Consider the following 72089-nt stretch of genomic DNA (forward strand, 5'->3'; position numbering starts at 1 on the left):
CTATGGTGGAGGGCTGGCTACTATATAAAAGACTATGGAGGAGGGCTGGCTACTATATAAAAGACTATGGAGGAGGGCTGGCTACTATATAAGAGACTATGGGGGAGGGCTGGCTACTATATAAGAGACTATGGGGGAGGGCTGGCTACTATATAAGAGACTATGGGGGAGGGCTGGCTACTATATAAGAGACTATGGGGGAAGGCTGGCTACTATATAAGAGACTATGGGGTAGGGCTGGCTACTATATAAGAGACTATGGGGGAGGGCTGGCTACTATATCAGAGACTATGGGGGAGGGCTGGCTACTATATAAGAGACTATGGTGGAGGGCTGGCTACTATATCAGAGACTATGGGGGAGGGCTGGCTACTATATAAGAGACTATGGTGGAGGGCTGGCTACTATATATGAGACTACAGGGGAGGGCTGGTTACTATGAGACTACAGGGGAGGGCTGGTTATTATGAGATTACGGGGGAGGGCTGGTTATTATGAGATTACGGGGGAGGGCTGGTTACTATGAGACAATGGGGGAGGGATGGTTACTATATGGGACACTTGGGGGGCTGGCTAATATGTGGGGCAATTTTGGTTGGGTTGGCTACAACATGGGGCAATATTTGGGGGGTTGGCTATTACATGGGTTGGGGTTTAATCATATCATAGCAATTTATCATAGTGCACAGCGCTGGGAGACACACACCACTGACAGTGCCAGGAATACCGCATACTGCTCTGACAGTGCCAGGACCGCTGAATTCGCGCTTCAGTAATTATTATGGTTGGCCCGCGATTTTGTCCAATTTTTTTATTTTGGCCCACTGTGTATTTGAGTTTTACACCTCTGGTCTAAAGAGTCACAAAATGACTAAAGAGAGCACTGACCCCGACGTGATTTGAACACGCAACCTTCTGATCTGGAGTCAGACGCGCTACCGTTGTCAGCTTTGGCTTGTCTAGACACATGCTAAAGACGCAAGCCGGCAATACTGGTAGATACGTATGAACAGGGTGAATAGGTAGGAAAAAAACACAACAGTGAGCCCTTGCGCTAAGCCCTCCACCCTCCCTCTCCCCCAGTTGCCCCTACCTACTTGCCCGTCCGTCCGTAGGTGGTCATTGACAACTGGTTGATGTTCCCTTGTTATGCAAAATGCACACTGGGACAGAACAAGACAAACAATGAAGAATTGCTGTACAGAAATGGGTCGGAAAACGGAAGGTCAGAAAAGGGCAAGCAAGAGGTCAGAAAATCCAGAATCCAGGTAAATGCCATCCAAATCCGAAATATTCTGAGCAGAAGGCCAGTGGTATTCTTATAGGAAATCAGAGTTCAGATCCAGGGCGTGATTGGACTGGCCCTCTGACATCCAGACCACACAGATCGTAGACTGGTAATAAAGGATTATGAGTCATAAAGGAATCTGTCAATCAAAACTGGCTTAACCATATGTAGCCTAGAACAAAGTCAGCAGAAGGAATCAACGGGTGTGGTGGAATTCAATTAACACAGCAAAGGGTAAAATAGAGCAGTGTTCAGACCAGTGCCAGAAATACAAAATACTATAAATGTACAAAATCCTGGTCAACAGGACAGCCTCTGCCGTACTTTCAGACTTCATCTCAAAAACTTTTTTTTTTTAATGATTTATTCTAAAAACATTTTATTTTATTGAAATAAATTTTCATTGAAATTTGAGGGCTTTTTTATAGGGACAAATTAAAATTTTTAATTATATCAATTTAGGTTCATATAACCCAAATACAAACCCCACAGCCGTCTGTGTCCAAGACTGATGGCTTGGTGGGCAACTCATGGTCCTTTTGGCCAAGCTGTGTTTGCAGCACAGATGGGTATTACCATTGAAGGTGTCATCCAACTAAATGTGACGGGATGCAATTTACTCAATCTTGGCACAAGACACACAACCTTCTGATCTGGAGACACGCAACCGTTGCGGCACAAGGTTACCTCTACTGGCCTGTTCTCGAAGGGATTCAGGACGGATTCGTTAAAGGGGTTGGCCACTTTATAGTATAATAGGTCAGTATACAGTATTAGTAAGTGTGCTCACTGTACATATTGACAGCAGCTCCCTGTATATACTGACAGCAGCTCCCTGTGTACCCCATAGAGCTAATATCACACTCCCCTCCTCCAGGTTGGGCTGCCCTGCTCTGTGGTGTTTTGATCCATAAGATTGCTTACATGGAGGAGCATGTGACCAAGCCCCGCCCCCCAGTGTCCACCACTGAGCCTGTATATGTCTATGGAGGACACAGGGGACCGGGCATGGTCACATGCTCCTCCATGTCAGCCATTTTATGGACTGAAACAAAACAGAGCAGGGCAGTACAGCCTGGTGAAGGGGTGTCTGATTTTAGCTCTGAGGTACACAGGGGGCTGCTTTCAATATATACATTGAGCACAATTACTAATACTTTGTACTGACCTATTTTACTATAAAGTAGCCAACCCCTTTAACCGATAACCGAGGACCGATAACGGTTCTTTAATTTTACACCAATCTGCCAATTATTGGCAGAAACAGCCAAGTATGGTTGATGATCGTTTTGCGTAATAGAAACCTAATTCTGCATCCAAGGCAAGAAAACAAGACAAAACCAAGGCATTTTTCATCAACATGAATGGAACAGTCCACGATGAAGGTCTAAAGCAGAGATGGGGAACCTTTGGCCCTGGTCTAAAGAGTAGCTCAACAGCTTAAAAAAAAAAAAATTAAAATAATGCAATGACCCCAACGTGATTTGAACACGCAACCTTCTGATCTGGAGTCAGACGCGCTACGGGGTCCCCCCTGCTAGATTGTTCTTGAAGGGATTCAGGACGAATTCCTCAGTAAGGTATCTAAGTCTAGTTTCTGACATTGCTATGAAGCCCACTGATGGATAAAAGAGGGAGTTCGACACAAGGGATTCACGACCCTTCGATATATTGCAATCCAAATGGGAAGAGTTTTCCTCTCTGCTCTTCCAGCAGACCATCCATTCCCCTCTTCACCCTGTCAAACCCCATATCACACCTTTAAAAAAGTTAACTTCCTGTTCACAGAGCTTTAGCCAAATCTAATGGCTTCTGTTTTCACAGATCCAAATCTCTTCGCTGCTTTAACTTGCAGCCCTGAGTCAAACTGGCGTGGCCTAAAGTACCCATGTCTTTGCATTGCGAAACCCCTCCGTCCCTCCTCCCCGCCCTCTTCATCATTAGGAAGCAGACCCCTGATGCATATGGAGCGGCTCGGGAGGGGTCAATTGCTGCTGTCAGTTGTGACAGCGGCAGCATGTACACAGTAGCATAGCTGGTACAAGCGATTGCTAAGTGCTGGCTATTTGAAGCGGCACTCAGGGGGCAGCACACAGAAAACACGGCAGGCACTCACCTAGCCGCCCGCTGTGTTCTCTACACTATACTTTAAGTTAAGCTGCACTATTACGCAGCTTAACATAAAGTATCGAATACCAGGTTTTCCTGGTACCGAACGTTTTTTCTTCACAAAATATTGATATTAGTATCAATATTTCGGTGCATCATGCATCAGTGAATATGCTCAGGAGATCTCAAGACTTCCTCCCACTTGACACGTCATGGACACTCCAAGTGTAACCATACTGGCCTGACCAGCATCCCTGAGCTGGAAGTACTGAAAGCGACTTTGTACCCACAAGCCGCCCCCCCCCCCCCCCCCAAACGGCTTGTATCTTTGGATAGCTGCTTTTAATCCAAGATCTGTGCTGGGGTGTGTTGAGAAGGTCTGTGGTAAAATACCTAACATGGCCGGTTAGCTCAGTTGGTTAGAGCGTGGTGCTAATAACGCCAAGGTCGCGGGTTCGATCCCCGTACTGGCCAGTCTCCTTTTTATGTTTATGCTGAAATCAGCCTAACTCCCATCGTAAAGGCTGAAAACCTTGTGGTGAAAATCTTATCTATGGAGGACTGCGCCGCAAGTTTTTTTTTTTTTTTTTACAAAATTGGCATGAAATATGAAAAAAAAAACATACCGCTCTCAGAAGTCTCAGGTCAAAGTTGCCTGTGTCTGACCGGCAAAATGACTTAGCATTCAGAAGCCTCATCTTACATTCAAGGCAAAGACCCCGAACTGTAGTTGCCAGATGACTACCAATGAGGGAGCCAAAAGACCACACAGTCAGCTGTGATGGCCGAGTGGTTAAGGCGTTGGACTTGAAATCCAATGGGGTCTCCCCGCACAGGTTCAAATCCTGTTCACAGCGCAGTGCCTTTCTTTTCGTGAGACAAAACCTTGGCAGACCTTTTGAGAGCAAGCGAAAGAACGTCAATCAAAGAAACCAAGCATCGTAACTCAACTTATCATACTGTCCGGTGTTGCAGAGTGACCTGTGAGAAACATTCCCCCAAAAAAGACTGTTCTATGTGTTCCATGGGAAGGGACTCCTACCCCATGGGAAGGGACTCCTACCTCCTTCTCCTCGTTGAGATTACTACGAAAAGTCAACCAGCTGTAAGGAGAGACCTTCCCCATTCCTGTTCCTTGCCGTTGAGAATGAGACTCTAATAGTTTTCCCTGCAGAGGGTTCCATGGTGTAATGGTTAGCACTCTGGACTCTGAATCCAGCGATCCGAGTTCAAATCTCGGTGGGACCTTAAGTTTCTTTTTTTCTTTCTTTACCTTTCTCTCAATAGAGCAGATTGACGCTCAGGTCACAATGGACCTTGAAAAGATTCTACACAACATAACTGGGGCAGGAAAAAACAACCGCAAACACAGGGAGGGAGAATGGAGTAGCCTAGAGAAGTATGAAAAGTGCTTTTATGCTCAGCGCACCCATAGAAGGTAACATTTAGAATTTTAATGTGTAGAGAAGCAAAGCGTCTTCGTGGGTGTCGGGGAAAAGCTGGATCCAATCCAGGGAAACTGGAAGAAGTTTAGCAGGATTGGATCCAGCTTTTCACAAAATCCTGGGAAGAGCACCGGAAGTCCGGCAGCTTGATGAGCGGAGCACTGATCAAACAAAACGCTTTGCCTCATTTAGATGAGCGATTTACTCATCTCTATTAATGTGTTTTCCCTGAGTCCCAATGGCAGCACAACAGATGGGGTGTCTCTGCCCCTGTGAACCCACAGGACAAGGGAAGACAAGAAGACTTCACCCCCTCCGGTATAGCTTGTCCCTTCCAGCACCCTCTGTATCCGTGAGCATTGGAGGAGAACACCAGAAGTGAAACCGCCGGCCCCGCTACGTCCCCGCTACGATCTTCCTCCGCATCATGGCACGGACTGTGTGAATGAGGCCTAATACTGCCTGTAAGTTGTGGCAGGTATCTGCTTCCACCAATCAAGTGCTTTCTCTTACTTAAGATGGAAGTGTTTGAGCCTGAAGCTGAAGGAGCCGGTGAAGTAAAGACGTAAGTTCTCACATGACACCGGCTTATGGCTCAAAGTCGCTGCTGCACAACCTCCAAGAGGTTCTACACAACACCAAACCATAAGCCACTCGGGTTCTTGAACTCGAGTATTGAACACCTCCATTAGTACTGTGAGCTTCCTCAGGAACAATGGGCTGTGGTTTTCACCAACAATCAGTCAGAGTTTTCTTGGCACGGTAAGTCGGCTAAAGGAGCATGTGACAGAAAACACACACACACTGGCAGCAGTGAGAAGTCCTGGATAATATAGATACTCCCTAGTGCTGCATCCACCTTCTTCAGCTGAGAGATGGGACTCCGGCATGCTGGCATTGTGCTCATCTCTAGGATACATGTTATTTCTTTCCAATAATTAAAGAAAAATAAAAGGAGGCACTGCTGAGATTCGAACTCAGGATCTCCTGTTTACTAGACAGGCGCTTTAACCAACTAAGCCACAGCGCCTCCTGCCATACTGGTCACTATGGTTTCACTGTCAGCATTGGACAACTACTCCCAACATGTAGCAATATTCATAGCCCCTCCTATTCCTCTACATATATAGCCGGGATCTATCCTCACCACTCTGAGTATAATACAACATTTAACTCAGGATCAGTACAGGATCAGTAATGTATGTACACAGTGACCCCAGCAGCAGAATAGTGAGTGCAGCTCTGGAGTGTAATACAGGATGTAAGTACAGGATCAGTAATTTATGTACACATGTATGGATGCTATAATGGTGCTTTGGGGTGGACACCTAGATGGTGCGATATCCCACATACAGACACAGAGAATACATGAAATCTTATAATAAATATATTTATGAATTCATTATGATGTAAAAAATCATATAAAAGTCAACCCATCATGTGCAGGTATTGGTAGCAAAAATATTGTACAACACAAACATTTTTTTTAAATTACAAACAAGTGGAAAACTTTGTGTAAATCTAATTTCCATGTGAATGACTTTGTGGTGTCCCGAAACTTCTGTATAATAAATGCACAGGACATTGCCTTAAAGGGGTACTCCTGCGCTACAAAAACATGGCCGCTTTCTTCCAGAGACAGCCCCACTCCTGTCTCCAGGTCAGGTGCGGTTTGCAATTAAAGTGAATACTTCAATGGAATGAGGTGCAAAACCTGTACCCAAACTGGAGACAAGAGCTGGGCTGTCTCTGGAAGAAAGTGGCCATGTTTTTATAATGCTGGATAACCCATTTAAAGGGGTTATCCAGCACTACAAAAACATGACCACTTTTCCCCTCTCTTGTCTCCAGATTGGGTGGGTTTCAAACTCAGTTCCATTGCAAACCACACCTGACCTGGAGACAAGAGTGGGGAAAAAGTGGCCATGTTTTTATAATGCTGGATAACCCCTTTATCTGTCATTTAAAATATTTTTTGCAAAAATTTCCTCTTACTTCATTACAGAGGAGCAAAGTGAAGATGGGTTCTGCTGTGTCCATTATAACCTATGGAGGGGGAAGGGGCCGAAGGGGATGAGTGAGAAGGAATAGGAGACAAGCAGCCGTACAGTTTGGAGACTGTCTGGGCACATAAAATGCTGCATTTAGAGGTCAGAAAGGTCAGTGCTTATCTAGGAGCTTGGTGAGAGAAGATTGCAGGATGATGTGCTGTGCAGGTCTGCCTATTCTCCTCTCTGTGCTCACTCACCCCCCTCAGCCCCTCCCCTCCCCATAGAGCATAATGGACACAGAAATCCTGCTTCTTCTGAAGTAAGGGGGGGGGGAGCAAGGAAAACTGCTTTTTAACTACAGAAGGAAAATCTTTTGCTTAATTAAAGATTAATTATTACAGAGTTTCCTAAAATCGCTTGTCCTATTGATACGATACTATACTATACAATTGATTTCTGAAAAGTGACATTAAATGACAGTTCCGCTTTAACCTACAGTGTTGGTCTTCAACCTTTGTCTTTTTAGCTGTGGTAAGACTACAACTTCCAGCATCCTCTGGTGTGTGGATGTGAGCCATTAGTATGGCACCGTCCCCAGGCCGGCCATACATAGTAAACCTTGGCTCCCATTGGTTTAGGATTACCAGCTGGGTTTTCTCATACAGATTGATCAGTTTGGGTTGCCGGTGGAGACTGTTGTGTCTAAGTATAGAATCATATAGGGTTGTCCACCTGTATTTGTATACGGGGCTGGTGCTGACATCACAGGGGCTTCCGCTTCAGTCCCAATACAGCAATGAAGACGATGATTTCTGTGAAGGCCGGGAGGGCGCTATGGAAAGAAAACAGGTCAGTACTGGAGAGGACAGATATAATCCACATGATTTATCCTAACCCCCATCCTAACCCCTACCTACCATCCTGAGAAGAGCCGTGCCCCCTCCCCCAGCAACGTATCTATGCCAAAGATTTCTGTCTTTTCTCCCCTTACAGGCTTCTTACTGTTCACAGCTGAGCGGCTGCTACAGTGCATCAGTGCAGGAAAGAACCATCTAATCTCAAGAGATTCTTTACATTATTAAATTGTAACTTATCTAGAAGTTAACATCCCCATTCACTGACAGCAAGCACACAATGAGGGCTGCACCAGGAGCTTAGAACAGTCAGGAACAGTAGGGGGCGTCAGAGTCGCTGCTTACTCTCCTGATGCATCAGGACCTGGTGCAGTTTCAGGCGTGTAGGTTCCCCGTTCTTAAGCCTTTTATGACCCCCTCCCCCCATTCCAGTGTGTACCTGCAGAAGCCAAAGATATACCAGTAGGAGGTGCACTCCCACTGCTGGGTAACAAACAAGGACAGGCTGACTGATGCCGAGCAATGAGCGGCCAGGGCTGACAGCACAGAGTCAAGGAAGGAAGCAGCAGTGACAAGGTCTAATACTCACATACAGGGGAAGGGGGACTCGCAGCACTTACCTGCAGAAAGCGAATATCCACCAGTACACAGCGCACGCCCAGCCCTCAAACAGGTAGAAAAGGAGAGCCACGCTGGCGCTGACGTGGGCTCCGATGGCTGCAGAGTGTAGGAAGGGGTTATGGACAAACAATAACACCCCTGCCTGTGACCCTCTCACTCCATGGACTACACTGTACAAGGTTAAGGGAATGGTGCCCCCTGTAGACAGACGCCGATTATTGCAAACAGGAATAAATGTTATAATATGAGCGGCCAGTAGATGGCGCTGTGTGACAGAAAATGTGGTAACAGAGCAAACGACATCACGGTAACCTGACATGAGAGCTCAGTGATGGCATCGAGTACTGGCAATAGCAGGGGGCACAAAAGAGGGTTAGAAAAAAAGTCAGCGGCTCTACCTCTTCACTAATAGTCTTCTGCTCTAGGTGTTCTCTACCCTGTGTATATATATATATATATATATATATATATATATATATATATATGTATGTATATACAGTGGTGCCTTGGATTACGAGCATAATCCGTTTTGGGACCGTGCTTGTAATCCAAATCCACTCTTAAACCAAAGCAAATTTTCCCATAAGAAATCATAGAAATGTAGACAATTGGTTCCACACCCCAAAAATAATGATTTATTATTCTGAATAACATGTAAAACTAATGAAACAAACATTCAGAAACAGCAGAATGTGAAATTATAAGTTACTGTGATGGAGAGGATGGAAAACACAAGGGCTGACAGAGACTGCAGGGAGCATGAAGGAATGAGCAGGACAGATGTGGGCACATACATGCAGCACTCTCTGTCAGGGGAGAGAGGGGTTACAGCTATAATATTACCTCTACAGTCCTGTCCCCTGATGCAAGCCCCAGCCTGAAGTGGATCTGCTATGATTTGGAAGGTGAGGGAGACTTCCTGGGTCAGAGTACAGGGCTGTAGACCCCGCTATGCAGGCTGTACCCCTCCCTCACTCCCCCTCCCACCCATTACAGGGAGCTCTTAAACCAAAGCAATGCTCTTAAACCAAGTCACAATTTTGAAAAACTGTGAGCTCTTCCTGCAAAACGCTCTTAATCCAAGTCACTCTTAAACCAAGGTACCACTGTATGTGTATATATATATATATATATATATATATATATATATATATTATTTTTTTTCTTCTTTACTTTATAAAACATGTTACCCTACCCACCTGCAGATGGCGCTCATGTCCCCTGGATTCTGCTTACAGAACTGACTGCTGATTACCATGGGCGGCAACCATCAGAGGAGCAAAGCCCTTACTGTCCATGATCATAATGACATCACAATGTTATGATGTCACAAAACGCCGCAGTAATGTCACAGAGGAGCTGACACTGCCAGCAGCGGGGGGAGAAGCCTGTCAACAGACAGCACAAGCCTCAGCAAGAACAGCAGAAGAAACACTCGGTGCTGCTCCAGGGAACTATCCTGGGAGAGGTGAGTGTCCCATCAGTCTGCTTCATGGCCCATTATTATTACGTTTTAATGGTGACCAGTGCTGTACTGGGAAGGATACAGAGGACGCTCTGGGTGTTGTTAAACATGGAGACTCCAGAGAAGAACCCGGCGAGCTCAATGAGGAACATCCCCAGTGTCACCGAGAGCGCCACGATCAACCTGCAGGGGAGAGACGGAGGGTTATAGGGAGGAGCCAGAGGTACATACTGTACGTATCACCCTGCAGGAGGAGGAGCTATCCGTCACACCCTGCAGGGGGAGGAGCTATCCATCACACCATGCAGGGGAGAGACTGAGGGTTATAGGGAGCAGCCAGAGGTACATACTGTACGTATCACCCTGCAGGAGGAGGAAAAGCTATCACCCTGCAGGAGGAGGAGGAGCTATCCGTCACACCCTGCAGGGGGAGGAGCAATCCATATCAGCCTGCAGGGGGAGGAGCTATCAGTCACACCCTGCAGGGGAGAGACCGAGGGTTATAGGGAGCAGCCAGAGGTACATACTGTACGTATCACCCTGCAGGAGGAGGAAAAGCTATCACCCTGCAGGAGGAGGAGGAGCTATCTGTAACACCCTGCAGGGGGAGGAGCAATCCATATCAGCCTGCAGGGGGAGGAGCTATCAGTCACACCCTGCAGGGGAGAGACCGAGGGTTATAGGGAGCAGCCAGAGGTACATACTGTACGTATCACCCTGCAGGAGGAGGAAAAGCTATCACCCTGCAGGAGGAGGAGGAGCTATCCGTAACACCCTGCAGGGGGAGGAGCAATCCATATCAGCCTGCAGGGGGAGGAGCTATCAGTCACACCCTGCAGGGGAGAGACCGAGGGTTATAGGGAGCAGCCAGAGGTACATACTGTACGTATCACCCTGCAGGAGGAGGAAAAGCTATCACCCTGCAGGAGGAGGAGGAGGAGCTATCCGTCACACCCTGCAGGGGGAGGAGCAATCCATATCAGCCTGCAGGGGGAGGAGCTATCCATCACACCCTGCAGGGGGAGGAGCTATCCATCACACCCTGCAGGGGGAGGAGCTATCAGTCACACCCTGCAGGGGAGAGACGGAGGGTTATAGGGAGGAGAGGCAGCCAGAGGTACATACTGTACATATCACCCTGCAGGGGGAGGAGTTATCCATATCAGCCTGCAGAAGGAGGAAGTATCTGTCACACCCTGCAGGGAAAGGAACTATCCGTATCACCCTGCAGAAAAAGGAGGAGCTCTCTGTATCACCCTGCAAGGGGAGGAGCTATCCACATCACCCTGCAGGGGAAGGAGCTATCCGTATCACCCTGCAGGGGGAGGGGCTATCTGTATTACCCTGCAGGAGGAGTTATCCCTGTCACCCTGCAGGGGGAGGGGCTATCTGTATCACCCTATAGGAGGAGCTATCCATATGACCCTGCAGGAGGAGGAGCTATCCGTATCACCCTGTACATTTTGCTACTTACTGGGTATCAGCTGCCTTGTATTGGTCTTGAGTGTAATCCACAGGTACACAGGCCAGGACATTGTTCCCCTAGAAAAATAAAAAGATTAAAGGTGATATTTAAAGCTGCCCCCCACATGGTACAATCACCCTCTTCACTCGCCCCAGGGACATGTCCAGTAACAGTGACCACACATCAAAAACAATGAGACCAATGATCTACATAGAGAATCAGGATGATCACATGACCTACGGATGAGACTGAGGCCCCTTCACACTTCTGTGGCCGTTTTTACAGTCAGAAAACACTGATCAGGAAGTTTTTCCGGAGGCTGCAGGAAACTATCAGTGTTTGCCGACCTTAAAAACAGAAGTGGGGGTGAAAAAAAACAACACATGCTCACCTGCTGTAACGTTGCCCTCCAAATTCTCTCTCTATTAGGGTTTGCGAGCGCAAGAGTGATGACATTCGTGTGCCGCAATGCAGGGGAGAGAGAGAGCGGCCTCTTGTGGCTGGAGGTATAATGCTGCCTCCGGCCGGAAGTGTGGTTGTCAGGGCGGGGGCCATAGCTCCTCGCCCTGTCAAACACAGTGCTGCATTTAACTTAAATGCAGTTTGGGGGGTAAGGGGGTGGGTGGACAATGAAGTCAGTGCCAGTGACATGCAGCAGACAGACGCTGCACAAATCGTGCTTATTTAGCATGTTGAAAGACCATGATCAGTCAACATCGTGCATGGCAGCTGATCATTGCCTTTCACAAGCCTGGAGACAGAAATTTCTGCACACCGCACCCATGGTTGATACGAAAGATTGTTCAGCTTTCCTATGAAAGATTGTTCAGCTTTCCTATGCTTATCAGCTGCTGTATGTCCTGCAGGAAGTGGTGTATTATCCTGGAGAGCAGGAGAGGTTTTCTATGGGGATTTGCTGCTGCTCTGGACATTTCCTGACATGGACAGAGGTGGCAGCAGAGAGCACTGTGTCAGACTGGAGAGAATACACCATTTCCTGCAGGACATCCAGCAGTTGATAAGTACTACAATTCCCATTATGCAAAAGCTTTATCTGTCCAGACATGGAATTGTAGTTCTGCAACAGCTGGAGAGACACCAGTGTGTTAGAGCTTGGATATATAACCAAGACTGCTCGTGTTCACTGACAGCAAGCAGAGACCCCGAAAAGGGTGAAGAATTTACTCCTGAAAGTAAGGCTGCATTCACATGTTCAGTGATTTTCAAGGTCCGTGGATGAAGTCCGCTATCTACCTCCATGATCCGTGAAAAAACATCCGTTTGGCATCCGTGTCCGTGTTTTTCATGTATCTGTTTAAATTTTTTAAATTACACTGATTACATCCCCATGGATGTCAGATCCGCACAATCCATGAAAAACACGGATCTCACACACTTGCCGTGATCTCGATCGAGGAATGACGTGTCCTATTTCATCACGTAACGGATTGCGGATCTTTGAAAAAAAAAACGGAACGTGTGAATAGCCCAGCAGAAAGCAATGGGCTATAAAATTGTCCGTGATCACAGATCTGTGGTCACGGGCTATAAAATTGTCCGTGATCACAGATCTGTGGTCACGGACAACATCACGGCACGTGTGAATGCAGCCTAACATTGAACGATGAAATGCCCCGACGAGCCAATCACTCAAAAAACGCCTCCAATGCTGGGGAAACGTGCCGCTACATGACCCAGCGCACTTCCCAAACATATCATCCCTGTAGCTGCATCCCTGCCCGGTCAAAAGAACAAACTTATAAAGTCCCGCGCTCTATATAAATGGTCCCCAACTAGTCATCTGGACGTCTTCCTTTCAGCAAGTAGTGACGGTCACCGGGCGTGTCAGCGCTGCAATCTCCACGACGTCACAGAGAAGCAGTGTGCATGTGTATGTCCGGTGTAAGGAAGACATCGAAGTGCCGCCTGCCTCTCTGTCACATCATTGAGATTGCAGCGCTGACACGCCCGGTGACCGTCACTACCTGCCGAAAGGAAGACGTCCAGATGACTAGTTGGGGACCATTTATATAGAGCGCGGAACTTTATAAATGCAAGTTTTCTCTTTATACCGGACAGGGTTCAGGGATGATATGTTTTTTCATCCGTTTTTGCAAAAAAAAAAAAAAAAAGGATGCATGTGTGTGCATCCGTTTTTCCATTGATTCCATTTAAAAAAAAACGGATCAAACAGATCCACTTTTTTTAACATACACAAAAACGGAGCCGACCTTTTTGTGTCCGTTAAAAAAAAAAAAAAAAAGATCCGTTTTTTTTTTTTTTAGAATGGAATTCACTGGAAAAATGGATGCACACACATGCATGCGTCTTTTTGCAAAAAACGGATTGCAAAAATGTGGTAGTGTGAACCCAGCCTTAGCGTTGGAGACATTTTTTGAGTGATTGATTCCCTTTAAGAGTGGAATCGGGTTGATAGGTCAGCGATGGCGGAGACTCTTACCCGTGACCAGAAGATGGTGATGACGATGACCAGATGAGCCGTCAGGGTCAGGAAGCGAGCGGGCACCAGACTGCTGATGACCGCCATGACACCTACAACACACAGAGAGATTTTATATGTGAACTTGAGATTTTCCTGTGTCTCGTCTGTCAGATGTGAATGTACTCAGAATGGCGTCATCCACTGTGTAAAAATATCGTATATAGGAAGGTTGGAGGGCGACGGGGACAGAGAGAGAGGAATGTCCGACCTTCTTTTCCTCCGACATCTGGAGACCTCCATACACAATAGATGAGCGACTGTGAATAGCAACAACTTAGGGGCCTATTCCACGGAGCGATAATCGGCCGAATCGGCCAATTATTGCTCCATGGAATAGAGAGGATGATCAGCCGATCGTGTCATCGGCTGATCGTTCATTTAGGTTCAGACCTAAAATCATCGTTCACCACCAGCGCATCGCTACGTGGAATAGCGGTGTGCGGCGGCGACCGACGATTTTGGCGGCGGCGACCGGGCTGCAGGTCTTCTCCTTCCCCTGCGGTCCTGCGAGCAGCAGCTTCGGAGCAGGGCTGTCTGAACCAGTGATTGTCCCGGCCAGTGATTGGCTGAGCAGTCTGTCAGTTCAGACAGGCCGCTCCAAAGCTGCTGCGCGCGGGACCCCAGGAGAAGGAGAAGACCTGCAGCCCGGACAGGTAATGTATGATGCAAGGGCTGCAAGGACATCGGTAACGATGTCCCTGCAGCCCTCGCTTAACGATCATGGGGGCCGTGTAATAGGCCCAGTAAACGAGTGCCGATCTAGCAGATCGGCGCTCGTTTACATAGTTGATCGGGCCCCCATCGGCCCGTGGAGTAGGACCCTTAAAGAGGACCTGTCAGCTGGGATGATGGCGCCGAGCCCCCCCGGTGGAGCCCTGGGTACTAACCCTTTGCTGCAAGTCCCGCCCCTGGACCCAGTCCCCGGACGGTGATATCAGCGCCGGAAGGTAAGCGTGCGCTGTATGCTAATTACCAGAGATGAGTCCGATGCCCATAGAGAATGACTGGAGCCTTCATCTCTGCTGAGCACGCGCACCTCTTCCGACGGCGAGATCTCCGTCCCAGGAGCGGGAAAGGGGAGCTATCCGGGGCTCTACCGGCACCGTCATCCCAGCTGACAGGTTCCCTCCTTTAAGATCTGAGGGTTTGTTGCAATGTATCAGAGGTAACCGCAGGACACACTGTAACAAAGCGCAGCTGTACGATGCAGTCATGTGACCTCCAATATGGCCTACTACATCATCTTATTTTAAAGGAGAACTCCGGCCTCAAGTTTTTTTTTTTTTTTTTTAAATTGTAGTTTTGCATCAGCCTGAGAACCACAGATTGGAGAGCGCTGCTGTAGAATGTTATAGAATCTTCCAGAACTACCCTCCTAAAATAATACACCCCACCTGCTCTACCCTCTAACCTAAAGTAAGGCATCCCCCCGAAAGTAACGCACCCCCTACATTTAAAAGAAAAAAAAAACCCTGAAGCTGGAGTTCTCCTTTATTTTACACATTGTAGATAGTTCTGGAAGATTCTATAACATTCTACAGCAGCGCTCCCCTACCTGAGGCGCTCAGGCTGATGCAAAACTACAATTCCCATCATGCCCAGACAGCCGAAGGCTGTCTGGGCATGATGGGAGTTGTAGTTTTGCCACAGGTTGGTGAACACAGTCTATTATAGTGGTCTATCCTTATCCTCACAGTCCCCCAGCCATATACCCGTACAGTATACATCATTTATACCTTATAATCTCCAGCCCCCCCCACCATTACCTGCTCTCAGGCCCGCTTTTTCCGCGTTGCTAAGCAACTAGCCGCCGCGGCTAAGCCCTCCCAAGTCACGCGAGATGTGATGACGCCGTAGCGACCAATAGGATTACAGGAGACGTTAGTTACGTCACGGTGACGTCTGCTATAGTCCCGCCGTCGTCAGACTGTATAAGAGAGAAAACTCTCTAAAAGCCCCTCAGAGAGCGACAACAAACCGCAATAAGAGCAGCAGGGATGGCGGCAAGTGATACAGTAGGCCCTCAGTCATGATTTATAAGGTATATTAGGTTTATACAGCTATGTAAGTGCAGGAGTGACGTATAAGACGTAATAGGCAATGAGGGAAGACCTTAGAGTAAATCTGTGACGTAATGAGTAACGTTAATGTGAACTGGAGCGTAAGAGGTAATAAAAAGTGGGGAAAAAAAATCTAGTTGGCAGCGGTGGGATTCGAACCCACGCCTCCAGAGAGACTGGAGCCTAAATCCAGCGCCTTAGACCGCTCGGCCACGCTACCCTACTGGCTGTGTGCTGGGAGTCTATGGGATCATCACCGGCTCCTCGTGACGTCACTCACTGTCAGGAGAATAGAAGGGAATTAAAGGGACCCTCTAAGAATAGGATATATGGTAACTAGTCTATAGCCTCCTCCTGTATATAACCCCCCGCACTCTATAGTCTATAGCCTCCTCCTGTATATAACCCTCCACACTCTCTATAGGATATAGCCTCCTCCTGTATATAACCCCCCCGCACTCTCTATAGTCTATAGCCTCCTCCTGTATATAACCCTCCGCACTCTCTATAGTCTATAGCCTCCTCCTGTATATAACCCCCCGCACTCTCTATAGAATATATAGTACCTAGTCTATAGCCTCCTCCTGTATATAGTCCCCCACACCCTCTGGGGCACATGGTAACACAAACACACACCTGGGCAGCACACACAGACACACTCCTGGGCAGCACACACCCCCCCCCCCCTGGGCAACACACACACACACACACACACACACACACACACACACACACACCTGGGCAGCACACACACTGCTAGGTAGCACACACACAGTCCTGTGCAGCACACTCAGACTCACTCCTGGGCAGCACACACACTCACTCCTGGGCAGTACACACACTCATTCCCGGGCAGCACACACACACTCCTGGGCAGCACACACACTCCCTCCTGGGCAGCACACACACTCATTCCTGGGCAGTACACACATACTCACTCCTAGGCCGCACACACACTCACTCCTGGGCAGTACACACACTCACTCCTAGGCCGCACACACACTCACTCCTGGGAAGCACACACTCATTCCTGGGCAGTACACACACTCACTCCTAGGCCGCACACACACTCACTCCTGGGAAGCACACACTCATTCCTGGGCAGTACACACACTCCCTCCTGGGCAGCACACACATACTCACTCCTGGGCAGTACACACACTCACTCCTGGGCAGTACACACACTCACTCCTGGGCAGAACACACACTTACTCCTGGGTAGCACACACACACACACACACACACTCACTCCTGGGCAGCACACACACACACTCTCCTGGTCAGCGCACAGACACACAAACACACACATACCTGGGCAACACACACACACACAGGCAGCAAACTCACACACCTGGGCAGCACACACACACTGCTGGGTAGCACACACACACAGTCCTGTGCAGAACACTCAGACACTCTCCTGGGCAGAACACACACAAGCACGCACACACATACACACCTGGGCAACACATACATTCACTCCTGGGCAGCACACACTCACTCCTGGGCAGCACATACACACACTCACTCCTGGGCAGCACATACACACACTCACTCCTGGGCAGCACATACACACACTCACTCCTGGGCAGTACACACACGCTCACTCCTGGGCAGTACACACGCTCACTCCTGGGCAGCACATACACACACTCACTCCTGGGCAGCATATACACACACTCCTGGGCAGCACACGAACACACACACACACACACACACTCTTGGGCAGCTCACACACACACACACACACACACACACACACACACACACACACACACACACACCCCTAGGCTGCATACACACACACACACACACACACCCCTAGGCTGCATACACACATACACACACCTGGGCAGCACACACAAACCTGGGCAGCACACACAAACCTGGGCAGCACACACAAACCTGGGCAGCACACACACACACCTGGGCAGCACACACACTGCTGGGTAGCACACACACACAGTCCTGTGCAGCACTCAGACACTCTCCTGGGCAGAGCACACACAAGCACGCACACACACACACTCCTGGGCAACACATACATTCACTGGGCATTACACACTCACTCCTGGGCAGCACATACACACACTCATTCCTGGGCAGTACACACACACTCACTCCTGGGCAGCACACACACACACACTCCTGGGCAGCACACACACACACTCACTCCTGGGCAGCACACACACTCTCACTCCTGGGCAGCACACACACACTAACTCCTAGGCCGCACACACACACTCACTCCTGGGCAGTACACACACTCACTCCTGGGCAGTACACACGCTCACTCCTGGGCAGTACACACACTCACTCCTGGGCAGTACACACACTCACTCCTGGGCAGTACACACACTCACTCCTGGGCAGTACACACACTCACTCCTGGGCACTACACACACTCACTCCTGGGCACTACACACACTCACTCCTGGGCAGCACACACACTCCTGGGCAGCACACACACTCCTGGGCAGTACACACACTCACTCCTGGGCAGCACACACACACCTGGGCAGTACACACACACTGCTGTGTAGCACACACACACAGTCCTGTGCAGCACACACACAAGCACGCACAAACACACACCTGGGCAGCACGCACAAACACACACCTGGGCAGCACACACACACCTGGGCAGCACACAAACACCTGGGCAGCACACACACACTGCTGGGTAGCACACACACACAGTCCTGTGCAGAACACTCAGACACACACCTGGGCAGCACGCACAAACACACACCTGGGCAGCACACACACACCTGGGCAGCACACAAACACCTGGGCAGCACACACACACTGCTGGGTAGCACACACACACACACAGTCCTGTGCAGAACACTCAGACACTCTCCTGGGCAGCACACACTCACTCCTGGGCAACACATGCACACACACCTGGGCAACACATACACTCACTCCTGGGCAGCATATACACACACTCCTGGGCAGCACACAAACACACACACACACACACACACACACACTCTTGGGCAGCTCACACACACACACACACACACCTAGGCTGCACACACACACACACACACCCCTAGGCTGCATACACACACACACACACACACACCCCTAGGCTGCATACACACATACACACACACACACACCTGGGCAGCACACACAAACCTGGGCAGCACACACAAACCTGGGCAGCACACACAAACCTGGGCAGCACACACACACACCTGGGCAGCACACACACACCTGGGCAGCACACACACTGCTGGGTAGCACACACACACAGTCCTGTGCAGCACTCAGACACTCTCCTGGGCAGAGCACACACAAGCACGCACACACACACACTCCTGGGCAACACATACATTCACTGGGCATTACACACTCACTCCTGGGCAGCACATACACACACTCATTCCTGGGCAGTACACACACACTCACTCCTGGGCAGCACACACACACACACTCCTGGGCAGCACACACACACTCACTCCTGGGCAGCACACACACTCTCACTCCTGGGCAGCACACACACACTCACTCCTGGGCAGTACACACTCTCACTCCTGGGCAGTACACACACTCACTCCTGGGCAGTACACACACACACACTCCTGGGCAGCGCACACACTCCTGGGCAGTACACTCACTCCTGGGCAGTACACACAAACACTCCTGGGCAGTACACTCACTCCTGGGCAGTACACACACTCACTCCTGGGCAGTATACACACTCACTCCTGGGCAGCATATACACACACTCCTGGGCAGCACACACACTCACACACACACACTACTGGGCAGCACACAAACACACACACACACACACACCCAGGCAGCACACAAACACACACACACCTGGGCAGCTTACACACACACACACACACACACCTGGGCAGCGCACACACACACATACACTCCTGGGCAGTACACACACTCACTCCTGGGCAGCACACACACTCACTCCTGGGCAGCACACACACTCCTGAGCAGCACACACACACACACACTCCTGGGCAGCTCACACACACACACACACACACACACACACCTGGGCAGCACACTCAGACACTCTCCTATGCAGAGCACACAGAAGCACGCACACACACACACACCTGGGCAACACATACATTCACTCTTGGGCATCACACACACACTTACTCCTAGGCAGCACATACACACACTCATTCCTGGGCAGTACACACACACTCACTCCTGGGCAGCACACACACACTCACTCCTAGGCAGCACACACACACTCACTCCTGGGCAGCACACACACACTCACTCCTGGGCAGCACACACACTCACTCCTGGGCAGTACACACACTCACTCCTGGGCAGTACACACACTCACTCCTGGGCAGTACACACACTCACTCCTGGGCAGCACACACACTCCTGGGCAGTACACACACTCACTCCTGGGCAGTACACACACTCACTCCTGGGCAGTACACACACTCTTGGGCATCACACACACACACACACACACTCACTCCTGGGCAGTACACACACACTCACTCCTGGGCAGTACACACACACTCACTCCTGGGCAGCACACACACTCACTCCTGGGCAGCACACACACTCACTCCTGGGCAGCACACACACACTCACTCCTGTGCAGCACACACACACTCACTCCTGGGCAGTACACACACTCACTCCTAGGCCGCACACACACACTCCTGGGCAGCACACACACTCCTGGGCAGTACACACACTCACTCCTGGGCAGTACACACACTCATTCCTGGGCAGTAGACACACTCACTCCTGGGCAGCACACACACACACACACACACACATTCCTGGGCAGCACACTCACACACACACACACACACACACACTCCTGGGCAGCACACACACACACACACACACACACTCCTGGGCAGCGCACACACACACACACTCCTGGGCAGCGCACACACACACAACCGGGCAGCGCACACACACACACACCTGGGCAGCACACACATACACACACACACTCCTGGGCAGCACACATACACACTCCTGGGCAGCACACACACACACACTCCTGGGCAGCACACACACACACTCCTGGGCAGCACACACACATACTCCTGGGCAGCACACATACACACTCCTGGGCAGCACACACACACATACTCCTGGGCAGCACACATACACACTCCTGGGCAGCACACACACACACACATACTCCTGGGCAGCACACATACACATTCCTGGGCAGTACACACACACTAACTCCTAGGCCGCACACACACTCACTCCTGGGAAGCACACACTCATTCCTGGGCAGTACACACACTCCCTCCTGGGCAGCACACACATACTCACTCCTGGGCAGTACACACACTCACTCCTGGGCAGTACACACACTCACTCCTGGGCAGTACACACACTCACTCCTGGGCAGTACACACACTCACTCCTGGGCAGCACACACACTCACTCCTGGGCAGTACACACACACACTCCTGGGCAGTACACACACTCACTCCTGGGCAGTACACATACTCACTCCTGGGCAGTACACACACTCACTCCTGGGCAGTACACACACTCACTCCTGGGCAGCACACACACTCACTCCTGGGCAGTACTACCTGAACCCACCACCCCTGAACCCACGCAGTCACTACCCAGGCACTAGCCCCCCCTTCTGGCCTGCAGCCCACCTACTCACATCCCCAGACCTTCCCTCCCTGACTGATCACAGCAGGTTCTCCAGGCACTTCCCCCTGTTCCACCACACACACTCTCCGTCTGACACCAGCTCCTTCTATCCCTCTCACCAGCCTTGTCATACACTATTACAGTGGCACAATCCCCACCTACAGCACCATCAGGATACTTCTGTGCCCACCCTGTAAGCCTGCGGCCAGGGAAACTACCCAACCACCCCATCCGGCATGTACCATAGTCCACCATCCCACTATTAGGTGCTTAGACAGTGTGGACTCTCTATAGAGCCATAGGGCCTAGGCTTCATTTTCCTTCCTATATCCACCCCATGCACCATGTCTGTTGCTTGTACACCTCCTGGACTCTATAGGAAGTGTAGACACATTGGGGGAGATTTATCAAACATGGTGTAAAGTGAAACTGGCTCAGTTGCCCCTAGCAACCAATCAGATTCCACCTTTCATTTCCCAAAGAGTCTGTGAGGAATGAAAGGTGGAATCTGATTGGTTGCTAGGGGCAACTGAGCCAGTTTCACTTTACACCATGTTTAATAAATCTCCCCCATTGTGTTTTGCAGGTTTTTCAGATGTAATTTAGAGAGCGGCAGTGAGTTTGCCCCGCACACAGTCCGCTCGTAACACGTGTGGCTTCTGCCGCGTTTCTGTGACAGATCCTCATTGTGACACATGTGGGATCACCCTAAATGGGTGTATGAGATCCAAGGGGCGGCATATATCCTCTGCACCCTGTATACATGACACAGGGAGACGGACTCTCTCTATGTCCCCTCCCTGTATACCCCTGCACTCTCTATAGGACACATACGGACAAATCTATATCCAGTACACTTCTCCTCCCTGTATACCCCTGCACTCTCTATAGGGGACACATAGCTACAAGTCTATATCCTCCCTGTATACCCCTACACTCTCTATAGGGAACACATAGCTACCAGTCTATATCCTCCCTGTATACCCCTGCACTCTCTATAGGGGACACATAGCTACAAGTCTATATCCTCCCTGTATACCCCTGCACTCTCTACAGGGGACACATAGCTACAAGTCTATATCCTCCCTGTATACCCCTGCACTCTCTCCAGGGGACACATAGCTACAAGTCTATATCCTCCCTGTATACCCCTACACTCTCTATAGGGGACACATAGCTACAAGTCTATATCCTCCCTGTATACCCCTGCACTCTCTATAGGGGATACATAGCTACAAGTCTATATCCTCCCTGTATACCCCTACACTCTCTCCAGGGGACACATAGCTACAAGTCTATATCCTCCCTGTATACCCCTGCACTCTCTATAGGGGACACATAGCTACCAGTCTATATCCTCCCTGTATACCCCTACACTCTCTATAGGGGACACATAGCTACCAGTCTATATCCTCCCTGTATACCCCTACACTCTCTCCAGGGGACACATAGCTACAAGTCTATATCCTCCCTGTATACCCCTGCACTCTCTATAGGGGACACATAGCTACCAGTCTATATCCTCCCTGTATACCCCTACACTCTCTATAGGGGACACATAGCTACCAGTCTATATCCTCCCTGTATACCCCTACACTCTCTCCAGGGGACACATAGCTACAAGTCTATATCCTCCCTGTATACCCCTGCACTCTCTATAGGGGACACATAGCTACAAGTCTATATCCTCCCTGTATACCCCTGCACTCTCTATAGGGGACACATAGCTACAAGTCTATATCCTCCCTGTATACCCCTGCACTCTCTATAGGGGACACATAGCTACAAGTCTATATCCTCCCTGTATACCCCTACACTCTCTATAGGGGACACATAGCTACCAGTCTATATCCTCCCTGTATACCCCTGCACTCTCTATAGGGGACACATAGCTACAAGTCTATATCCTCCCTCCACGTCTTCTCCCAGTGCACTCGCTGCACTCTCTTTAGGACTCTCACAGGAGAGCTCAGGGCTCCAAGTAGACACAAGGAGACAACTTGTTGCTGCCAGGAGGAGGAGGGTCAGAGGGGGAGGAAGGGCAGGGGTGGGAGAGGAGGAGGCAGATGGTAAGGAGCTGCTCCACCCCAGCCCCACCCTCAGGCAGGAGGTGCTGGTATTTTGTAGACCAGGCCGGGCAGCTGAGACAGTAACAGGCTCTGTGGCGCAATGGATAGCGCATTGGACTTCTAGCTGGTGTAGTCATTCAAAGGTTGTGGGTTCGAGTCCCACCAGAGTCGCTTTTTTGTTAGTTCCTTGTGTTATTTAGAGAGTTACTATCGGTAGTTAGCAATATACTGCACATAGTACATAACCTCAGAGTAAGATGTGAGAGAGTCCTTACACCGGCTGTAACCCCATCCAGGTGAGTCTCTGAGGCTACAACCAGATCCTTGATAAAGTCCGTAAGTAACACGTTAACCGGGGCCTAATATTACTATGGCGAAACCATCAATGATCTCGGGGAGACCAGCTAAGGAAGACACCATGTAAGCTGCTGGGTAAACACTCAACACAGTGAAAGCCTAGGTGCATTGCCTCCTGGGAAATATAAATACGCAAAAGAGTCCGTGGAGCCTCAGAACACGGGACTGGCCAGATACCCCTCCAGGGAAGGACCCAGCAAAGGGATGGCTCCTGTAAGGAGACCACCAACACCACCATACTATGGGGCCCGAGCCTTATACTAGATTAGTTGTATTGCTGAACTGTTCATGTAATATTAGATTTATATACAGCTCAAGGAACCAAAGATATAAAGACATAACAAAAACCATAGTACTATCAAAGCACAAGGATATCCCCAGGGTGGGGGAGAAGGTGGACTGTCTGAGGCCCTACTCATGCTAGTTCTGGTGGCCACACCTGGGACGTTGGCGATATTACTATATTTTTATGCACTTTAGGCTACAACCTGTATGGCTCATCTAGGCCTGGACCCCAGCAGCTCCCATTTGGTCCCCAATCCTCTCTTCCTTCTGGCTCAGCCGATCACTGGCTACAATGGTGTCCCACCTCAGACAGTGATTGGCTTAGCTGACAAGTCCTGCCCGGACTATGAACAGTCTGTATCTCTGTGCAGTTTGGGCTACAGGCAAAAGCAGGGACCCTGACATCCGCAGGTGTTTGTATTGACCCATAGATTATAATGGACCTATACTACCTTAATGCTGTGTTTACACGAAGCGATAATTCGCCCAATCTATCGTTTAACGATTTTGAAGCAACTATTTGGTTTTTAGAACAATAGACAAATAACTCGTTAGAAAAAAACCTTAGAAAATTTGTAAGAAAAACAGTTATTACGATCGTTCTTAAGATCGCTTAAGCCCATATTGTACATAGGGTGAATCTTTGAAAGACTGTTTACACGAAGCGATCTGCGAATTTTTAGCGAACGATGAACGACGATTTGAGAACATGTGGAAAGATCAAAATGAACGATTTTTCGCTCATCACTTGACAGTTTGCTGTGTTTACATGGAATGATTATCAAATGCCATCGTTATTGCGAAAATTGGAACGATAACCGTTCTGTGTAAACGTAGCATAACGTTGCAGATCACAGATTACAGCAACATGCAAGGGGCATCCTCCAAACAGGCCATCAGTATTAGACCTGCAGGGCTGGGGGGGGGGGGTCCGGGTTTTGGCCAGTTGGGAGCTCCCTGCACCATATTGAATTCTATTGCAGAGAGTCCTGTTCCAGATATGTTTTCAGTCTGTGATTTACAGCCAGGACACAAGCGGATTTGTTTTAAGCTTATTCAAAGGCTGGGCCATTGTTTTAAAAACTCTCTGTATAATTCAGGCTGTCTGCAAAGTTTCAGTGGCTCATGCTGTGTAAATTTTAGACACTTGTCTAACTTTATACTACCTAATGCTTATTTTACTTTGGAAAGTTTTTTTTGTATAGTGTCACATTTTAAAAGGGGTTGTTTGGCCAAATCAACTGGTGCCTGAAAGTGTTAGAGATTTGTAATTTACTTCTGTTAAAAAATCTCCAGTCTTCCAGTACTTATCAGCTGCTGTATGTCCAGCAGGAAGTGGTGTATTCTCTCCAGTGTGACACAGTGCTCTCTGCTGCCACCTCTGTCCATGTCAGCTACTGTCCAGAGCAGCAGCAAACCCCATAGAAAACCCCTCCTGCTCTGGACAGTTCCTTACATGAACAGAGGTGGCAGCAGAGAGCACTGTGTCAGACTGGAAAGAATACATCACTTTCTGCTGGACATGAAGCGGGCCAGAGCGGCGCTATGGGGGTGGGGAGTGCTCCTAATGGCCCCCTGTGCTCCTAACAGTCTCAACGGAACAGCACTGAGGAGGCAGGTAAGAGACATACCTCCTCAGCGTCTCCTGTGCAGTAGGGATATATCGGCAGGTAAGATTGTTCTAACCTGCTGATAGTTCCCCTTTAAGAAAAGTGAATTACAAGTCTCTGGCACTTTATAGCACCAGTTGATCTGAAACAAAAAAAAATAAAAAAATTGTTGAACAATTCCTTCAAGCTTTGCCACTTAGCCATGCCCCTTTTCCTCTAAGTACCACCATCTTGTAGGACAAGGCACAAAGATTCATAAGTGTGTGGGGGGGGGAAATTACCATATCACGAATGCCCGTTTTCTGATGTATAGGCCGCACTTTGATGGCACTGGTTTTGCACAGCTCACTGAGTTGGGCCTTCCATGCCCCGACACCTTTACTATAATTTGAGAAAATTGCCATATAAAATGTGAGGATGTGCTAGATTTGTGAAGCCTTGCTGAATTTTTGGCGTTTTAGATTGGGCCATAGACATAACATGGTGGCCAAGATCTGACGACAATCATACATGGTCAGGTGACCTAAGGGGGGACAGTTTATCAAGGTCATTTACTTCAACTTTTCTTTTGCCGCCCATAGTCTTTTCCAAAATCGGACAGATTAGGCCCGTGTAAGGTCTATGCCATACATTCTCTTTGTTACAACACTTACCCCAAACCAATCACCAATGTCTCCATGCTCTCCGCACCATAGACGGTAAAATATCAAACTCCAAAAACTTTTTAAAAACTTTATTCAATAACATCCACCCAAGTGCTGTACAACAGCAAGTGACTTGTGCATTGGGAAAACAGGGCGTGAATACATATGCACAACATATAGAACTCATACAGATACTGTATGTATATAAGAGAAAAACGTGTCCGGCAGCTTTTCGCAGTAGTATATCGCATATAGGTACATTAAATTATGGGGATATCAGGCAAGTCAATAGTCTTCCTTCATCCTAAGGCCAAGGCCTCCAGAGGTAGGTGTTACTATGGTTATGGTCGTTCTGAAATTCTCGAGAATTCGGTGGGCTTGAAGACAACCAGCTTGGTGGGCTGCCGCGCTCTGAGCCACTTATAGGAGGGGAGTACGGGCTCACATCACCACCTATAGAGTGCGGGGAGGTATTCCCATCTGAAGACATGTCCTCCTCCCGACCACCCGCCTGACCACCCAGGTTCAACTGTTTGGGGAATCTCAAGCGGTGTTGAAGGTGGGTCTGCAGCTCATCCAAGAAGCGGGCCTTGGCCGTCGGGCTGATATCTTGAATGAAGTCTTCGGTGCGGTCCAAACAGTCTCTAAATCCGGAGAGGTAGAACTTTTCAGCGGGTGTTACCCATCGGGGAGGTTCTGGGTGGGAAAGAAAGGTGGGAATTATAATAATAAAATGGTGCCGAAGACCAAAGAGGCCGTTATACACCTACATTACTACACACACACACACACACTTAGGTCATCAATGGGTTAGCCACCGTTTTACTAGTCCTATACTTCACAAAGTTGATTGGGACCATGACAAAAACAGTCATTAAAGGGGTTTTCACAATTTTTTTTTCTTTCAGATCAACTGGTGGCAGAAATTGCCAGAGATTTGTAATTTACTTCTATTAAAAAACAATCCAGTCTTTCAGTACTTAGCTGCTATATGTCCTGCAGTAAGTGGTGTATTCTTTCCCGAGAACAGGTTTTTTTTTATGGGGATTTGCTGCTGCTCTGGACAGTTCCTGACATGGACAGAGGTGGCAGCAGCGAGCACTGTGTCAGACTGGAGAGAATATACCACTTCCTGCAGGCCATACAGCAGCTGATAAGTACTGGAACACTGGAGATTTTATTTTAATTTTTAAATAGAAGTAAATTACAAACCTCTGGCATTTTCTGGAACTAGTTGATCTAAAACCATAATTGGTCCCGAATAAGTAATTCAGTCTCTGTATAGTTACAGCTTACACAATCCATTTCTTGGTCAGGACATTAAAGCAGCCATAGTTGGGCAATAATAAAATAAATTTCTCGGCACACACCAATCGACTGTATTTGTAGTATTTATTGCATCTTTAAAGGTGAAAACAAAATTGGTACAGGTTGCGTTTTGGCGTATTGCCTCTATTAACTGCAATACGCCGAAACGCAGCCTGTACAGATTTTGTTTTTATCATCAATATATACTACAACTACAGTATGGGCACGTTAGGTTTCAGCCAAATGGTGGGGAGCTACAAAACCTTGAGACACTCAGTCCCGTAACCTAACTCCTGGCTTTAGGATACCTCCACCCTTCTTTCTTCTACAAACTACTGGTTACCCTCAGCAGAGTCATGTGATTGCCCATGAAAAGTATGCACAGGAACAGGGACTCCTATCTAAGGCGGGCGCCCCTGCTCCTGTAGAGTACACCGGACGGCTATACACAAAATACGCTAAATGAGTGGCAACCATTCTAGGCACTATTCAATATAAATGCGTTTTGACCCGACAAAATCTACAATTAAAGGAATGTTAGAAGGTCCAGGGCCGAAGCCAAGAAAATTACACAGGAATCACTTATGTTTCTTATATGTGCCCTGCAGCTTTAAGGAGTCAGATTCTATGGCCTATATACATTAGACAAGTGATAGACAAACCTTCCGATTGTTTCAGGACCAGCTGACAATATAACGTGAACAGTGGCATATAACAGGAGAGAAAAACACTCTTTTATGGTGGTTTTACACGGAGCGATCATTCGCCCGATCGCACGATTCTGAACGAACAATGTTTTTTTTATAACGATCAGCGTTTAGACGGAATGATACATCGTACGGAAAAATCATTATGCGATCGTTTTGCGATCGCTTAATCCCATCTCACACATAGGTGAAATCATTGAAAGACTGTTTACGCGGAACGATCTGCAAATTTTTTGCGAACGATCAACGACGATTTCAGAACATGTTGAAAGATCAAAATGAATGATTTCTCGCTCGTCACTTGATCGTTCGCTGCATTTACACATACGATTATCGTTCAAATTCGATCGTTATCGTGCAAATTCGAGCGATAAATTGTTCCGTGTAAAACCACCATTAGTTGCCATATCCCTTTGTTACATGGGAGATAAGCCAACACCAGTTTGACAGTGGCTTCCTCCCCAGTGAAAACATGTATGCTTGGCTCCGCTGAGAGTATGTAAGTTCATCTTAGTGTCACTGTCGTTTTTTTTTTGTTTTTTTTTTTGCAGAAATCAATAGTACCGGTGATTTTAAGAAACTTTGTTATTGGGTTTATTAGGCAAATATGCCATTATCTGCATTCAGAGAGACTTTCCCCAGTCCCCCCCCCCCTCATTCACTGCTCATTATCAGGAAATCTCCACTCTTTTACATCAGTTGGATCCTGTCTGTGCTATGGAGAGGGGAGAAGGGAGATTAGTCACCATCAGAGAGCAGAGAACAAAGGATTACACAGTGGGAGCTGTGTGAAAGCCGGTATTCAGAGGTCAGAGAGGTCAGTGCTGACTTCAGAGGAGATAGCCCTTTGATGTAGCTGTAAATTAACTCTGTGTCGTCCTGTTTTGGTGCCTCATCTCCCTTAACCCCTCCCCTCTCCATAGAAAACCATGAAGACAGGGGGGAGAGCTTCAAACAGCTTTTTCCTGATAAAAATGAATTTTTCGGCTAATAAACCCACAAAGTTTCTTAAAATCGCCTGTACTATTGATTTCCGGAAAAAAAAAAAAATTTAAACGACAGTGACCCTTTAAATACACCCTCACCAGTACTGAGGAGAGTCTCTGACAACCAAGTGATACTATAGGCTCTCACATTTGGTGTCCATGATAAGACTCGGGGGATGATGTGGTTGTTACTACGTCTGTACATTGATAACATATATGAGATGATTGGAAGGATTTATACCATGAGTTTTCATACGTGTCACATTCTGGACATAAATCACGGCAAGCTCCAAGATCTCCGCCTTCTCCATTTTGGGATTCCGAAGTTTCTGTGTAGGACAAGACGACAAGGTTGGAGAAATACCACAACAATGTACTGATAGTACAGGGGGATTATGGGGTTATGGGGGATCTTATCTCAGGCCCGTAGCCAGGGATAAAGATGGGGCTGGAGGGCAGGGTCCCCAATAAGGACATAGTACGGCCACGAGTCCCAGCCCAACCAGGGGTCTAGTGATCCATCATAGATATAGGACGTTCAGGTCAGTAGAGCGGTGGTCGGTCCTGGACAGGTGGCTGTAATGTGGATGAAACCAGCCGTATACTAACAGCAACATGGCAGTAACAACCATAAAAGAAAAAATGAAAAAAGTTATCCTGTATCCACAAAAGTGGGGATATCTAGGTGATTGGTGGGGGGTCCGACCGCAGGAATGGAGCAGTGGGCACATGCTTAGCCAATGTCCTATCCATTCTCTAGTCAGCCATGTTTGGAAGAACAATTGACGTCTATTTTTTGGGACTTTTACACTGATGATCCATCTACGTCTGATCAGTGGGACCCCCACAACCAGATGATCAGGCATATCCACAGCGAACAGGAATGAAACCAGATGTCTCTGCTCATTGTGTAGTCACCACGACGCTGCAGTAACACAGTGCGGCCACTACACAGTGAATGGAGCCGCCGCTCTGAGGGTCAGCTTACCAGCGGGGGTGCCAATTCCCCACTGATCAGACATTGATCACCTATCCTGAGAAGAGGTCAGGCAACACCTGACAACTTTTCAAATAAAAAAAAAATAAAAAAATTTATATATATAATGTCCCACACACTGTTTCCGATTAAAGGGATTTTATACAGATCTCCAGATCGCTCCTCAGAGCTTTGCATACAGGGGGAGACTTATCAAACATGGTGTAAAGTGAAACTGGCTCAGTTGCCCCTAGCAACCAATCAGATTCCACCTTTCATTTTCCAAAGAGTCTGTGAGGAATACAAGGTGGAATCTGATTGGTTGCTAGGGGCAACTGAGCCAGTTTCACTTTACACCATGATTGATAAGTCTCCCCCACAGTCTTTATCTTAGCCAGTCACCAATACAATCAAGTTTCAAAAAATTACTACAGGAGTAAACAATCTGCACATAGAGCGGGAGCGGCCATGTTGTGGAGGGACTGAGGAGTCAGGCTGTTAAAGGGACAAGTACAGTAGGAGGCAAACTCCCCCCCCCCCCCCCCCCCCCCCTACTAATCAGCACATGCTAGGGGATCAGCCAATCACTGGCCATAGGGGGGTCCCTCCCCTGCTAATGATTGGCCGATCAGTCACTTCCTTGTGCCGGTTCAGGAAGTGCCGATTAGATGGGACCCAGCAGAAGAGACACAAGGACCTCTGACTCCTACAACTAGACAGTGCCAGATTATCAAATGTTCTGGATTATTGGTCGGCCATGTATAAAATTTACTTCTAGGTATACAAACCTAGCAAACCTGTGACCAAATTGTCACAGCTCAAAAACAAAATGGCTGCCACACAGACGGCAGAAGAGTCTCATAGCCACTAGGGGGCAGTATAGTCTATTGCTTTGAAAGATTCCAGATTATGTTGCACTTCTGTACTTCCAGATTATCAAACTGATTATCTGGACTACTAGATGCCAAATAAAAGGAACAGATTGTCCTAGGAGTCTTTTTCATTGTCTACAGTCCTCTATGGCCTTCTGTTAATCTGGAATGATGGTGGATTAAAGGGATTTTCCTGTACCTACCTGGTTTCCAGTCAGTCTTAGAAGCAGGACTCTCATTTCATCCAGACTCCGGTTTATTCGATCTCGTCTCTGCTTTTCCACCACAGGCTTCAGGATCTGGAAGAGGAGAGGACAGTGAGCAATGGACGCCCCCCAAACGGCACCCTCAGGACTCACCTGTTAAAGGGGAACACCGTGCAAAGATCTCATACTGTAATATGCCTAATGCAGGGGCTGAGAGGGCGGAGCATGACACAAGGATTCAGCTAATCTCTGGGTCCGCCCTCTTACCTTGGTCTCCACAAGTTCTGTCTGGAGTTCTCCTTTAAGAGGATAAAGGAAGAAAGACCTAGTCCCCAGGTAAGGGATGTGCGTGTGTGTGTGTATGTATATGTGTATGTGTGTGTATATATATCTTAAAGGCTCTTCTCTTTCCTGCATTAAGGAGATTTAAAGGGGTTCTCTGACATTTCCTTTTCTCTGTACATAGTACAGCCTTTTATACACAAAAAAGATTTAGGGGGAGCGGAGTGATCTAAAACCTGGGCTGCAGTACTACACTACACCACTGGATGTCACCCTATCAATAAAACAACCCACTGAAAGAATTTTACACGAAAAAAACGGTACAGCCTTAGTGGGCTTGCATAGTCATCACGGAAAGTAAAGAGAGAACGCTGGAGCGGGCACAGAGTACAGTACAGTTTATTTTATAGCTTTACTATGCACTAAAAAGTCAGAGAACCCTTTAAGGCCAAGTTCGAATAGATCAAATTGGACCTAGATTAAAGGGGTTGTTTACCAAACTGGTGCTTGCAGAGATTTGTAATTTAATTCTATTAAAAAATCTCCAGTCTTCCAGTACTTATCAGCTGCTGTAAGTCCTGCAGGAAGTGGTGTATTCTCTCCAGTCTGACACAGTGCTCTCTATGTCCATGTCAGGAACTGTCCAGAGCAGCAGCAAATCTCTATACAAACCTCTCCTGCTCTGGACAGTTCCTGACATGGACAGAGGTGGCAGCAGAGAGCACTGTGTCAGACTGGAACGAATACACCACTTCCTGCAGGACATACAGCAGCTGATAAGTACTAGAAGACTGGAGATTTTTTAAAATAGAAGTAAATTACAAACCTTGGGCGCTTTCTGCCACCAGTTAATTTAAACCACAGCAAAATCTGGGTCATGTTCAAAGACCATCTGCCTCCGGGCAAGTGAATGGGGTTTCCAGATTTCAATCCAAAACACACAATATAATAGAGCTATAGAGATCATGAAAATGTAGAGAAATTATCTACAATTTAAATTTAAAGCCTAGTCTTCCAGAAACAGCGCCGAACTTGTCATCAGGTTGTGTGTGGTATTACAACTCAGCCTCATTCATGTCAATAGAGCTGAGCTGCAATACAAGACACAACCTCAGCACAAGAGCGGCGCTGTTTCTAGAAGAAAGCAACCAGGCCCTTCTAATCCGGGATAACCTCTTTAATGGAGCTGAACTGACCCCTCACAGTCAGCATCAGATTTCTGCCATGGAACATCTGTGTGAACATGTCTTATGTTTGCTGTGAAGCCTAATGTCCCTATGGTAACACATACCAGCACAGGTGTAATAGGTGTTGTCACAGGGACAATATTTTACATTATGATTTTCAAATAAACTCAATACCATTCTAGACAATGACCAATTACCCTTTAAAGGGATTGTTCACCCCCCTCCCCCACAAAAAAAATAAATAAATAAATATTAATATTAATTCTTTCAAATCAACTGGTGCCAGAAATTTACAGAGATTTGTAATTCGCTTCCATTAAAATATCTCTAGTCTTTCAGTACTTATCAGCTGCTGTATGTCCTGCAGGACATGGTGTATTCTCTCCAGTCTGACACAGTGCTCTCTGCTGCCACCTCTGTCCATGTCAGGAACTGTCCAGAGCAGTAGCAAATCCCCATAGAAAACCTCTCCTGCTCTCTAGACTGGAAAGAATACACCACTTCCTGCAGGACATACAGCAGCTGATAAGTACTGGAAGAGTGGAGATTTTTATATAGACTTAAATTACAAATCTCTCTCTTTTTTTTTTGGTGAACTACCCCTTTAAGGGTAGGGATTACAATGGTTACAATGGTGGCCTTTGCCACTGGTCAACAGCCAAAAAGATTCCGACCTGAAAACAGTCTAACTTAGCTAATTTTGGGGTGCCGAGATCGAAAATGACGTTTTCAAATTTTGAAATTGTCTCTAATTTTCAAGATACAGGCGTCCTTTCTATATGTCTCACAGCCTGTGATACAATACTGTATTATAATAATATCAGATCATTATCAGTATAATTTCACCAGGAAATTGCGACTATGGAAAAAAGCTATGGGGGTAAATGGAAGCCATGAATGCCTGCAGATTACTGTGGGACAGATATCAGAGACAATCCCATGTATGAATACAAAAGACAGGTGTAAATGCACCGAGAAGCCATGGAATAAGTTCTATAAACGTCATTAATTTGTAACAATTCTTAGATCTGCCTGTAAATTGTCGTTGATTTCAGATAGAACTGAGTTTCCTATGAATATATTTCAGAAGTTTATGAACAGTAACCTTGCTTCCTTATGATTGCAGAAGTAATAAATATGTCGGCTATTATCCACTCTTCCGTATCATAGAAACTAGAGACAATTCACATTTTTCCAGCACAAAAAAATCATTAAGAAATGGAGAATTTTATTTCTGAACCAAAGCACTTTTGATCATTTGTTGGCCAGTGATCGTCGCTGCTACCATCTAGAGAAGAGACAGCGTCCATACAACATGACATAGAGGAGGGAGGTATGACACTGCCCAGCAGAAGCCACCAATAGTAATGCTGCATATAAGCAGCAGAACATTAACCTGTGAACGTCCTTTAATCTGGAATCTGATAATCCAGAAAAGCAGCTGATCTGGGCCAGCAGAGGTGGATTAGAGGGGCTGTACAGTATACACCATAGAGGCAAATATACCATAGCTGTACTACAACTCCCATCTAGCCTGGATAGCCAGTGCTTTAGCCCGATGCATGATGGGGGTTGTAGTTTTGCTACAGCTGGAGGGCAGCAGGCCCCCTACCTCTGGGCTAGCCGCTCAACCAGAAAAAAAAAACGCACCTATTTACCCCAACCCCGCCCTAATAATTTGTCCAATATTCAGAAACATCTATAGCCATATAACCTCAGCCTGTAGGGGGCAGTAACATCTATAACCTCAGCCTATATTGGCAGTAACATGTATAACCTCAGCCTATAGGGGGCAGTAACATCTATAGTCATATAACCTCAGCCTATAGGGGGCAGTAACATCTATAGCCTCAGCCTATTGGGAGAAGTAGCATCTATAACCTCAGCCTATAGGGGGCAGTAACATCTATAGTCATATAACCTCAGCCTATAGGGGGCAGTAACATGTATAACCTCAGCCTATAGGGGGCAGTAACATCTATAGTCATATAACCTCAGCCTATAGGGGGCAGTAACATCTATAGTCATATAACCTCAGCCTATATTGGCAGTAACATGTATAACCTCAGCCTATAGGGGGCAGTAACATCTATAGCCATATAACCTCAGCCTATAGGGGGCAGTAACATGGATAGCCTCAGCCTATTGGGAGAAGTAGCATCTATAACCTCAGCCTATAGGGGGCAGTAACATGTATAACCTCAGCCTATAGGGGGCAGTAACATGTATAACCTCAGCCTATAGGGGGCAGTAACATCTAGATCCATATAATCTCAGCCTATAGGGGGCAGGGACATGTATAGTCATATAACCTCAGCCTATAGGGGGCAGTAATATGTATAGTCATATAACCCCAGCCTATAGGGGGCAGTAACATCTATAGTCATATAACCTCAGCCTATAGGGGGCAGTAACATGTATAACCTCAGCCTATAGGGGGCAGTAACATGTATAACCTCAGCCTATAGGGGGCAGTAACATGTATAACCTCAGCCTATAGGGGACAGTTACATCTATAAACTCAGCCTATAGGGGGCAGTAACATGTGTAGCCATATAACCTCAGCCTATAGGGGGCAGTAACATGTATAACCCCAGCCTATAGGGGACAGTTACATCTATAACCTCAGCCTATAGGGGGCAGTAACATGTGTAGCCATATAACCTCAGCCTATAGGGGGCAGTAACAGGTATAACCTCAGCCTATAGGGGGCAGTAACATGTATAACCTCAGCCTATAGGGGGCAGTAACATCTATAGTCATATAACCTCAGCCTATAGGGGGCAGTAACATGTATAACCTCAGCCTATATTGGCAGTAACATGTGTAGCCTCAGCCTATAGGGGACAGTAACATGTATAACCTAAGCCTATAGGGGGCAGTAACATGTATAACCTCAGCCTATATTGGCAGTAACATGTATAACCTCAGCCTATAGGGGGCAGTAACATGTATAACCTCAGCCTATAGGGGGCAGTAACATGTATAACCTCAGCCTATAGGGGGCAGTAACATCTATAGTCATATAACCTCAGCCTATAGGGGGCAGTAACATGTATAACCTCAGCCTATAGGGGGCAGTAACATGTATAACCTCAGCCTATATTGGCAGTAACATGTATAACCTAAGCCTATAGGGGGCAGTAACATGTATAACCTAAGCCTATAGGGGGCAGTAACATGTATAACCTCAGCCTATAGGGGGCAGTAACATCTATAACCTAAGCCTATAGGGGGCAGTAACATGGATAACCTCAGCCTATAGGGGACAGTAACATGTATAACCTCAGCCTATAGGGGGCAGTAACATCTATAACCTCAGCCTATAGGGGGCAGTAACATGTATAACCTCAGCCTATATTGGCAGTAACATGTATAACCTAAGCCTATAGGGGGCAGTAACATGTATAACCTCAGTCTATAGGGGGCAGTAACATGGATAACCTCAGTCTATAGGGGGCAGTAACATGGATAACCTCAGCCTATAGGGGGCAGTAACATGTGTAGCCATATAACCTCAGCCTATAGGGGGCAGTAACAGGTATAACCTCAGCCTATAGGGGGCAGTAACATGTATAACCTAAGCCTATAGGGGGCCGTAACATGTATAACCTCAGTCTATAGGGGGCAGTAACATGGATAACCTCAGCCTATAGGGGGCAGTAACATGTATAACCTCAGCCTATAGGGGGCAGAACCAAGTATAACCTCAGCCTATAGGGGGCAGTAACAGGTATAACCTCAGCCTATAGGGGGCAGTAACAGGTATAACCTCAGCCTATAGGGGGCAGTAACATGTATAACCTAAGCCTATAGGGGGCAGTAACATGTATAACCTCAGCCTATAGGGGGCAGTAACATGTATAACCTCAGCCTATAGGGGGCAGTAACATCTATAACCTCAGTCTATAGGGGGCAGTAACATGGATAACCTCAGTCTATAGGGGGCAGTAACATCTATAACCTAAGTCTATAGGGGGCAGTAACATGTATAACCTCAGTCTATAGGGGGCAGTAACATGTATAACCTCAGCCTATAGGGGGCAGTAACATCTATAACCTAAGCCTATAGGGGACAGTAACATGTATAACCTAAGCCTATAGGGGGCAGTAACATGTATAACCTCAGCCTATAGGGGGCAGTAACATGTATAACCTCAGTCTATAGGGGGCAGTAACATCTATAACCTCAGCCTATAGGGGGCAGTAACATGTATAACCTCAGTCTATAGGGGGCAGTAACATGTATAACCTCAGCCTATAGGGGGCAGTAACATGGATAACCTCAGCCTATAGGGGGCAGTAACATCTATTACCTCAGTCTATAGGGGGCAGTAACATGGATAACCTCAGCCTATAGGGGGCAGTAACATCTATTACCTCAGTCTATAGGCGGCAATTCACACTTTATATGACTTATGGGCCTATTACACCGGTCGTTTAGAGGAGCAAACGAGCGCTCGTTTGCTCCTTGTTCCCCGCACGCTGCCGCCGCTATTCAGCGCGGCTGCAGTGAGCGGGTGAGTGCGGGAGGGGGCGGCGGGGAGCTGCAGGGGGCTGCCCGGGGGATCGCTGATCGTCCGGGCAGCCCATAGGATATAGCAGCGCCTGCTGCCGATGCTCCTATTCAACGGAGCGACAGCAGCAGATCGCTGCTATATCAGTCGCTTGTTTTTCAACATGTTGAAAAACAAGCGACTACAACGATCAGCCGACATGAACGATGTCGGCTGATCGTTGCACTCTATTCCACGGGACGATTATCGTTCGTAGCGGCCGATATCGGCCGAATACGAACAATAATCGTTTCGTGGAATAGGGCCTTAAGGCTTCCCTTCCTCTGGATGGGGCTGTGCCACACAATCCCGTGGAGCTCTCTCCCCATTCACATGAAAGACGCAGCCTGCCACATGTAAACCCACTGTAAGACTCTGTTCACACGGGACCAGGATGCTGCGGTTCTGATGCAGATTTTTCAGTGAACTTCAATAAGAAAGTGAAAAATCTTCAACAGATCAGCAGCAACAAAACGCAGTGTGGATTATTGGCTGGAGCCGGCTGTCTGCTGGGGAACTACAAGTCTCAGCATGCCCAAGACTGGGGAACACACATAGCAGAGCATTGCCGCCACACAGAACAAACTAGACAGGAACAGTAATGCAGACACAGGGCAGTGAGATCGTCCACAGGTCACACTGTGCGGTATACAGGGCAGAGAGATCGGCCGCAGGTCACACTGTGCGGTATACAGGGCAGTGAGATCGGCCGCAGGTCACACTGTGCGGTATACAGGGCAGTGAGATCGTCCACAGGTCACACTGTGCGGTATACAGGGCAGAGAGATCGGCCGCAGGTCACACTGTGCGGTATACAGGGCAGTGAGATCGGCCGCAGGTCACACTGTGCGGTATACAGGGCAGTGAGATTGGCTGCAGGTCACACTGTGCGGTATACAGGGCAGTGAGATAGGTCGCAGGTCACACTGTGCGGTATACAGGGCAGTGAGATCGGCCGCAGGTCACACTGTGCGGTATACAGGGCAGTGAGATCGGCCGCAGGTCACACTGTGCGGTATACAGGGCAGTGAGATAGGTCGCAGGTCACACTGTGCGGTATACAGGGCAGTGAGATAGGTCGCAGGTCACACTGTGCGGTATACAGGGCAGTGAGATCGGCCGCAGGTCACACTGTGCGGTATACAGGGCAGTGAGATCGGCCGCAGGTCACACTGTGCGGTATACAGGGCAGTGAGATTGGCCGCAGGTCACACTGTGCGGTATACAGGGCAGTGAGATAGGTCGCAGGTCACACTGTGCGGTATACAGGGCAGTGAGATCGGCCGCAGGTCACACTGTGCGGTATACAGGGCAGTGAGATAGGTCGCAGGTCACACTGTGCGGTATACAGGGCAGTGAGATAGGTCGCAGGTCACACTGTGCGGTATACAGGGCAGTGAGATCGGCCGCAGGTCACACTGTGCGGTATACAGGGCAGTGAGATCGGCCGCAGGTCACACTGTGCGGTATACAGGGCAGTGAGATCGGCCGCAGGTCACACTGTGCGGTATACAGGGCAGTGAGATCGGCCGCAGGTCACACTGTGCGGTATACAGGGCAGTGAGATAGGTCGCAGGTCACACTGTGCGGTATACAGGGCAGAAGAAGACGCGTTTCCTACCTTCCTGGATGGGAAAGCCTCGGAGCACTCCATGTCAGGCATAGTGACGGCTGCTACAATACTGAGGGGCTGAGAGAGTCCTGGGTATATATCCCCTCACAGGCCCCGCCTACTCCCGCCCCCGCATCTCCTAAGAGGGTCCTTGCCCCTCCCCCTCCATACAGCACATGGCCACCATTTGGTCACCAGCACTTGGGTACTGTCCTCAGGATATACAGCAGACACACTTCTCACCTGGGGGAGGGGGAGTAGTGTGAGAGTACATGGGCAGAGGGTGCAATAAAGATGAGACAGGGTAATACCAGCGGACATTGGGTGAGATGGTGGGGACACTGTGATAGTACATATAGACCAGTAGGTAACTAGAGATGGTGTAGTAGCTGGGGGCACTGTGATAGTACATATAGACCAGTAGGTAACTAGAGATGGTGTAGTAGCAGGGGGCACTGTGATAGTACATATAGACCAGTAGGTAACTAGAGATGGTGTAGTAGCAGGGGGCACTGTGATAGTACATATAGACCAGTAGGTAACTAGAGATGGTGTAGTAGCAGGGGGCACTGTGATAGTACATATAGACCAGTAGGTAACTAGAGATGGTGTAGTAGCTGGGGGCACTGTGATAGTACATATAGACCAGTAGGTAACTAGAGATGGTGTAGTAGCTGGGGGCACTGTGATAGTACATATAGACCAGTAGGTAACTAGAGATGGTGTAGTAGCAGGGGGCACTGTGATAGTACATATAGACCAGTAGGTAACTAGAGATGGTGTAGTAGCTGGGGGCACTGTGATAGTACATATAGACCAGTAGGTAACTAGAGATGGTGTAGTAGCAGGGGGCACTGTGATAGTACATATAGACCAGTAGGTAACTAGAGATGGTGTAGTAGCAGGGGGCACTGTGATAGTACATATAGACCAGTAGGTAACTAGAGATGGTGTAGTAGCAGGGGGCACTGTGATAGTACATATAGACCAGTAGGTAACTAGAGATGGTGTAGTAGCAGGGGGCACTGTCAGTGTTGGACTGGGGTACCTTGGGCCCATCAGGGAATATTTTATTCTAGGGGCCCACCCTACATACACCAGATATATCCAGCGCCAAACCTTTCACATTACTATAGCGACTTTGCACAGTGCTGTGTATGTGACCGGCAATGCTCGCTCACTGTTAGTAACTGGTCAGACACTCCAGGGATGGGGAACTGGCATGATGGGAGTTGTAGTTTTGCAACAGCTGAAAGGCTGAAGGTTCCCCATCCCTGTTCTAGTGTATAGGAGCTGTCCAGGCATGATGGGAGTTGTAGTTTTGCAACAGCTGGACGAAGGTTCCCCTTCCCTGCTCTATGCAAACAGCACAGCCGTCCACTTAAGTTTCTTGTGACGTCCCATGAAACTAACTGGGGGATTATATGTCATCCTGAAGCTGCTAAACAGGGATACAGACCTCCTGCTTAGGGGCCCACCAATGGGTAGGGCCCACCGGGGGATTCCCCTGCTCCCCTGTGGGCCAGTCCGAGCCTGGGAACTGTGATAGTACATATGGACAGATGCAGTCTCTATTTTCTGGTGTCCTCTCTCTGCTGTGATGCACTCTCTCTGCTCTGGTGTCCTCTCTTCTCTGGTGTCCTCTCTCTGCTCTGGTGTCCTCTCTTTTCTCTGGTGTCCTCTCTTTTCTCTGGTGTCCTCTCTCTTCTCTGGTGTCCTCTCTCTTCTCTGGTGTCCTCTCTCTGCTCTGGTGTCCTCTCTTTTCTCTGGTGTCCTCTCTTTTCTCTGGTGTCCTCTCTCTTCTCTGGTGTCCTCTCTTCTCTGGTGTCCTCTCTTCTCTGGTGTCCTCTCTTCTCTGGTGTCCTCTCTCTTCTCTGGTGTCCTCTCTCTTCTCTGGTGTCCTCTCTCTTCTCTGGTGTCCTCTCTTCTCTGGTGTCCTCTCTCTTCTCTGGTGTCCTACCCTTCTCTGGTGTCCTACCCTTCTCTGGTGTCCTCTCTTCTCTGGTGTCCTCTCTTCTCTGGTGTCCTCTCTTTTCTCTGGTGTCCTCTCTTTTCTCTGGTGTCCTCTCTCTTCTCTGGTGTCCTCTCTCTTCTCTGGTGTCCTCTCTCTTCTCTGGTGTCCTCTCTGCTCTGGTGTCCTCTCTTCTCTGGTGTCCTACCCTTCTCTGGTGTCCTCTCTTCTCTGGTGTCCTACCCTTCTCTGGTGTCCTCTCTTCTCTGGTGTCCTATCTTTTCTCTGGTGTCCTTTCTCTTCTCTGGTGTCCTATCTTTTCTCTGGTGTCCTTTCTCTTCTCTGGTGTCCTCTCTCTTCTCTGGTGTCCTACCCTTCTCTGGTGTCCTCTCTTCTCTGGTGTCCTACCCTTCTCTGGTGTCCTCTCTTCTCTGGTGTCCTATCTTTTCTCTGGTGTCCTTTCTCTTCTCTGGTGTCCTCTCTTCTCTGGTGTCCTCTCTTCTCTGGTGTCCTCTCTTTTCTCTGGTGTCCTCTCTTCTCTGGTGTCCTCTCTTCTCTGGTGTCCTCTCTTCTCTGGTGTCCTCTCTCTTCTCTGGTGTCCTCTCTCTTCTCTGGTGTCCTCTCTTCTCTGGTGTCCTCTCTCTTCTCTGGTGTCCTACCCTTCTCTGGTGTCCTCTCTTCTCTGGTGTCCTCTCTTTTCTCTGGTGTCCTCTCTCTTCTCTGGTGTCCTCTCTCTTCTCAGGTGTCCTCTCTCTTCTCTGGTGTCCTCTCTTCTCTGGTGTCCTCTCTCTTCTCTGGTGTCCTACCCTTCTCTGGTGTCCTCTCTTCTCTGGTGTCCTCTCTTCTCTGGTGTCCTATCTTTTCTCTGGTGTCCTATCTTTTCTCTGGTGTCCTCTCTCTTCTCTGGTGTCCTCTCTCTTCTCTGGTGTCCTCTCTTCTCTGGTGTCCTCTCTTTTCTCTGGTGTCCTCTCTTTTCTCTGGTGTCCTCTCTTTTCTCTGGTGTCCTCTCTCTTCTCTGGTGTCCTCTCTCTTCTCTGGTGTCCTACCCTTCTCTGGTGTCCTCTCTTCTCTGGTGTCCTCTCTTCTCTGGTGTCCTATCTTTTCTCTGGTGTCCTCTCTTCTCTGGTGTCCTCTCTTCTCTGGTGTCCTCTCTTTTCTCTGGTGTCCTCTCTTCTCTGGTGTCCTCTCTTCTCTGGTGTCCTCTCTCTTCTCTGGTGTCCTCTCTCTTCTCTGGTGTCCTCTCTCTTCTCTGGTGTCCTCTCTTCTCTGGTGTCCTCTCTCTTCTCTGGTGTCCTACCCTTCTCTGGTGTCCTCTCTTCTCTGGTGTCCTCTCTTTTCTCTGGTGTCCTCTCTCTTCTCTGGTGTCCTCTCTCTTCTCAGGTGTCCTCTCTCTTCTCTGGTGTCCTCTCTTCTCTGGTGTCCTCTCTCTTCTCTGGTGTCCTACCCTTCTCTGGTGTCCTCTCTTCTCTGGTGTCCTCTCTTCTCTGGTGTCCTATCTTTTCTCTGGTGTCCTATCTTTTCTCTGGTGTCCTCTCTCTTCTCTGGTGTCCTCTCTTCTCTGGTGTCCTCTCTTTTCTCTGGTGTCCTCTCTTTTCTCTGGTGTCCTCTCTTTTCTCTGGTGTCCTCTCTCTTCTCTGGTGTCCTCTCTCTTCTCTGGTGTCCTACCCTTCTCTGGTGTCCTCTCTTCTCTGGTGTCCTCTCTTCTCTGGTGTCCTATCTTTTCTCTGGTGTCCTCTCTTCTCTGGTGTCCTCTCTTTTCTCTGGTGTCCTCTCTCTTCTCTGGTGTCCTCTCTTTTCTCTGGTGTCCTCTCTCTGTTCTGATGTCCTTTCTCTGCTCCGGTGTCTGTTGTCTGTAGCTCCTGCTCCCTTCCCTGGGGCTGCTGACACTAGCACACAGTACTATGGAGAGTACGGAGACCTGTTGGTCCTGGCTATTGTTCCTGGCTGGTACAGCGGTAGTGCTCCCGCCTCCCATGCTCAGGGTCCTGGGTTCAGTTCCCATGTGCGGCTCTTCTCTTTTTCTTCCCTCCTGTGCAGGTTCTTTCTCAGTCACCCAGACTGTGTGATACTACAGATGGAGACACGTCACACAGCACGGCCCCCCTGTCTGCCCGGACACTGTGTGTTATACACAGTCACATCCCCCCTCTATCTGCAGTGAATAGGCAGCGCTGCAACAAAATAAATAATGAAAGCAGCATGTAATTTATGTAAGTGGAGATAGAGGGGAGGGGAGGGGAGGGGAGGGGGGGGGGGGGGGGGGGGCACAGAGCAAAAAAAGCGACTCTGGTGGGACTCGAACCCACAACCTTTGAATGACTGCACCAGCTAGAAGTCCAATGCGCTATCCATTGCGCCACAGAGCCACGTGCTGTCAGTGCTCAGCAGCGCGTCCCATCAGCCCGGCTGTCCCCGAGCAACAGATGGTGATAGTATACTGTGTGCCTGTTATATACTGGTGTGTTCTATACAGGCCTGGTAGTATACTGTCTGCCTATTATATACTGGTGTGTTCTATACAGGCCTGGTAGTATACTGTCTGCCTGTTATATACTGGTGTGTTCTATACAGGCCTGGTAGTATACTGTCTGCCTGTTATATACTGGTGTGTTCTATACAGGCCTGGTAGTATACTGTCTGCCTGTTATATACTGGTGTGTTCTATACAGGCCTGGTAGTATACTGTCTGCCTGTTATATACTGGTGTGTTCTATACAGGCCTGGTAGTGTACTGTCTGCCTATTATATACTGGTGTGTTCTATACAGGCCTGGTAGTATACTGTAGCTCCTTCTATATCCCGATAATATAGTGTATGCCTACTATATAATGGTATGTTATAGCTGCTTATATATAATATTGTGGTTGTATGATAGTATGGTCTGTATATTACAGTATATGGTCAGTATATTATATAATCAGTGTATATCACAGTATATGGGCAGTATATTATATGGTCAGTGTATATTACAGTATATGGGCAGTATATTATATAATCAGTGTATATCACAGTTTATGGGCAGTATATTATATGATCAGTGTATATAACAGTGTATGGGCAGTATATGATATGATCAGTGTATATAACAGTGTATGGTCAGTATATTATATGGTCAGTGTATATAACAGTGTATGGTCAGTATATTATATGATCAGTGTATATAACAGTATATGGGCAGTATATGATATGATCAGTGTATATAACAGTATATGGTCAGTATATTATATGATCAGTGTATATAACAGTGTATGGTCAGTATATTATATGGTCAGTGTATATTACAGTATATGGGCAGTATATTATATGGTCAGTGTATATCACAGTATATGGGCAGTATATGATATGATCAGTGTATATAACAGTGTATGGTCAGTATATTATATGATCAGTGTATATAACAGTATATGGGCAGTATATTATATGGTCAGTGTATATTACAGTATATGGGCAGTATATTATATGGTCAGTGTATATCACAGTATATGGTCAGTATATTATATAATCAGTGTATATCACAGTATATGGGAAGTATATTATATGGTCAGTATATCACAGTATATGGGAAGTATATTATATGGTCAGTATATCACAGTATATGGGAAGTATATTATATGGTCAGTGTATATCACAGTATATGGGAAGTATATAATATGGTCAGTGTATCACAGTATATGGGAAGTATATTATATGGTTTGTACATCATATGGGCAATATATTATATGATCAGTATATGATATGGTCACATACGATACAAAGGACCAGCGTGTTGCAGGTGAAATGAACGATTTTTATTCGGACCCATAAGACCACAGATACATCAGTTAGTATTCACACACAGATGTCAACGCGTTTCTGATGCTATCGCATCCTTAATCATGACAGTTGTATCCCTCTATGGAGCTGGTTTTTAAACCCTATGCTCCACCCCTTGCTGATGTCAGCACTTGATTAACTGCACATGTTATATGGGTAAAGTGAATTAAAAACCAACACAAACAGTTTAAAAACAATACTACTGGGATATAACAGTACTCATATGCCATTATTTACACTATATACATATGGTTGAGCTGCAAGTCACAGACATTATACAATGCTCTTGATAAAGAAGTAGTATGAGGCCATCCATTCATAAATCTAGTAATGTAGTAGCAACTCACGTCTGAGATTTAACCCCTTCGGGGAGCAAGTTCCAAGCTGGAAAATCCAAAAGGCTTCCCTCTGTTGTAACTTACTCCTCCTATCACCTCCTCTCTGTAGTGGTATGACCTTTTCTATAGCATGGAACCGCATGGAATCCGTTTTGCCTCCATGTTTCTCCACGAAATGTCTGGATGCCCCTGATAGGTTCCTAGTGGTGCTATGATTTACGTCATACAAATGCTCCAATATACGTGTGCGGAGACGCCTAGTTGTTGCAGCACATATGAGGCATATGACAGGGAATGCAGCATCAGTCGGGATAGGCTTCGTCAACGGGGCTATCCTGAATGGGTGCTACGCAGGGCCAGGGTGAGAGTGGACAAAAAGGACAGACATGATATGATATCGGGAAGGAAAAACGAACACAAACAAAATGACAAGAAACATACCAACATTAGTAACAAGATACAGCCCGCAATTCAGGAGTGTAAAAAGCATCATTCAGAGAAATTTACATATCTTACAGGGAGATCCGGTGCTAGATGAAATTCTAAAAGATGGGTGTAACATAGTCTCTAGACGGGCAAGAACACTGGGTGATGTGCTGTCCCCTTCAGTGCCAAGGACAAACATTCCCCCACAAACATGGCTCTCATGTAAAGGGTTCTACAGGTGTGGGAGATGCAGTGTATGCCGCCATGCCACACAAACCAAATATTACAGTGACAGTGAAAACAAGCAAAGGTTTGCTATTAAACATTTTTTGAACTGTGATAGTGATTTTGTGGTTTACGCTATACACTGCACAGATTGCAGTCTCATGTATATAGGATGCACAACTAGGCGTCTCCGCACACGTATATTGGAGCATTTGTATGACGTAAACCATAGCACCACTAGGAACCTATCAGGGGCATCCAGACATTTCGTGGAGAAACATGGAGGCAAAACAGATTCCATGCAGTTCCATGCTATAGAAAAGGTCATGCCACTACAGAGAGGAGGTGATAGGAGGAGTAAGTTACAACAGAGGGAAGCCTTTTGGATTTTCCAGCTTGGAACTTGCTCCCCGAAGGGGTTAAATCTCAGACGTGAGTTGCTACTACATTACTAGATTTATGAATGGATGGCCTCATACTACTTCTTTATCAAGAGCATTGTATAATGTCTGTGACTTGCAGCTCTACCATATGTATATAGTGTAAATAATGGCATATGAATACTGTTATATCCCAGTAGTATTGTTTTTAAACTGTTTGTGTTGGTTTTTAATTCACTTTACCCATATAACATGTGCAGTTAATCAAGTGCTGACATCAGCAAGGGGTGGAGCATAGGGTTTAAAAACCAGCTCCATAGAGGGATACAACTGTCATGATTAAGGATGCGATAGCATCAGAAACGCGTTGACATCTGTGTGTGAATACTAACTGATGTATCTGTGGTCTTATGGGTCCGAATAAAAATCGTTCATTTCACCTGCAACACGCTGGTCCTTTGTATCGTATTGGAGCAACAAACAAGCACCTGTTGGAGTGTGGACCGTGCGCGGCAGTATCCCGGTGAGCTGGCTTCTACTTACAGTTGCATATATTATATGATATGGTCAGTATACTAGAGGGATGGGGAACCTTTGGCCCTCCAGCTGTTACAAAACTACAATTCCCATCATGCCTAGACAGCCGAATTATATACAGTATCATGGCTCCAGACACCATGTGACCACCACAGACGTGTGCCTAGAAGTGTGTCAGTGACTATGGCCCCTGTACTCATTTACACATGTGAGGATAGTTGGGGGGGGGGGGGGTCAGCTCCAGTCCTACCCCCTTCATTACCTCAGGCTCTTATACACTCTGCTGTTACACTGCTTGTTGTTGTCACTGTGTATATACGCTGCATGTGAATGATAGTGCACACTGTTATACTATGGAGGCCTGAAGCCGTCCTAGTGGTGACAAATCCCATGGGGGTCGGAGAGGAAGCTAAACAGGAACAGGTCACACGTCCTCAGAGGAGATCAAAGTCCTCGAGGTGTGAAGAACAATACCTGGACACACTTCAAGACACTAGTCTGCCTAGAGCAGTATAGACACCATGCGGAAGCCTTGCCGTTCACACCTCCATGTTACTATCACCCTGGGTCCTGGGAACTAATCCTTCATAGGATTCTCATTCACACTCCTTACCGTGGGATTTTGCATCGGAAAGAACCTAATACATATTACCAAGTGCATTGTAATTGGTGTCTGCCATGGAGAGAGTACTGGGCCGATCACGACACAAGGAGATGTGCGGCATTGGTGGCCAGTTCTAGAGTTGTTGGTTCTGATGGCTCTATAGTGTCCTTAGATGGTAGTCAGCCAAAAGGGCAGTTTCAAGATTCATGGATCAGATGGAGGAAGTTGTAGGTGGAACAGTAAAATAAGCAAAGAAACATCAACCTGAGCTATGGACTGTTCAGGTCTTGGCTAGAGATACTCAAACAGCGCTGATGTTCAGGTTTGTACGAACTCGAACCATCGGTACTTGACTCCCGCAGTCTTCCTGTTCCGTGGGGAAGGTGATGACAGACCTATGGCCCAGGCTGTATTCCTGTTTTCCAGGCGGGACTCGGGCTGTCTCCACCTTCCCCACAGAACGGGAAGACTGCGGGAGTTAAATATCGATGGTTCGAGTTCGCACGAACCTGAACATCAGCGCTGTTCGATCATCTCTAGTCTTGGCATGGTAATGTAGAGGGTGACCATAAAGAGTAAACCAAACCATCCAAATCATGGCTTGTATGTTTCCAGTGGCGGTCTACCAAAAGGTTAAATGAGATATATGAAATGGTCCAGCTCAAACACTATGGGACTCAAGGTACGATAGGTTTATTAGTCTGGTCTCCTCAACCTTCACCGAACTTTGACCTATACCTGCCATAGACACGAGCTTTTGTTGTTGGGTCCAAAACATTACGTTTGGAGCTTATCTGCCTTTCACTCTTGTAGATATGAAGGAAACCATCAGGGTGGGCCAACCTGCAGATTCCTAAGATTGTTGGCCAAGTCACAGGACCATGGTAGTGTAGACCATGGTCCATACCCAACCAAATCTGTAATGTAAGGGTCTTATTACACAGATTAAGGCAGTAAGAAAGTGCCGATCCACTAGATCAGCACTTAACAGCTCGATGAGGGTTCCTCAGCAAGTTCTGGTAGGCTGCAGCACTTGTGAGAACCATGGTGAGCTTCCAATTGGTTTGGAAACCTGGACATTTTAGAAAGTTATTTGTGGTTCCCATGGTCTGATCGTCACCATTTGTTTAGGTCACACTTCAAGGAATGGTGGAGGAGAGACAAGAGAGAAGAGGTGCGAGAGACACAATTCACACATGGTTCTGACACAAGCGTGGAGGCACGGCCATAGAGTTTTATTACAGGGAATGGTGAAAGCATGGAGGTCTTAGGCTGGCCATACAAACCGGACGTTTGTACAGTACAATGTGGACAAACTTGTTCGATCATGCCGAATCTGTTTGTTTTCAGCAGATCAGACTTCCGTCAGCCATAGGTCTTCCATCAGCCATGGCGAGCGATGGATCATGCACAGAAAATGGTTGGTCAACATTTTGTCTCACCATGATCTGATTTGGTGACAGCAATAAGATTGATGAATGCAATAGGGTTTTTAAATTTTTGCCTTGGACTAAATGCGACCATTGGTGACTCAGCAATGGTGTCCACTCTCCACAGCAAACTCCCCCATACGCATGCATGGTTGGCTTGGCTGAGCATAGATGAGTTTTCACTGTTTGAAGGAGAATAGGCAGAAATAACATACTCTTACCTCCCCCGCTCCAGCGCTGGTGGCCGCATATCACCGCTCCCTGGTCCCCAACCGCTTCCTAGTGTGAGCGGGGACCTGCGTTGCGATGTGTGAGGTCCACTCAGCCAGTCAGCAGCCGTAGTGGGGTCCCGCCTCGGTCGCTGACTGGCTGATTGAACCATGTACATCACTACCCTGGTATCCACTCAGACCGGGGAGCAGAGTTTCCACCAGCGCTGGAGCCGGGGAGGTAAGAGCATGTTATTTCCAGCACTTACTAAAAAATTTTTTTAAAAATGAGTGTGGCTGGATTTCTTAAATTTTTCGTCTGCTGTACCAATAGAAAAGATGTGGAAACTTTTGGAAAAGTCAATAACATCTAAGCATTGGTGGTTCAGTGGTAGAATTCTCGCCTGCCACGCGGGAGGCCCGGGTTCGATTCCCGGCCAATGCAAGAGCATTTTTTTTTTTCCCCCCCTCATTTATCCATAAATACTGTAGTTATGTGACAGGTAATGATTTCCTTTATTTAATTACATATAATGTATGAATTGCTTATATACATCCTGCTATATCACCTCATCACCACATCATCACCTCCCCCAACCTAAGAGGAATCAGCTGGGAACAATGGACTGATTCCTATGTTTACAGTTGGTTTGCTCTATAGCTGTCATATATATATATATATATATATATATATATATATATATATATATATATATATATAATTTTATAAATCTACTCTCTTGGCAGTATACATATCCCTGTACCTTGTCTATAATTGCACAGTAGTCATCCACAGTAGTCATTTTTGGGAATTGCAGTATGAGCAGTTTCCTTAAAGAGGATGTACCACCCAGTACATCCTCTTTAACCTAAACCCACGGATCGATCGGCACCGGGACGGGGAAGCCGGTGCTGAAGCACTGGAGGTCGGCCCGCCCGCCCCCAGTGGGAGGGAATTCCCTCCCCTGTATGACGCGGCTCGCTTAGAATGAATGGAGCCGCGTCATAAAGGGGAGCTTATTCTCTCCCACTGGGGGCGGGCCGGCCGATCTCCAGTGCTTCAGCACCGGCCGATACCGCTGCATCGAACAACGTGCACGGGAACCGGGCGGCGGTCCAAAAACAGCATAAAAGGAGAATATGTCAGCTCACTCACAATTAGCGCAGGTGTGTTTGGACCTCCTGGAAGTGAAATTGTATTGCGGGCCGCAACCCGGAAAGTCCATGAAACGAAAAATTCAATAAAATTATGGTAGCTTTATTGGGACATCACAAAACAGAAAGCAAAAATAAATAAATAAATGATAAAAACACGCCGACGCGTTGCAGGGTTAGAACCCCTTAATCATGGCAAATGTATGTGGGTACCTTACAGGTTTATATGTGTATGGAATGTGATGTCCCGCCTCGGGATAGACACGCCCCAGACAAAGGAGAACGGGAGCACCTGTTCCGAGTAATGTCACATGACCATTAACATCCATTAGTATAACATCATAGAATACAAATGAAAACAAATACAAAATATATACATCAGATACAAATATATTACACGGAACGATGTTACTTATGATCGTTCTTGCGGTCGTCCTGTCATCGCTACTGCGAACGACCAAACAACGTCTTATTACATGCCAACGATTTGCAAGTGATTAACGATGAAAATAGGTCCAAATTCTATCAAACGACCAACGATTTGTCATTGGTCGTTTAATTGTTGTCTGCTATTACACTAAACGAATATCGTTCAAATCCAAACGATCTATCAATTTTTTCCTGTGTATTGCCACCCTTATACTTTAGTAATACCTCGTGGGTTCAGCCGTCAATCAGACGTGTATGGGGCTTTTCCGAATGATCACCACCACCTCCCCATAGAGAATACAGGAACGTTTTAGCCATGTCGAACGTTTTTGTGTATTAGGAGGGCTTCTTTAACTTTGTAGATGAGTTTTGTCTTAGTCAGTACTGTAGCTTCATAGCCTGAAGAGAAGTTTCCAAAAACACTGCCCCCATATACTAGCTCAGCAACGAACAGTAACGGACCTCGGTCACCCAACAAGTGCAACACATAGCCATGCAGAATTAAGTTTTCGAAAGTTTTTGAGAGGTGAATGTAAGTATCTAAGCATTGGTGGTTCAGTGGTAGAATTCTCGCCTGCCACGCGGGAGGCCCGGGTTCGATTCCCGGCCAATGCATGAGGTTTTTTTTTTTTTAAAGTATATATATTTTTTTCATATTGATATTTTACTGTGTGAGTTCAGCTGACTCTTTTGTTATCCAGTAGCATATAAAGAAAAGATGTACATATATACAGGCAGCATCCGACTCCTTTCATATGTTATAAACCTCATTCTGCCACATCATCACTTTCCTCTGCAGCCAAGAAACATCTGTACAGAAGATCCTGTGTCCGGCGTCTTACAGGAGAAAGAATCACATCCTGAGCTCAGACCTAATAGTCCTAGGAAACCTCTGGTTTACAGGAAGGATTTTTCTATATTTTATAACCCATCTGGGCTATTGTGTAACATAAGAGGTTCAGAATATAAAGAAAAAAAATTCTTTACGTTCACTAAAAAAATTACTAAAATTTTTTTAAACCTTTTCGATATCTAGAATTTTGTCTCATTTTTATTTTATATCTGGCCATTGATATGTATTAGAGTTCTGTTTTTTTCTGTTGTTATTGCTCGGCTTCTCGTGCTGTGCATCAACACCAATCTCATGGCTGAGAAACTGTATAATGAATCAGGACCTTCAGGTATATGGGCTTCTGTATACAGTGATGGTTGGTGGTGGTCCAGCTTGGGGGCAGATGGGACAAGGGGGGAACCGGAATGATGGGATCCATGAACTTTTGTGGTGGATCAAAGCTTTCCCAGACATGAGATGAACACTATATGGACACACTACACTATATGGACACTACACTATATGGACACTACACTATATGGACACACTACAATATATGGACACACTACACTATATGGACACACTACACTATATGGACACACTACACTATATGGACACACCTCACTATATGGACACACTACACTATATGGACACACTACACTATATGGACACTCTACACTATATGGACACACTCTACACTATATGGACACTTTACACTATATGGACACTTTACACTATATGGACACTTTACACTATATGGACACACTTTACTATATGGACACACTACACTATATGGACACTACACTATATGGACACACTACACTATATGGACACACTACACTATATGGACACACTCTACACTATATGGACACACTCTACACTATATGGACACACTACACTATATGGACACTACACTATATGGACACACTACACTATATGGACACACTACACTATATGGACACACTCTACACTATATGGACACACTCTACACTATATGGACACACTACACTATATGGACACACTACACTATATGGACACTCTACACTATATGGACACACTCTACACTATATGGACACTCTACACTATATGGACACTCTACACTATATGGACACTTTACACTATATGGACACTTTACACTATATGGACACACTTTACTATATGGACACACTACACTATATGGACACTACACTATATGGACACACTACACTATATGGACACACTACACTATATGGACACTCTACACTATATGGACACACTCTACACTATATGGACACACTCTACACTATATGGACACTCTACACTATATGGACACTTTACACTATATGGACACACTTTACTATATGGACACACTACACTATATGAACACTACACTATATGGACACACTACACTATATGGACACTCTACACTATATGGACACACTCTACACTATATGGACACACTACACTATATGGACACTCTACACTATATGGACACTACACTATATGGACACACTACACTATATGGACACTACACTATATGGACACTCTACACTATATGGACACTACACTATATGGACACACTACACTATATGGACACTACACTATATGGACACACTCTACACTATACGGACACTCTACACTATATGGACCCTCTACACTATATGGACACACTGTACTATATAGACACACTCTACACTATATGGACACACTACACTATATGGACACGCTCTACACTATATGGACACTCTGCACCAGTGATTTTCAACCTTTTTTGAGCCACGGCACGATTTTTATACTTAAAAAATCCCGGGGCACACCACCAACCAAAATGGCACAAAATGACACTAAAACAGTACATATTATACATATAGTTATTAATATAGATTCTAAATGTATTTATACTCACTCAGTGTGAAACCTGGGCCTGTTTTCTTCTCCCCTGGGCTTCTCTCCACCATACTTCTCCCCCCTGCTTCTCTCCTGTGCTTCTCTCCCCCTGCTTCTCTCCTGTGCTTCTCTCCCCCATGCTTCTCTCCTGTGCTTCTCTCCACCATACTTCTCTCCCCCCTGCTTCTCTCCACCATACTTCTCCCCCCTACTTCTCTCCTGTGCTTCTCTCCCCCCTGCTTCTCTCCTGTGCTTCTCTCCCCCCTGCTTCTCTCCTGTGCTTCTCTCCCCCATGCTTCTCTCCTGTGCTTCTCTCAACCATACTTCTCTCCCCCTGCTTCTCTCCCCCCTGCTTCTCTCCGCTGTTTCTCTCCCCCATCCCCATGTTTTTCTCCCCCATCCCCAGGTTTCTCTCCCCCATGCTTCTTTCCCTGTCTCTCCCCCCCTGTTTCTCCCCCATGCTTCTCTCCCCATCCCCAGGTTTCTCTCCCCCATTGTTTTCTCCAGTTTCTCTCCCCATCCCCAGGTTTCTCTCCCCCCCTTCCTCCTCACCTTCTCCGAGATGGTTGCCGCTGCTGTCCGCCTCACCTACTGGCCGCCCGTATGGCCCGGACGTGCTCCTCCAATCAGCGGAGACGATGCACGCATCCAATCAACGTGTGTGCTACGGCCCGCCGCAACACACCACGCTCCCGGTCTCCGCTGATTGGAGGAGCACGTCCGGGCCATACGGGCGGCCAGTAGGTGAGGCAGACAGCAGCGGCAACCATCTCGGAGACGCTCCCGGTCTCCGCTGATTAGATAGGAGGAGCACGTCCGGGTGCTACAGGCGGCCAGTAGGTGAGGCGGACAGCAGCAGCGGGGCGATCTGCAGGGGCACCATAGTTTGGGGAACTTTCCCTGCTTCACACCCGACCATGTGTCGCGGCACCCTAGTGTGCCACGGCAGACTGGTTGAAAATCACTGCTCTACACTATGGAGACACTTTACTATATGGACACACTTTACTATATGGACACACTACACTATATGGACACACTACACTATATGGACACTACACTATATGGACACTACACTATATGGACACACTACACTATATGGACACTACACTATATGGACACACTCTACTATATGGACACACTCTACTATATGGACACACTACACTATATGGACACTCTACACTATATGGACAAACTTCACTTTATGGACACACTTCAAACTATGTTGGCCTAAAGCAGTGTTGACACCATGCCGACACATTAACACATCCATTTTACCAACACTTAGGATCCTGGGAACAATTCACACATCCCGAGATTCAACATGGAAAAACCTAGCAAACCCAAGCTCACCAAGTAACCTAATCTGTGACCAGAGCAACACACCCAAATGGTAATCGGCCGGTGTAAAAGGCCCTTTAGGGGTCTCCACTCATGGATGATCTAGTAGCACTCCCTACTTTAGCCTTTTATGACCTCCCCTGCCTCCTCCTCACATGGCTGACCAATCTTGTCCTATTGGGCTTTGTGGGGGTGAGTTCTGAAGCTTGGCACCTCCACTTGGTGGCATCTCCTCGATCAATGGTCGACCATTCCCTAACAATGCACAGTTTCATGTTTGAAGGATGCCCCCTATAGCTGTATAATATATTGAAGCTGAATACTTGTTGTCTTGATACAAAAATGGCGGCTCAGGAGGAGGCCCAGGCATGAGCTGAAATATTTCTGTCACCTTTTACCCTTCACCCTGTGTCTCTGACCTCAGTGATCTGCTCTGATCCTCTCCATCACTGTAGGTATCAGACCTCTTTGGTATAGTCTTATTCCTGTGGTCTTCTCCTCTCCATTTGGTTTGGTCACACTTTAGGGCAGTACGGTAGGGTGTGACAGGAGTGGAGAGGTGACAAAGACACAATTCACACCTATGCCTGCCACACTCCTCCACACAATGTAGTCATTGTCATAGGGTTTTATTACAAGGCAAACAGAATGTAATCAGTCACAAAGTGGTAGGAAGGCGCTCAGATCCCATCACTCTTTCCCATCACCTTCTATGTTGGATAATCTGACAACTAGTAGAGGAGCATCCAAATGTCGCTCATGGGGGTTATCACTTTCCAGCTCCTTTGGGCCCTATTACACAGAGCGATGATCTGCTGAATCAAGCCTATTGGGCAGATTATGGCTCCACGTAATAAAGACAACGATCAGGAGTTGATTGACTGATCATTGTAGTTTAAACTTACTTAAAAATCATTGTCACTAGCCGTGCATCGCTACGTGTAATGGTGTGTGGCTGGCGGCTGATGAATGTGTAAAAATAATGAAGCTTATACTTACCTATTCTCCCCTGGTGTCCTGCAGCCGTACACCTGTGTTCCCTGGTGATGCATCTGGCCCCATCTCCTCAGTGACAAGCGTCTCAGCCAATCATTGCCTTCGGCGCTGTCCCGTCTTGGCCATTGATTGGCTGAGCCACCTGTCACTGAAGAGACTGGGCCACATGCGTCAGCAGTGAGCAGGGAACACGGGCGTAAGGCTTCAGGACACCAGGGGAAAATAGGTAAGTATAAATATTATTTTTCATGTAAAAAAGCAAGGGCTGCAAAGAACCCACATACTATATACATATATATATATATATATATATATATATATATATATATATATATAATAACCCTTGCTGCACAATATTTAAGCCATGTGTGATCTAGCAGATTGACATTCGATTACACAGCGTGGTCGGGCTGTTTAATATGGCCATCATGCTGTTACCCAGGCGGTTGTGTAGTTGTGTATGTAAGAACCTAACCAATCCCAATTGGTGCTCCTGGACCAATCAAAATTTTTGACATGTCAAATGTTTTCACCAATAAGAGTGACACTTTAAATATATAGTACATATGCTTATAGGGGAACTCCAGCAAAAAGTAAAAATTCACAGTCGGCGGCGGTGATGGGGTGGGGGGGTTACGGAACATAATAAAGAAGCCATACTTATCCATCCCATGCCCTTGCAGCACAGTGTCACCAGCTCAATCTCAGCCTCAGGTCTTAAGTTTCTTTCAGGTTCCTGTGTCCTCGCGACCCGGCGGGCAGTACCCACTCAGTGACTGCAGAGATGTCTTGCCCCACTCAGTGACTGGCTAATGAGGCATTTCTGAGCCAGGTAGTGACGTCTCAGGACCAGGAAGGAGGCCAACGGGGGTCAGTGAGCAGGAATTTTACTTTTTTAACAGAGTTCTCCTTTAACATACAAATACTGACATTGAGAATGTTCCTCAAAAATTAATATGTTAGGACATGCAAGCATTGGTGGTTCAGTGGTAGAATTCTCGCCTGCCACGCGGGAGGCCCGGGTTCGATTCCCGGCCAATGCAGCACATCTTTTACAATTTTTTTTTTAAAGAAACTACAGTAAAATATTAAGCTTAACATAATAAAAGATTTTTATCTTACATCTCCCTATTAAATGATGTAATAAAGCCTGCAAATAGCACACACAGTAAAGGAACGCAGAGCTGGGCCAGATGATCACTTACAGTGCCCCCGCACGTCACAATGTCAGTACATGTCAAAGCCTCCAATGTAAAGTAAATATGCTCCAGAAATCAAGGAACTCATCCCAAAGGCTTTAAAAAAAAAAAAAAGAAATAAGTAAATCAAAGATCCTACCATTTATATTTGGTGAAAAACAGAAATGTGAGGCCATATCAGGAGTCATATTTATTACAAACATACAGGCCGCTCATACTGGAAGGACTTCACACTGAGATAGCTGTGTTTGCCGTGTCCATTGCTGTATATGCTTTTGGCCCTTATGCTTCAGGGGCGGAGACTTTTTTGGTCTCTGTCAGGTGAGCATAGGTCGATATGGCTTTAGCTATATGGAAAATACACCATTCTGTACCGAGACATACTGCAATAAACGCCCTTATAGATTGAGGCCTAAAGTTTCCCATACACCACCAACATTGGGGTTTAGGCTTGTTGGATTTCAATTGCCTGTACAAGTGAACTTTAAATGGGTTATCCAGCGCTACAAAAACATGGACACTTTCTTCCAGAGACAGCCCTGTTCTTGTCTCCAGCTTGGGCTGGTTTTTGCTGCTCAGTTCCATTAAAGTGAATGGGGCTTAAGTGCAAACCGCACCTGAACTGGAGACAAGAGTCGTGTTGTCTCTGAAAGAAAGTGGCCATGTTTTTGTGTCACTGGATAACCCCTTTAATCACTGAGGTCAATGATAAAGCTTGTTCAAGGTTAATGGAGGCCCCTCAATCCACCTCCTGGACCTCAGCTGATGCCCTTTTTGTACCAACATATGTTGTCCACTCCATTGATGTCTATGGAAGTTAGGGGCCTATTCCACGGAGCGATAATCGGCGCTTGTTTACATTATTAATTGGCCCATGGAATAGGGCCCTTAGTGATACCGTCGAGCCAAAAGCTACCATAGACCTAAGTGATTCCTTAACGACCACCAAGCGTGTAAGGTGTGTAGGCCTAGTAAGTCGCTAAGATAGTGGAGGGCTCAGGAAACTTGCCCTGTGTGTCCCCTAATAATCTGGGGCTATTATTGTAACTTTAGTTCCTGCTCTTCTCTTTAGTATACACCTCCAAGAAATTCAAACATTTCCAGACTCCTTCCTTGTTTATCCAACTATGCCTACCATCGAGAGAAGGCCCAACCCTAGATATAATTTATAAATAGGCCTTCTCTGTTTTGGCTGTCAGTACCCCTCCCCGTTTGTAGTCCAGTGCTTGTTTATCCACCAAGCTGCCCATCTCCTGTTGCTTGTCCTATATACTATCCACATATTTTAGGAATTTTAGCTTCATGGCTGCCAATGCCAGTCAGCTCCTGCTAAAGCAGCACGTGCCTCCAGTCAAGGACACAATATGAGAAGTGACTGAGTGACACCTTTCTAGGACCTGTTGGTTGAACATCAAAGTTTCTGGGGATGTGTGATACCTCTTCACGGACACACTTCTCATTGTTATAAAAAGGTGATAACATTTTCATGTCCATGTCATCTTCACACCCTTATCCGGGAAATGGTCTTTTCTGTGGTTCTCAAAGACCAAGACAGTTGTTACGTGTAGTCCACCCTGGATGGAAAGGATGATCTCCGCCCAAGAATCTGCTCATAGCTGAGATATTTCTAGACACGTTACTTACTAAGTTTTTGGATTGATGGAAACTCAGATATAACTTAGAACAAGAAGAATAGGTTGGACCATTGTAGTGACCCCTTGGTTGCATCATGTTCCATCAAATTTCTTAACATCTCATTGTTGGTGATGTCTCCACACCAATTAAAAGTCACAACCTAGTAGCCCAGAAACTTTTCAATAACTTGTGGTTAATAGATCTCTCACATGGTCAATCCATTGCCCCGTAGAGTCCTGCATGGATACATTGAAAATACTAAAAGGGCAGACTAGATGGACCCAGTGGTCTTTTTCTGCCGACAATCTTCTATGTTTCTATGTTTCATTGTATTACTTGTTGTAGATTTGGACATGAGAATCTCAGAGATGGAACAAAGGAGACAAGTGTGTGGATCCCATTTGGGATCAGTGGTGACATCTTGTAGCCCGGCCTTTTGCCTCTCTCACACTCAGTAGAGGAATGGGAAGGTGTTGGCAGCCTGGAGAGGCGAGAGGAGAACCATTCACCTCATTAATACTTCTCACACTTCTTACAGTCACACAAAGAAACCTCCATGGCACACTCCACACCTTGTGCATCCTTCACCACCCTGAGATTACTTTGTGTTTATCAGGACTTTAGATTTTTATACAGTTCTCCCTCCTGACTGGGGTTACCAAACTCTAAATTCCTTTTCTCCAAGTATACTTTTGGTTGGTGAAGACAACTGTCACCACCACTAGGGCTCACCCCCACTTATCTTATGTGATGGCCAGCTTTACTTTTAGCACTTCCGATAAAAGTCTTCCGGTTGCGGTGAGACCACACAATTTATGGGGCCATCTCCGGTCAGGGCACGCTATACTTTCAGGTGGGGGAGATTGGGAGAGGGAGCTGTCAGCTGAATGAACCTTTGATGGACAATTATTGAAGGTTTAGAGACAACTTTGGAAATATTTGCACTTGACCACTGAGGTCAGTAGTAAAGCTGGTTCTAGGTAATGGGGGCTCCTCGTTCGACCTCCTGGACCTCAGCTGATCCCACATATATGGCCCTCTCCACTGATGTCTATGAACGTTTTAGATACAGCTGAGACAGTAACTCTCGTAGATCTCAGTGATCACTATATGAAATCAGGAAGGATGTGTTTCGAAGGCCCAATAAGTCCCCCAGAAGCTCACAGAACATGACCCAAGTGTCTTCCCTATAATTTGGGGCTATTATTGTAATTTGAGATTCTGCTCTTCCCTTTATTGTCCACTTTCAAGAAAATCAAACATTTCCACACTCGTCCATTTTTTATCCACCTATACCTACCATCAAACCAGAGAGAAGACCCAACTTATCAACAATTTCACAAATAACAAGTAAATAACAACTTAACAAATTTATAAAAAGATCTTCTCTGTTTTGTCTGTCAATCTGCTTCCTCATCTGAGGTTAGGTCTTCAGGGCTTGTTCATCCACCTACCCATCTTCTCTTGCTTGTCCTACATATTATGTACACCTTCATGGCTGCCAATGCCAGTCAGCTCCTGCTAAAGCAGCACATGCCTTCAGTCACTGATAAGATATGAGAACTGTCTGTGTGACACCTCTGGAGAACCTGTTGGTAGAACATCAAAGCCTCTGTGGATGTGTGATACCTCTTCCCGGGCACACTTCTCATTGCAATAAAAAGGTGACAACAGCTTACACATTGTCATGTCCATGTCATCTTCACACTCTTATCTGGGAAATGGTCTTTTCTGTGGTTCTCAGAGACCAAGACAGATGTTGTGTCTAGTCCACCCTAGATGGAAAGGATGATCGCCACCCAAACATCTGCTCATAGCTGAGATATTTCTAGACATATTAGTTACTAAGTTCTTGGATAAAAACTGAAACTCGGATGCTACTTGGGACAAGAAACAGAGGATGGTCCATTGTCTCGTGACCATCATCCCCTGGACGTAGTTGGTGAAGTCTCCATACTGATGAGGTCATATCATTAGTCCCAACCTGGTGACCAAGAAACTTTTTATTAACTTGTGGTTGAAAGGTCTCACTATCCCTCTCACATGGTCAATCCATTGGCCAGTAGACTCCTACATGGATACAGTGTACGGTATCATTTGTTGTACATTTGGACATTATTATCTAGGAGAACAACCATTTGTGATCAGTGGTGACATCTTGTAGCCTGGCCTTTTGCTTCTCTCACACTCAGTAGAGAAATGGGAAGGTGTCAGCAGCCTGGAGAGGCGATAGGAGGACAATTCACCTCATTAATACTTGTCACACTTCTTACAGTCACACAAAGAAGCCCCCCCCCCCCCCGACACGCTCCACACCTCGTGCCTCATTTACTATCCTAAGATTCCTTCATTCTTTTCAATACGTTAGGCTGTTATATAGTTGTCCTATATGCCTGTCCCAGTAATTCTAACATCATAACCTTGGAGGGCATGAGAATATCATCAACTAGAATGGCAAACCACTAGGAACCTGAACTATATGGCCCTCAGCAAACCTGAACCTTATAGCCACTGCATTGCAAATGTGAGGCTTCTGTCCCCCCTCCTCGCCTTGGCTACATTAGCCGCTTGTCTGAAGTTGCCAAAAGATGAACCCCTCTTCTCCGCTTCTTGATAATATTGTTTTTGTTGGTGAAGACAACCACCACTAGGGCTCACTAAGAAGCCACCACTAGGGTTCTGGCCACTTATCTTATGTGATGGCTAGCTTTAATTATAGCCCTGTGCACTTACAATAAAGGTACCCCATCATGAGAGTCGGAAGACCTCCGTACACTTTAGATATATGTTTAGTGCAGCAGGGTGGGGCGGCTGTCTATTACAGCCAACACTTATTGGCAACTGCCGAGAGTTAAAGACTGTAGAGGCATCAATAGAAATAAGAAAGAACATGCCACATGTTTTGTATGACCCCTGTACAGAATAAATTGATGGTTTGAATGGTCCTCCAGCTGTTCCTGTGCAGGCATTGGTGGTTCAGTGGTATAATTCTCACCTGCCACGCGGGAGGCGTGGGCTTGATTCCCGGCCAATGCAGCTGTGTTTTTTTGTTTTCATTTTAAAGTTCAATTTTATATTCTAGATTCCTTTTGGTAAACTTTTATCATTTCACAGAATAATACTCATACGGTGATGAGAGTAGTACTAGGTGCACCCCCTCCATACAGTATTGAGAGTAGTACTAGGTACAGCCCCCCATACAGTGATGAGAGTAGTACTAGATACAGACCCCCATGCAGTGATGAGAGCAGTACTAGGTACACCCCCATACAGTGATGAGAGTAGTACTAGGTACAGCCCCCCCATACAGTGATGAGAGTAGTACCAGGTACAGCCCCCATACAGTGATGAGAGTAGTACTAGGTACAGCCCCCCATACAGTGATGAGAGTAGTACTAGGTACAGCCACTCATACAGTGATGAGAGTAGTACAAGGTACAGCTCCCCATACAGTGATGAGAGTAGTACTAGATACAGCCCCCCATACAGTGATGAGAGTAGTACTAGGTACAGCCCCCATACAGTGATGAGAGTAGTACTAGGTACAGCCCCCCATACAGTGATGAGAGTAGTACTAGGTACAGCCCCCCATACAGTGATGACAGTAGTACTAGGTACAGCCCCCCATACAGTGATGAGAGTAGTACTAGGTACAGCCCCCCATACAGTGATGACAGTAGTACTAGGTACAGCCACTCATACAGTGATGAGAGTAGTACTAGGTACAGCCCCCCATACAGTGATGACAGTAGTACCAGGTAAAGCCACTCATACAGTGATGACAGTAGTACTAGGTACAGACCCCCATACAGTGATGAGAGTAGTACTAGGTACAGCCCCCCATACAGTGATGACAGTAGTACTAGGTATATTTCCCCATACAGTGATAAGAATAGTATTAGGTACATCCCCCCATGCAGTGATGAGAGTAGTACTAGGTACAGCCCACCCATACAGTGATGAGAGTAGTACTAGGTACAGCCCCCCATACAGTGATGACAGTAGTACTAGGTACAGCCCACCCATACAGTGATGAGAGTAGTACTAGGTGCAGCCCCCCCTACAGTGATGAGAGTAGTACTAGGTACAGCCCCCCATACAGTGATGAGAGTACTACTAGGTACAGACCCCATACAGTGATGAGAGTACTACTAGGTACAGCCCCCCATAGAGTGATGAGAGTAGTACTAGGTACAGACCCCATACAGTGATGACAGTAGTACTAGGTACAGCCCACCCATACAGTGATGAGAGTAGTACTAGGTGCAGCCCCCCCTACAGTGATGAGAGTAGTACTAGGTACAGCCCCCCATACAGTGATGAGAGTAGTACTAGGTACAGCCCCCCATACAGTGATGAGAGTAGTCCTAGGTACAGACCCCATACAGTGATGACAGTAGTACTAGGTACAGACCCCCCATACAGTGATGACAGTAGTACCAGGTACAGCCCCCCCATACCGTGATGAGAGTAGTACTAGGTACAGCCCACCCATACAGTGATGAGAGTAGTACTAGGTACAGCCCACCCATACAGTGATGAGAGTAGTACTAGGTACAGACCCCCATACAGTGATGAGTAGTCCTAGGTACAGCCCCCCCATACAGTGATGAGAGTAGTACTAGATACAGCCCCCCATACAGTGATGACAGTAGTACTAGGTACAGCCCACCCATACAGTGATGAGAGTAGTACTAGGTACAGACCCCCATACAGTGATGAGAGTAGTCCTAGGTACAGCCCCCCCATACAGTGATGAGAGTAGTACTAGATACAGCCCCCCATACAGTGATGAGAGTAGTACTAGGTACAGCCCCCCATACAGTGATGACAGTAGTACCAGGTACAGCCCCCCATACAGTGATGACAGTAGTAATAGGTACAGCCCCCCATACAGTGATGACAGTAGTACCAGGTACAGCCCCCCATACAGTGATGACAGTAGTACTCTCACTGAGGCCATTGATTGGCTGCTGCAGTCCCCTACAATCTGTTTGATACCTTGAGGAAATGAACTAACACAGTGCTGCACTGGGATGGAATGGAGGAATGTGTATTTTTTAAAATTTTCCTTAACATTCCTTAATTTTCAGGAAATGCCCAGTAAACCCCTTTAAATAATATGAGAAAACAGAATCTGTACAATATACACGATGTGTGAAGCAGCTGTAAACGTGTGAAGATCAACTACATAATAATCTATTGGACAGTGACACCTACTGGTCAGGGAATTACCTCCATAAGCTATGAATTACCAATTATTCTCACCCAAGCATTGGTGGTTCAGTGGTAGAATTCTCGCCTGCCACGCGGGAGGCCCGGGTTCGATTCCCGGCCAATGCAGGATAAATTTTTTTGTTGTATAATGCTGATGTGTCTGCAGGGAGGTAGGGGAGCAGACTCTCTCGACATCTTCCTTTCTACTTTTCTGATCCTCTTTTCCACCTCTCATTATGCAACTCAGTCAGCTCAGCTGTATCACTCCTTCTACTCTCAGTGCAGATCTGGACTCTAAAGTTTTAAGTAACTTGTCAAGTGTAAAGTATTGTATCAAGGCAAAGCTGTATTATCCGCTGCCTACCTCAAGTATCTTCAGAGTAAACAAGATTATATTTATGCTAAAGAGACTCTGATTCTTTTCTCAACACCGACACAGCACACACACCTTCCTTGGGCCAACTCCCCTTTCTGTGGGTGGCAGTACAATAGTCCGGGTGGGTCACTACTACACTCCAGACCACCGTGATAGTTACCCAAGAGACCCCACAACAGCCCGGCAGGACACTGTCCACAGGGGAACAAGGTATAGCCAGCCCACTAAAATAAAAGCAGGTGTGCCACCATACCTGTTTGCCCAACTGGCATTGGGGTCACAACAAACTACCACCGGGCAGAGCTATATCTCGGCCAACCACCACAGCACTGGCCTCATGCTTAACCATCTGGCAAGTGACCGGCCGCACCTCCACACTGGGGGTCACCACATACTTTCAACGAAAAATTGGTGGATCCAGCACGACCAGAGAGTTCAAGAGAAAAACTGTTAAAACATTGAACTTTAATCCATGCTGTGTTAAAAAGCAAAAATCTATGATATGTATTCTTGAGACAAAGCTGTGTAACATAACGGTATAGTGTCAACACTTCCTGAATAAAGCATGTATACCAGTACTTCAGATTTATTTCGGGAGCGCGGTATAAAACCGCACTTAGGTTGGCTAACAGAACAAACGCTATATCTGAATGGGATGCTAAGGGGTGTGCCAAATATGCTAATGAAACATTAAAAAATGTCGAAAAATACATATATATGTTCTTTCCTCTAATGCTTTATAATATTACGTGTATTGAAATCTAAAGGGACATATACACAAAAGAAGAAAGAAACAGACACTCCCAGCAAAACGTAAGTCTGAATACACTCCTATGAAATGGACTAGAAAAAAGGAGAAGGAAATATAAAATTTGTATTATTCATATTGTTTATATGGATTAATTTCTGCCATGCAATTCAGTCCATTATGCACTGTTAGTACCACACATACATCAAGCACATTTTTTAGGTTGCATTGCTTGGACTTGGATATATGTCTGTTGTAATTGAGTATCCAATTTTCTTTTAATAAATCTGTTCTGGATTTTCTGGAGACTATATTGCGTGCCCTTTGTAAGTTTTTTCTCTTATATCCTCTTTGTTGGAGGCGTGAAGATGCTTCATCAGTTACTGCATCTGAACATGCTCTTTTAATCCTTGTGAACTCGCCCACCGGTATTGTATGGTGTGGATTGGATGTTCACTAGAGGCGTGCAAGATCCAGCCGTTGGTTTACGGTACAGGGGTGGGGATACATAGCCTAGAGATGTGGGGGCACTAAGGTTAATATCCAAAAATGAAATCTGAGTTTTCTGCGTATCATATGTGAAACTTAAATTTAAATTATTATCTTTAATATATTGCACAAAATCTGCGATTTCAGAAACATCACCAGTCCATACGATCAATAAAGCGACCGTACCACAATATGGACTGGCGATGAGGGTTACATAGACATGTGGACGGGACTTTGTCAGCCTCCTAGTGATGGCTGTACATTGACTCCTTGACACCCTCTGCCCCTGGTAACAGTTATTTGTGAGAAGTGTCCCTGAAAGAGAAGCGAGGAGGTGAGGATCCCTAGACAGTTTGGAGGAGATCATCACCGGTAGTCAGAGTCTGGGACATCACAGAAGTCTTCTAGAACATGGTGACCTCATATGGCTCCTCATCTTATATATATGTATACACATAATGTCTGTAAGATAGGTGAGGATCTCCGACATGAAAGTGGGAAGGGGAGGAGTCATCACTGGTGGTCAGGTGACCCCAGAAGTCTTTTTCTGGACCACACATATCAAACTCAGGCCTTCCAACTGGAAAGCTTTAGATGTCCAGACATGATGGGAATTGTAGTTTTTCAGCACCTTGAGGGCCGCAGTTTGACAGTTCTAGACAGACCATGGTGACCTCATATTGCTCCTCTTCGAATACATATGTATAGACATAATGGCTAAAGTCACCAAGTTCATGATCATTATAGACGTCCGTCATTAGCAAATATCGGATGTCTTTTTTAAGGCTGTCGACAATGATGGACGCAAAATCCCGAGGTGTGAACATAGCCAATGTCAGGCTGACATACTTTGGGCCCACTGAAGGACATCATTTCGATGACTTAGGCTACATTCACTGGTTCTGACTATGGCAGAACTATGGACCCACTCATTTTAAATGGCCCTGTTCACACCTTTCACACAGTGATCTGTGCTGCAAATATAACGAGCAGGTCCTAGTACGGACCGGCAATTGTGTCAGGGACCACTATTCTGTATAGAGTACATCTATGTATGGTAGACGCCCTTCGACTACCCCATGCACTTTCCTGTAGCTATGGGTCCACACCAAGGGACGGTCTACGGAAGGTGTAAATGGAGTCTTACTGTGACGTGTGTGTGGGGTCACTTTTCACGACATCCTCAGTTATACTCTTGTCACTGTATATCGAAGTCATTGAGTCTACAGTAAGATTTACAGAACCCAAATCTAATAAATTGTCCCCCAATTCATTTTTTCTTGTAAAAGTCTTTTCTACATAGTCTCCCCATTCCACAGAAAAATCTCCACATGCACCAAGAGATTCCTAGGTTACACCGTATCCTGGTCGCGGCTTATTCTCTGGGATTATCACCTAAGACTGTAGGCTCTTCACATTAACCCTTTGTTCATCCATTTCTCATAAATTTTCTGGGCCAATTAGGTCCATCCATCAGATCATGTGGTCTTTCGGTGGAATGGCCGTCAGCTATTGGTCGCACCATGGTTGTCCAGTAGATCAGCCATGAACCAGGTGATTTGTGGAGGAGATGGGGAATGTTTTTCTCTGTTCTCCTGTGGTCCCCGGCTCCGGGCTTCATGTGGTGGAATCAACATTGTCTCCATTGGTTGTAACTACAACTAAATCACCATCTTATTAGCACCCCCATTAGGATCACACAATACATTTCCCGTGTGGCTTTGTCTGTGGTTTGTAGGGCAATAATCCACAAAACTCACCATACGGCCTCCTGTTTAGCCAACGCGGCTCCCCGTATACATAACATATGCACACTTCTCCGCACACTCCGAGCCATTGTTACGTATCAGGAGACAATAGTGTGCAGTGTATATAGTGACACCAAGGGCATTGTGCTCAAATACGTAGAACTTTACATCTCATTTACTATTGTCTCATTGGGCGAAATTCTTCACGATGACGGAAGACCTCAGATATTGGGAATACAGATGATCTGGATGTTTGTATGTCTGGGGTGTAACCATCGAGAGGGCATATGTATTCATTGATCATGATATCCTCCTTATTCCTAAAAGAACCAGGGTAACAACCGACCAGATGGCACCTCTGTATGTTTACTATCGGCCCTGGGCCGATAGTAAACTTTTCAATGGGGCTCCCTCCTTGATCATGACTGACCAGTATGAGGTGTATCGGGGACTCCCAACAATCCATAGATTATGTTGGTGGAGATAGGTGTCTAGAATGTTGGATTTTTTGCTTCCTGACTCCTTTGCTCTTGTAGGATTAATCTAGTGTCACAGCTGGTTTACCCCTCCCCATAGAAAACACTTGAATGTCTGGCCATGCCGAATGTTGGGATATATGAGGAGGACGGGAGAGCACCAGGCATTACCGTATTATTTCTCCAATTCACTTTTCACATGTTACCAAGCGGATTTCTCTAGCAGGCCAGGCTTCAATCTATAGACCCCCCTGCCTCTTGTCTCAAGCCCCAGCCTGCAGAGCCGTAGTCGTACTATCCGAGTGGCATCGCTATAGGGGTACCTGCTAAAATTCATCTCCAATGCTCAGCAGTATACAGAGGTCTGGGCAGCTGAACTGACAGGAGCAGAGGTGTCCTACAGGTCAGAGGTCAGAGAAGTAAAGTTATAAAACAAGAGACAGTACTGACATGAACAGAGGGGGTAAACTAGAATGGATGGAAGTCTAAAGGGGCCACACATAGTTCTTCCTTTTTTGGGAGCTTATCTCACCATGAACAAAAGGATATACATATATATCACTGGTAGTAACTACAACGAAATCACCATCTCATTAGCGCCCCCATTAGGATCCCCCGCAGCCACACAATACATTTCCTTTGTGGCTTTGTCTGTGGTTTGTAGGGGAATAATCCACAACACTCACCATACGGCCTCCTGTTTAGCCAACACTGCTCCCCGTATACACAACACACCTGTATACACCTGACAATATGCACACTTCTCCGCACACTCCGGGCCATTGTGTATCAGTAAGACAATAGTGTGCTGTGTATATAGTGACACCAAGCACTGGGCTGTGTATATAGTGACACCAAGAGCATTGTGCTCTTATGGTAAATTCGAAGATAAAAGACGTAAAACTTTACATCTCATTTACTGTTGTCTCAATTCTTCATGATCATGGAGGACCTCAGATATTGGGGGGGGGGGGGTTCCACCTAGTCTGCTCTTATATTATTTTCTCTTTTACTATCTTAGGATAGATAGATGTATACACCAGGCAGGTTACATTCCATTATTGTAGATTCACCAACCACATCAGCTGGAATTTTCGGCCGAGCATCTACTACTCTTTCAGTAACGTAATATTTTCTCACGTTGCTTCAGATCTTTCCCCTATTGTGGTCCCTTTTTCTTGAGTTTTTATACTAACCTGATACTACAGTGTTTAGAAGCTCTACAGTCACATCTATAGTCAAAAATTCAGGAGGATCATGGATACCCAAGCCTAGCCAGAGTATGACCCTCGGTACTCCACAGAGACCACACCTCATCTCTGAGTTGTTTCACCAATCCCCAATGTAATTAGTGGGTCTTCCTACCAGAACAGGCCTAAATCTTTAGAGCTCTCTACATCTTGTTTCAGGCTCCAATCTGCAGAGGCTTATTCTTACTATCCTAGACCCTGCTCCTCCATATTCCTCACAAGGATCCCAGTTCCTTTCCACTTAGGCCTTACTCTCAAGGATCCCAGTTGTTTCCCACTTTGGCCCTTCTCTCAAGGATCCCAGTACCTTCCCACTTAGGCCTTACTCTCAAGGATCCCAGTTCCTTCCCACTTAGGCCTTACTCTCAAGGGTTTTAGTTCCTTTCCACTTAGGCCTTACTGTCAAGGGTCTTATTTTCTTTCCACTTAGGCCTTACTCTCAAGTATTCTAGTTCCTTGTCCCTTAGGCCCTACTCTCAATGATCCCAGTTCCTTACCTCTTATTCCCTACTCTCAAGGGTCTTAGTTCTTTCTCACTTAGGCCCTACTCACAAGGATTTAAGGTTCTTCCCACTTAAGTCATACTTTTAAGGGTCCAATGTTCTCAGCTCCTCAGCCCTGTTCTCAAGGGCCATGATCAAACAGGACAAACATGGTCTGTTTGAAACCATACATGACTGAACTCTGAAGGTCCATCTCTGGTTCACAGGTAACCGGCTTATCTTGCAGCTCTTAAAGGTTTTTTCTCATCTTGATAAGTTATCTGCTATGTATAGCATCCACTGGATAGGGTATACCTAAGGGACCATGGGGAGTCTGACCATTGGGGATGGAGAATGGAGACCCACAACATCCCCTATTGCTTCTCTGTGGAACAGCTGAAGACAGATGCAGTTTATGGCTATTTTTGACAGCTCTGTAGAGAATGAAGGAAACAGCGACACAAATGGGTTCCCCATTCTTAGTCATGTCCTATCCAATGGATACTGTGAAGAGTACATTACTTGTCAAGATGGGGATTAATGGACACAACTATAATAAGCTCATTCCTCCCAGGATTCCTTACACTACTATAATCTCCACAGCTGCAGTAGACTTGTCCAGAGCGACCCCATTCAGGCTCGACTGACACTACCCTCAGCCTATACTATAATAATTCATTGGTGGCTTCCGATCCAATGGCCCCCACCCACTCCCATGAGAAACAGATTCTGCTCAGCAAAGCATAAAAGTCTCCTCAATGAGCGAGCCTCTAACACTAATGGGCGAGCCTCTAACACCAATGGGCGAGCTTCTAACACCAATGAGCTAGCCTCTAACGCCAATGGGTGAGCCTCTAACACCAATGGGCTAGCCTCTAACACCAATAGGCGAGCCTCTAACACCAATGGGCGAGTCTCTAACACCAATGGGCGAGCTTCTAACACCAATGAGCTAGCCTCTAACGCCAATGGGTGAGCCTCTAACACCAATGGGCGAGCCTCTAACACCAATAGGCGAGCCTCTAACACCAATGGGCGAGTCTCTCCTGCCTCATCCCATCCCGGCTTCCATCATATGATAAACCCATTATACCAACAGCAACTCTGTTATCTTTATATATCTTATATATTTATCATATATATATAAAACTACCAAACCACTATGCAAACACTCTCACTGTAAAGAAGACTTTCCCACAGATGGAAACAGCACAAGTGTCATTCTGACTCCTCCAGCTTCCTGTGACTCCTTGGGTGTCAGACAAGTGTGCGGTGCTCCTCTTATTGCTCCATTGTCACCCCGACACACTTCTCTCTCTGTTCTCCTGACTCCTTTGATCTTAGAAACACAGAGAGTACCTTAATCCCCCTATTTTCCTCTATTCTGAAAACCCTGAAAACCAATATCAATAAAAAATATCTAATAAAAAAAGAAATTCATTGTAAAGTCACAATACAAGGCGCTCCAACGCATTTGGAATATATGGGATTCTTGGTCACTGACTAATACCTATCATACATGTGTGTCGTTACTTACTGAATTTTTTACTTACATTATAAAAAAAAAAAAAACAAAAAAAAAAAAAGATTAAAAACGTATCTGTTGACCCCCACCCACTGAGGTGGGAACACCCCTTTAATGCTTATATTATGAATCTTTAATGTAACAGGGAATTTGTCAAGATCTCAGCACCAGAAGCCCAAAAATAACTTCCTATTATTGAAAAATCTATATGGAATTTTTTTTATAAGCAATATTACTGTTAAAGCAGTGGATGGGGGTAATTTTTGGAATACGCTATTAATAAAAACAGTGTTGAGACCCAGGCATGTTATCACTGTGTAGAAGTGCAAAGTGAATGATGCAAGAAAAAATAAAAAGAACAGAAAAATCGACTTTTTCTTGTTTTCATCAAAATCCAGAATGCTCACTCACGTGTTGATCTTTAAAATCTCAGCGAAAGAAAGTACAACTAGTCCTACAAAAACTACGCAAAATCTATGCACATCACCTTAAGGTTATAAATGCTGTGACCATCAGACGGCTAAAAAAATTGTTATGGTCTAAAAAGTCAAAAATAGTCGGGACCTTGTGTGATTTTTTTGTTACTTTTTTTTAAAATTCATTGTATGTTTTTTTTTTTATTATTATTATTATTTTCTGGTGGAAAATCTAAACGATTAAAATATTCCCCATGTGTTATTTTTTAAGTTGTTTTTTTTACCCCCCCCCCCCCCTCCTGGATTATTGGTGGGGAGGCCACTTACTGCTACATTGTCACCCGGACACACTTCACCATCACACCTCCTAGTCTATCCGTAGCTCCTTTGATCTTTTCCACAGAAGCATTATAGAGCCATCCGCTGGACCTAGACTTTACCAGAAGAGTAAGGGCCCTATTCCACCGGACGATTATCGTTCAAATTATCGTTAAATCGTTCGAATCTAAACGATAATTGTTCGGTTGAAATGCAGTTAACGATTAATGACCGAACGAGAAATCGCTTTATAAGACCTGGACCTATTTTTATTGGTGCTCGTTCGCAAAATGTTCGCAAATCGTTCGCATTGAATAAGACATTGTTTGGTCGTTCGCAGTAGATACGAACGCAATAGCGAAGAAAAAACGATTGCAAATACAATCATAAGTAACGATTATCGTTCCATGGAAATGAGTGAATGTTTTCAGGTCTTTCGCAATAGCGGTCGTTTGAGATCAATAATCGTTAACGATTATGCGAACGATAATCGTCTGGTGGAATAGGGCCCTAACATGAAGCCCATGGATCCCAATACAGAATCTGTAACAGGCCTAAACATAAACCCTTCAAT

The 72089-nt window shown here is 46.4% G+C and overlaps 2 protein-coding genes, 1 long non-coding RNA gene and 7 other non-coding genes across 10 annotated transcripts; 5 read left to right on the plus strand and 5 right to left on the minus strand.

Moving 5' to 3' along the window:
* Positions 1–3797: 3797 nt before the first annotated feature.
* On the plus strand, positions 3798–3871 carry TRNAI-AAU (transfer RNA isoleucine (anticodon AAU)). Its single transcript has one exon. It is a non-coding gene; the product is annotated as a tRNA-Ile (tRNA).
* Positions 3872–4172: 301 nt separating this feature from the next.
* Positions 4173–4254, plus strand: TRNAS-UGA (transfer RNA serine (anticodon UGA)). Its single transcript has one exon. It is a non-coding gene; the product is annotated as a tRNA-Ser (tRNA).
* A 319-nt stretch (positions 4255–4573) lies between these two features.
* On the plus strand, positions 4574–4645 carry TRNAQ-CUG (transfer RNA glutamine (anticodon CUG)). Its single transcript has one exon. It is a non-coding gene; the product is annotated as a tRNA-Gln (tRNA).
* A 1153-nt stretch (positions 4646–5798) lies between these two features.
* On the minus strand, positions 5799–5872 carry TRNAT-AGU (transfer RNA threonine (anticodon AGU)). Its single transcript has one exon. It is a non-coding gene; the product is annotated as a tRNA-Thr (tRNA).
* A 1299-nt stretch (positions 5873–7171) lies between these two features.
* Positions 7172–15574, minus strand: TMEM107 (transmembrane protein 107). The gene is made up of 6 exons (XM_069984988.1): positions 15508–15574; positions 13700–13791; positions 11248–11315; positions 9856–9974; positions 8127–8223; positions 7172–7665 (listed from the first exon to the last, which is right to left on the minus strand). Exons 2-6 carry the CDS (start codon positions 13784–13786, stop codon positions 7596–7598), a joined length of 441 nt encoding a protein of 146 aa, XP_069841089.1. The 5' UTR covers positions 13787–13791; positions 15508–15574; the 3' UTR covers positions 7172–7595.
* Positions 15575–15632: 58 nt separating this feature from the next.
* On the plus strand, positions 15633–51588 carry LOC138802119 (uncharacterized). Its single transcript, XR_011364692.1, has 3 exons — positions 15633–15782; positions 31551–31803; positions 51401–51588. It is a non-coding gene; the product is annotated as an uncharacterized lncRNA (long non-coding RNA).
* On the minus strand, positions 15940–16021 carry TRNAL-UAG (transfer RNA leucine (anticodon UAG)). The gene has a single exon. It is a non-coding gene; the product is annotated as a tRNA-Leu (tRNA).
* Positions 23603–23687, plus strand: TRNAR-UCU (transfer RNA arginine (anticodon UCU)). The gene is given in 2 exon segments: positions 23603–23639; positions 23652–23687. It is a non-coding gene; the product is annotated as a tRNA-Arg (tRNA).
* HES7 (hes family bHLH transcription factor 7) lies at positions 26639–39159 on the minus strand. The gene is made up of 4 exons (XM_069985203.1): positions 39114–39159; positions 31465–31560; positions 29655–29742; positions 26639–27108 (listed from the first exon to the last, which is right to left on the minus strand). Exons 1-4 carry the CDS (start codon positions 39153–39155, stop codon positions 26717–26719), a joined length of 618 nt encoding a protein of 205 aa, XP_069841304.1. The 5' UTR covers positions 39156–39159; the 3' UTR covers positions 26639–26716.
* Positions 43337–43421, minus strand: TRNAR-UCU (transfer RNA arginine (anticodon UCU)). Its single transcript is given in 2 exon segments — positions 43337–43372; positions 43385–43421. It is a non-coding gene; the product is annotated as a tRNA-Arg (tRNA).
* Positions 51589–72089: the final 20501 nt, after the last annotated feature.

The sequence above is a fragment of the Dendropsophus ebraccatus genome, chromosome 1 (genome assembly GCF_027789765.1).
Source record: "Dendropsophus ebraccatus isolate aDenEbr1 chromosome 1, aDenEbr1.pat, whole genome shotgun sequence".
Classification (NCBI taxonomy): domain Eukaryota; kingdom Metazoa; phylum Chordata; class Amphibia; order Anura; family Hylidae; genus Dendropsophus; species Dendropsophus ebraccatus.

Coding starts and splice junctions, on each gene's coding strand:
- TMEM107 (XM_069984988.1), bottom strand. CDS start 13,786: ATGGCGGTCATCAGCAGTCTGGTGCCCGCTCGCTTCCTGACCCTGACG. Junction 9,975..11,247: donor TACAAGGCAGCTGATACCCA/GTAAGTAGCAAA, acceptor TCCCTATAACCC/TCCGTCTCTCCCCTGCAGGT. Junction 7,666..8,126: donor TATATCTTTGGCTTCTGCAG/GTACACACTGGA, acceptor TTCTTTCCATAG/CGCCCTCCCGGCCTTCACAG.
- HES7 (XM_069985203.1), bottom strand. CDS start 39,155: ATGCCTGACATGGAGTGCTCCGAGGCTTTCCCATCCAGGAAG. Junction 31,561..39,113: donor AGGCTTTCCCATCCAGGAAG/GTAGGAAACGCG, acceptor CTCCTCTTCCAG/ATCCTGAAGCCTGTGGTGGA. Junction 27,109..29,654: donor GACACGTATGAAAACTCATG/GTATAAATCCTT, acceptor TTTCCCACCCAG/AACCTCCCCGATGGGTAACA.